We start from the raw sequence: 72,089 nt of genomic DNA, 5'->3' as shown, positions 1-72,089 counted from the left end.
TTGCAACGTCTATGATTAGGCGATGCTGGGGAAGGTTCAAAGACCGCTGATAGGTCTGCATACGGCTGGCGTGTACAGGCGAACGTCGGATATGTGAGCAAAGTCCACGCACTTTGAGGAGCAGGTCGGAGAACCCAGGATAAGTTTTCAATAAGCACTGCACCACCAGGTTTAAGGTGTGAGCCAGGCAAGGAATGTGTTTCAGTTGGGAAAGGGAGATGGCAGCCATGAAATTCCTTCCGTTATCACTCACTACCTTGCCTGCCTCAAGATCTACTGTGCCCAGCCACGACTGCGTTTCTTGTTGCAAGAACTCAGACAGAACTTCCGCGGTGTGTCTGTTGTCGCCCAAACACTTCATAGCCAATACAGCCTGCTGACGCTTGCCAGTAGCTGGCCCATAATGGGACAACTGGTGTGCAACAGTGTCATCTGCCGATGGAGTGGTTGGCCGACTGTGGTCTGTGGAAGAGCTGTCGCTTCTGCAGGAGGACGAGGAGGAGGAGGAGGGGGTGCGAACGCCTACAGCCAACTGTTTCCTAGACCGTGGGCTAGGCACAACTGTCCCGAAATTTATGTCCCCTGTGGACCCTGCATCCACCACATTCACCCAGTGTGCCGTGATGGACACATAACGTCCCTGGCCATGCCTACTGGTCCATGCATCTGTAGTCAGGTGCACCTTTGTACTCACAGATTGCCTGAGTGCATGGACGATGCGCTGTTTAACGTGCTGGTGCAGGGCTGGGATGGCTTTTCTTGAAAAAAGTGTCGACTGGGTAGCTCGTATCGTGGTTCAGCGTACTCCATCAGGGCTTTGAAAGCTTCGCTTTCAACTAACCGGTAGGGCATCATCTCTAACGAGATTAGTCTAGCTATGTGGGCATTAAAACCCTGTGTACGCGGATGCGAGGATAAGTACTTCCTTTTTCTAACCAGAGTCTCATGTAGTGTGAGCTGAACTGGAGAGATGGAGATCGTGGAACTTGCGGGTGTGCCGGTGGACCTGGCAGACTGAGAGACGGTTGGAGACGGTATTATTTCCGCCGGTGCCTTAGATGCAATATTTCCTCCTACAAAACTGGAGATTCCCTGACCCTGACTGCTTTTGGCTGTCAAAGAAACCTGCACAGATACTGCCGGTGGTGCGGAAAATGGTGGCCTTACAGTGACGGAAGGGATGTTGCGTTGCTGACTAGCTTCATTGGCCGAGGGTGCTACAACCTTAAGGGACGTTTGGTAGTTAGTCCAGGCTTGAAAATGCATGGTGGTTAAGTGTCTATGCATGCAACTAGTATTGAGACTTTTCAGATTCTGACCTCTGCTTAAGCTAGTTGAACATTTTTGACAGATGACTTTGCGCTGATCAATTGGATGTTGTTTAAAAAAATGCCAGACTGCACTCTTCCTAGCATCGGATCCCTTTTCAGGGATTGCAGACTGAGCTTTAACCGGATGGCCACGCTGTCCTCCAACAGGTTTTGGCTTTGACACGCGTTTTGGGCCAGATACGGGCCTGGCAGATGGAACCTGTTGCGATGTTGATGCCTGCTGCGGCCCCTCCTCCACCTCCGCTTCTGAACTACTGCCGCCTGCACCCTGTTCCCCCAATGGCTGCCAATCGGGGTCAACAACTGGGTCATCTATTACCTCCTCTTCGAGCTCGTGTGCAACTTCGTCTGTGTCACTGTGTCGGTCGGTGGTATAGCGTTCGTGGCGGGGCAACATAGTCTCATCAGGGTCTGATTGCGGATCAGTACCCTGAGAGGGCAATGTTGTGGTCTCAGTCAAAGGAGCAGCATAGTACTCTGGCTGTGGCTGTGCATCAGTGCACTCCATGTCAGAATCTACTTGTAATGGGCATGGCCTGTTAAGTGTTTCAATTTCTAAGCCAGGGACGGTATGTATAAAGAGCTCCATGGAGTAACCCGTTGTGTCGCCTGCTGCATCCTTCTCTCTTGTTGTTGTTTTTGCTGAGGAGGACAAGGAAGCGACTTGTCCCTGACCGTGAACATCCACAAGCGACGCGCTGCTTTTACATTTACCAGTTTCAGAAGAGGAGGCAAAAGAGCTAGAGGCTGAGTCTGCAATGTAAGCCAAAACTTGCTGTTGCTGCTCCGGCTTTAACAGCGGTTTTCCTACTCCCAGAAAAGAAAGCTTTCGAGGCCTTGTGTAGCCAGACGACGAAACAGCCTCCACAGCTCCAGACTTAGGTGGAATATTTTTATCCCCACGACCACCTGATGCTCCACTACCACTACCATCATTACCAGCTGACAATGAACGCCCATGGCCACGACCTCTTGCACCAGACTTCCTCATTGTTTGAAAAACTTAATCAAATTAACTTTATTTGTTGCTGTCAAACAACTTACACGGTGAGCTATAACTTCAGTATGATTTCAATATCCCTTAACAGGTTGGTGAGACCACAAGGAAAATCAGGCACAATGTTACACACTCTGTTTTCTGTGGCACCAAATCACAGAGATGACACACACGCAGGACTGTCACTCAAGCACAAATGTCAATATTAATCTCCCACCTATTTTTTTTTTTTTTCTCAGGGAGACTTTAGAAACCAAATAAGATAAAATGTTTTTTTCAGGGAGACTTTAGAAACCAAATAATAAAATTAAAAAAAAAAGGCTTTCTATGGCCCACTGAATGAGAGATGGCACACACAGGAGTGGCACACAAGCCCTGACTGAGGCCAATATTTTTCTCCCACTGATTGATGTAGTTTTTTTTAAAGGTAGATTTTAGAACCCAAATCAAGCAAAAAATAAATAGGCTTTCTATGGCCCACTGAGTGAGAGATGGCACACACAGGAGTCAGGAGTGGCACACAAGCCCTGACTGAGGCCAATATTTTTCTCCCACTGATTGATGTAGTGATTTTTTTAAAGGTAGATTTTAGAACCCAAATCAAGCAAAAAATAAATAGGCTTTCTATGGCCCACTGAGTGAGAGATGGCACACACAGGAGTGGCACACAAGCCCTGACTGAGGCCAATATTTTTCTACCACTAATTGATGTAGTGTTTTTTTTTCAGGTAGATTTTCGAACCCATATCAAGGAAAAAAATAAATAGGCTTTCTATGGCCCACTGAGTGAGAGATGGCACACACAGGAGTGGCACACAAGCCCTGACTGAGGCCAATATTTTTCTCCCACTGATTGATGTAGTGTTTTTTTGTTAAGGTAGATTTTCGAACCCAAATCAAGGAAAAAAATAAATAGGCTCTCTATGGCCCACTGAGTGAGAGATGGCACACACAGGAGTGACACACAAGCCCTGACTGAGGCCAATATTTTTCTCCCACTGATTGATGGAGTTTTTTTTTTTTAAGGTAGATTTTTGAACCCAAATCAAGGAAAAAAATAAATAGGCTTTCTATGGCCCACAATTTGAGAGAGAGAGGTGGCACACCCAGGAGTCAAGACTGGCACACAAGCTGAAAGGGCAATATTAATCTCCCACTGTTTTTTTTTTTATTTTTTTTTTTCAGGGAGACTTTAGAAACCAAATAATAATAATAAAAAAAAAAGGCTTTCTATGGCCCACTGAATGAGAGATGGCACACACAGGAGTGGCACACAGGCCCTGACTGAGGCCAATATTTTTCTCCCACTGATTGATGTAGTGTTTTTTTTTCAGGTAGATTTTCGAACCCAAATCAAGGAAAAAAATAAATAGGCTTTCTATGGCCCACTGAGTGAGAGATGGCACACACAGGAGTGGCACACAAGCCCTGACTGAGGCCAATATTTTTCTCCCACTGATTGATGTAGTGTTTTTTTGTTGAGGTAGATTTTCGAACCCAAATCAAGGAAAAAAATAAATAGGCTTTCTATGCTGAAAGGGCAATATTAATCTCCCACTGTTTTTTTATTTTTTTTATTTTTTTTCAGGGAGACTTTAGAAACCAAATAATAAAAAAAAAAAAAAAAAAAAAAAAAAAAAAAAAAGGCTTTCTATGGCCCACTGAGTGAGAGATGGCACACACAGGAGTCAGGAGTGGCACACAAGCCCTGACTGAGGCCAATATTTTTCTACCACTGATTGATGTAGTGTTTTTTTTTTCAGGTAGATTTTAGAACCCAAATCATGGAAAAAAATAAATAGGCTTTCTATGGCCCACTGAGTGAGAGATGGCACACACAGGAGTCAGGAGTGGCACACAAGCCCTGACTGAGGCCAATATTTTTCTCCCACTGATTGATGTAGTGATTTTTTTAAAGGTAGATTTTAGAACCCAAATCAAGCAAAAAATAAATAGGCTTTCTATGGCCCACTGAGTGAGAGATAGCACACACAGGAGTGGCACACAAGCCCTGACTGAGGCCAATATTTTTCTCCCACTGATTGATGTAGTGTTTTTTTTTAAGGTAGATTTTCGAACCCAAATCAAGGAAAAAAATAAATAGGCTTTCTATGGCCCACAATTTGAGAGAGAGAGGTGGCACACCCAGGAGTCAAGACTGGCACACAAGCTGAAAGGGCAATATTAATCTCCCAGTTTTTTTTTTATTTATTTTCAGGTAGATTTTAGAAACCAAATAATAATAATAAAAAAAAAGGCTTTCTATGGCCCACTGAATGAGAGATGGCACACACAGGAGTGGCACACAAGCCCTGACTGAGGCCAATATTTTTCTCCCACTGATTGATGTAGTGTTTTTTTGTTAAGGTAGATTTTCGAACCCAAATCAAGGAAAAAAATAAATAGGCTTTCTATGGCCCACTGAGTGAGAGATGGCACACACAGGAGTGGCACACAAGCCCTGACTGAGGCCAATATGTTTCTCCCACTGATTGATGTAGTGTTTTTTTTTAAGGTAGATTTTAGAACCCAAATCAAGCAAAAAAATAAATAGGCTTTCTATGGCCCACTGAGTGAGAGATGGCACACACAGGAGTGACACACAAGCCCTGACTGAGGCCAATATTTTTCTCCCACTGATTGATGGAGTTTTTTTTTTTTAAGGTAGATTTTCGAACCCAAATCAAGGAAAAAAATAAATAGGCTTTTTATGGCCCACAATTTGAGAGAGAGAGGTGGCACACCCAGGAGTCAAGACTGGCACACAAGCTGAAAGGGCAATATTAATCTCCCACCGTTTTTTTTTTTTATTTTTATTTTTTTCAGGGAGACTTTAGAAACCAAATAATAACATAAAAAAAAAATGGCTTTCTATGGCCCACTGAATGAGAGATGGCACACACAGGAGTGGCACACAAGCCCTGACTGAGGCCAATATTTTTCTCCCACTGATTGATGTAGTGTTTTTTTGTTAAGGTAGATTTTAAAACCCAAATCAAGGAAAAAAATAAATAGGCTTTCTATGGCCCACTCAGTGAGAGATGGCACACACAGGCATGGCACTCTAGCAGAAATGCCAATCTTAATCTCCCACAAAAAAAACAAAAAAAAAAACAGGGACTGTCCTACAATTACTATCTCCCTGCAGTAATCTCAGCCAGGTATGGCAGGCAGCAATAGGAGTGGTCTGATGCACAAATTAAATAAAAAGTGTGGACAAACAAAAAAGATAGCTGTGCAGAAAGGAAGGAACAAGAGGATATGTGCTTTGAAAAAAGCAGTTGGTTTCCACAGTGGCGTACACACAGCAATACAGCTATCACGGAGCCTTCTAGGGCAGCCCAATGAGCTACAGCGCTGAGAAAAAAAAAAAAATTAGCTTTCACTGTCCCTGCACACCGAAGGTGGTGTTGGACAGTGGAAATCGCTACAGCACAAGCGGTTTGGTGGTTTATGGACCCTGCCTAACGCTCTCCCTGCTTCTGACGAAGCGGCAGCAACCTCTCCCTAAGCTCAGATCAGCAGCAGTGAGATGGCGGTCGGCGGGAACGCCCCTTTATAGCCCCTGTGACGCCGCAGACAGCAAGCCAATCACTGCAATGCCCTTCTCTAAGATGGTGGGGACCAGGACCTATGTCATCACGCTGCCCACACTCTGCGTTCACCTTCATTGGCTGAGAAATGGCGCTTTTCGCGTCATTGAAACGCGACTTTGGCGCGAAAGTCGCGTACCGCATGGCCGACAAGCACAGGGGTCGGATCGGGTTTCATGAGACGCCGACTTAGCCAAAAGTCGGCGACTTTTGAAAATGAACGACCCGTTTCGCTCAACCCTACAGACCACCCATTCCAGCAACAGGCTCTACTATTTGGATGGATTAGGTCCATTCTGACACAGGGGTATTTGAAACAAAGGTGGTCCTATATGACATAAAATGTGATCTTCTGGCTCTCATAATTGTATCACATGAACAGGGTTTGTCTTCAAGAAGAAAAACTCTTTGGTACTCATTGAATATGTGTATATGCCCCCATACATATTAGACTAGCATCAGCTGAACCTGCTGATATTCTGTTTGGGGATGGGGGGCCTCCAAACATCATATATCAGTGGAAAGAAAGACTCAAGAGATCATATTTCCAACTGGAGACCCTTTTGTTCTCTGAGAGATAAACCACAGTTGGACCAGTCTGGCAGTGGTTCTCTCATACAGAACACTAGGGCTTTCCTGAGTATGGGGGACTCAGGAGAGATAGGTGTCAGCTAATCAGCTATCTATTGTGTATGGAGGGCTTAATTTAAAGGGGTTGTCTAGGTTTGGGAGTAAAGTCTGCAGTCACTTTATGTGACTGCACACTTTTGAAAACTCACAGCATATGCAACACATACTGACAAGATTCTCCTGTGCCGATGGCGAGAGATAGTTTGCATAGATCCAACCACATTCCGACTAGAAGTGTGTGACCTTGCTCAATACAAGTGTTTTAAGCACGTCTAGTTGGCATGTGTCCAAATGTATGCAAATCGCATACGTGTGGTCTAATGCTCTTCTGCTTTTATCACCAGCACCAGAGAATCCTGTCAGCTTGCGGTGCGTGCTGTGAGGATTCAAAACTCAGCAGTCACATAGAGTGATTGAACACTTTCAACCCAAACCTGGAAACCTGATTTTCCGAGATGGCTACAACTGTGATAGGGTTAGATATGCCAGCTCACCCAGGTTCTATGTAATAGAGTTAAATAATCTTTTTTAACACTTTTCAGTCATCTTAATGAGTGCTGTTGACACTGCTTGGGATTATTTAGCCCAACAAAGACTATTGTTAGATAAGCATTTCAACTGAAACAGGAAAACAGCATCATAAATATTTCAGTGGCCATTCTTTCCAGGCAGCTGTCTGCGTCATTAGTCTCTCAGCACCTTTGTGTTAACTGCCACAAATGACATTACAGTTGCTTTATGAGCCATGTCATCAGCTGTCTGCCAACCACAGATATGTATGATGCATGTCTTCCTCAAAGCATCTGATCAGGCAGAATAGATTTCAATGTTTTCTGTATTTTCTAAACTTTGATAAGCTAAAATTATCTATGAAATCCACAGTTATTGTTTGCTGACTAAATTAAAGGCTATAGTGCACAAAAGTGTAATAAAAGCTAAGAATTTAGCCAGCTTAACATGCTAAAATGCCACTTACTGTATTTATGCAAATTGCCTCTTCTGACTTACTGTATTTGGCAGGAAACAAACCCAGATCTAAGACTAGACACTAGACATTTTAGACAAGGCTTTATGGCCCTGTTGTGTCTTCTAGAGTAAAGGAAAGCTGAAAATAAAACAAAAAAGTAAAACCCTAGCAATCATCTGCAATGTTTCTGTGATCATGTTGTATTTCAATTTGCAATCAAAACTGTAAAAATCATACAAATCCTATAAATTATTCTATATGTGTCCTGGGAGATCAGAGAGTTCCCCCATACTCCTTCTCACTATTCTGTCCCTGGCCGTAAGACAACTGACTGCAGAAAAAGCCTCCTCCACTTCACTACTAACATAAGGGGCCTCCATACACATTAAAGCTGGCCAAACTGCCAATTTCAAAGGGAAAGTCTGACTATCTAATATGTATGGGGATGTTTTTGTCCTCTCAGTAAAAAAAGGCACCATTTATTTATTTTTCTAAAAGGAAACCCACGTAAGCACAAGAAGAACATGCACACTCCTTATAGATGTTGTCCTTGGTGGCCCGAGTACTACAGTGCTAACCACTGAGCCACCATGCTTCTCACAGCAAAGATGTCTTGTGGCGACTTACTCTACTCTCCACATAGAGAGCACATGAATCCTTGGCTGAGCAGAACTTTCAGTTATGGGAGAGTTTGTAGAGTAAGCTGTAGGGCTTAATGTGTCAACAGTTATCGAAAGATACCGGGCATCTTAACTCCACTCCATTAGCTGAACCCTGTGTAATAATCATAGGGGATAACTCAGGAGACTCTTTGCGTGGAACAAGACAACTACAGGACACAGTTTTATAAGTGGTAAAGTCTATATTATCACACGGTGATTCAAACAGGTGCAGAGAGAAACTCAAGTCCACAACACTTGGTGCAAATATCAAATGCAGCTCAGCAGTCTATAGGAAACTTCAGAGGAAAATGCAATCACGCAGAAAGTCTATGAAGCACAATTATTCTTGAGGATACTTGACACGAATAAGTCCTTGCTTAGTCCAAAACACAGATAGATATGCTTATAAGGCAGTTCAAATAATATCTTAGCTCAACCAGGGAGGTCTGGGTAATAGTCTCAGGTTCTTGCAGAGCAGAAACAGCTTACATGTCCAGCAAATGCAGATGGAAGTAAACAGGAGCAGCAGATGAAGGAGGATTACTGGAACTGGTGTATGCAGCAAGAACTCAGAGCAGAGTAGCAGGGTAACCTCACAGGTTCACAGGAGCAGGTATATAGCCAGGGAGTCACCAGAGGTCAGGAGCTGGATGCAAGGCAGAATACTCTAGCACAGACTGAAGGCTGGGGTGGAGTTTTATAGCAGGAAGACACAGTGCACATGAGACCAAAGACGCCATCTTGGAAAAGGGCAGTAATGCACAAAAGGTAATAAAAAATGTTCAGAGTCCTGACACCCTGATACAGAGTCAATTGTCAAATGAAACGAGAAGGGATCAGAAGGAAATTAATCTACGTGTTCTCTGCAAGATTTCTACAAGATCATTTACTTCAGCAAAACATGATTATGCCATGTAGAAGCTCTGCAAATGGCTCCACAATCTATTCCGGCAAAGTCTGCGCTTGAAAAGTCATGTAGTGCTCCTTCTCTTCTAAGACCTGCTCTGACCAATCAGTAGATTCCAACCACATATGGATTTAATGGCGCATTCAGGAGAAATTTGCATAACAAATTGTAGTGTCCATTTTTACTCATTATGCCTTATGAACATGAAAAATTTGTAGCGAGCATGACATTTTAGTGGTAAAAATTTGGTGAGGTACTTGTGGGTTCAAAATACTCACTACATGCTTAGATGAGCTCTTTGATAGGTATAGTTTCCAAAGTGGGGTCACTTATATTTTTTTCACAGTTCTGCCACCTCATGGGCTCCGCTAACACATTAGCAATCTATATCAGTCAAAACTGCACCCCAAGAGCAAAATAGCCCTCCTTATTATCTAAGTCCCACTGGAAGACCAACAAGTAGTATGCAGCTATTTATGGGGGTATCACTGGGTTCAGTAGAAATTGCACAACAATTTGCAGTGTCCACTTTCTCCACGCTTGTGGCTAAACTGACATTTTAGGGAAAAAAGTAATTTTTGATTTTCATGCTCACTACACCCCTAGATGAATTTCTTGAGGGTTTTAATTTCCAAAATGGGGTCACTTTTGGGGGTTTCTGCTGTTTTTGCTTCTCAGGGGTTGTGCAAATGTGACATGGAAACTGCAATTTCTTCCAGCCAAATTTGCACCCATTCCCATCTGAGACCTGCCAAGTGCCTGTACAGCAATTTTGGACCACACATGGGATATGGCCACATTCAGAAGAAATTGTTTAACAAATTACAATGTTTATATTCTTCAATTACCTTTCGAAAATAAAAAAATTTAGGCTAACAGAACATGTTTTTTGGAAAAATGTTTTCATTTTTGTGTCCCAATGTTATACACTCTTGTGAAGTCCCTATGGGTCAGAAATGGTCACTACACAGCTGAATGATTTTTTTTCAGGAGTACAGATTCTAAATTGGGGTCACTTGTGTAAGCACCTCAGTGGCTTTGCCAATGAAACATGGCATTCACAGTTTATTCCAGTTAAAATTTATCTCCAAAAATCTAATCTCCTTCTTTTACAAGCTCTGACATGTGCCAAAACAATAGCTTTTGACCTCATCTGGGGTATTGCCACGTTTGGGTGCAATTCCGTAATAATTTGTGGAGTTTATTTTCTTCTATTACCCCTTGTGAAAATTAAAAACATTGGCTGAATCATTATTTTAATGGAAAATATAAACATATATATATATATATATATATATATATATATATATATATATATATATATATATATATATATATATATATACAGGGGTTGGACAAAATAATGGAAACACCTGGAAACATCAACAAAAGTTAGTTTAATATGGTGTAGGTCCACCTTTTGCGGCGATTACAGCCTCAATTCTCCGAGGTATGGATTCAATTCATATAAGGTGTGAATTGTTTCCAAAGGAATTTTAGCCCATTCTGCAGTTAAAACACCCTCCAGTTCTTTGAGCGATGATGGCGGCGGAAATCGACGTCTAACTTGAATCTCTAAAATTGACCATAAATGCTCAATAATGTTGAGGTCTGGGGATTGTGGGGGCCAGATGAGATCCTCAGCTTCATTAGAATGTTCCTTGTGCCATGCTTTAACGTTTCTAGCTGTATGAATTGGTGCATTATCATCCTGAAAGATGGCGTTCCCCTCCGGGAACAGTGCTTGAACCATTGGATGCACTTGGTCGCCCAAAATGCCTAAATAATCTCGGCTGTTAATTCTTCCATGAAGGGATATCATAGGCCCGGCGGATCTCCACGAAATAGCACCCCAGATCATCACAGAACCTCTACCATGTTTTACGGTTGGGAGAATGCTTCTTTCAGCTGTCTCCAAACGTACACTCGGTCGGAGGTCGGAAATAGGGTAAACGATGATTCGTCTGAGAATATCACATGTTTCCACTGCTCGAGGGACCAATTCTGGAGGTCTCTACACCACTCTGAAAGCTTGTAAACATTTGTCATTGAGAGCAGCGGTTTTCGAATTGCAGCTCTTCCGTGGAATCCAGATTTGTGCAGCTCCCGACGAAAAGTTTTCGTGGAAACTGGGTTCTGTAGGTGTTCATTGAGCTCAGCAGTGATTTTCGGAGCCGTGGTCTTGCGATCCTCTCTCACAATTCGCTTTAGAGTCCGACAGTCTCTCTCAGTCAACTTTGACTTTTGGCCGGACCTGTGCTTTGCTGCGGATGTTTTTTCTTCTCTTTCAAACACAGTCATTACTTTGGAGACAGTACCTCTTGACACGCCAAGCATTCGGGCACTTTCTGTTACACTAGTGCCTGCCACACGAGCACCAACAATTTGGCCTCTTTGAAAATCCGAGAGGTCTGCCATTGGTATCAGGTTCTCATCAATGTTCTTACAATTATGCAAAACAAACAGTTAATTTACATACACATATCACATAACACAAATAATCAACTACAAAACATTACCATATGTCACGGTTTGCATGTTTATCACATGTTCGAAGATTATGATGCCAAAACGTTAGGTGTTTCCATTATTTTGACCAACCCCTGTATATATACAGTATATATATATACATATATATATATATATATATATATATATATATATATATATATATATATATATATATATATACAGCGCTGGCAAAAATTAAGAGACCACTGCAAAATGTTCAGTTTGTCTGATTTTTTACTTTATATTATTTGAGTAAAATGTAAATTGTTAATTTATTCTATAAACTTCTGACTACATATCTCCGAATTTCCAAGCATCCTCTTGATTAGATTCCAGAGGTTTTCAATGGGGTTCAGGTCTGGAGATTGGGCTGCCCATGACAGGGTTATGATGTGGTGGTCTCTTAATTTTTGCTAGAGCTGTATATATAAGAGACACCAAAGGCACAACACTTTTTTGAAAAGGGTTAAAATAGCAAATTTTTATTATGAGAAATATAAAATACAAGGGTTATAAAAATATGAAAAAACAAATTTACGGGGAGGGACAAGTACAGGAAAAGAAAGGGTGGGTATGGCTAGAAATAAAAGCCATATAATATATAGAGGAATGCACAGTATAATTACACAAAATACAAGTACATGGTAATATATGGATAACACAGCAATAATAGGTGTACATAAGAAATAAATAATAAAAGACCATAAAAGTATAATATAATGTAATATAAATGCTATAATTTATATTGTATTATATTTTGATGGTCTTTTATTATTTCTTATGTACACCTATTAATGCTGTTATACATATATATATATATATATATATATATATATATATATATATATATATATATATATATATATATAATCCTAGTCTGTTATTATTATGTGTGTATTGTTACTTTTTCATGAATAAATTTATATCTTGTATACTTTTGGACTTTTTGCTCCAATTTTCTTATGTTTGATATCATGTTCAGGAGCGTCCTAAAAGGTGTACCTTGGAGACAGTCACATAGGGCATGGGTCTCTGGGGCATCTCTACATTAATGTTGCCCTGTATGGTTTATGTTTATCTATCCATATATTACCAGGAATTGAAACCATCTCAAACGGATAACTTTCCAGCCTCTGTTTGAAGACATCCATTGAAGAAGAACTCACCACCTCTCGTGGCAGCCTGTCTCCTCATTGATCTTTGTCACTGTCAAAAAGTTTTTCTAATATCTAATTTGTATTATCTCCCTTTCAGTTTTATTCCATTGCTTCTTGTGTTGCCATGTGCAAATGAGAATGATGATTCCCTCTACCCTGTGACATCCCTTCAGATATTTGTAGATAGCTATCAAGTCTCCTCTTAGCCTTCTTTTTTGCAAGCTAAACATTCCCACATCTTTTAACTGTTCCTCGTAGCAGTTCACTCACCATCCTGGTAGCTCTTCTCTGAACTTGCTCCAGTTTTTCAATGTCTTAAAATGTGTTGCCCAGAATTGGACACTATTCCAGATGAGGCCTGACCAAGGAGAAGTAGAGGGGGTGTATCAGAGGCTCATTATACTGTTTCTACTCTGTGGAAATTGATGCCACTTTAGTGGTGTGTGACATTTTGAAATGTGGAGACGCCAAATTGGGTCTCCATCTGGTGGGTTGCCAGTTGTGGAAAGGGAGTCAGAGGCTTATTATACTGTTTATATTCTGCGAAAAGTGATGCCACTTTAGTGGTGTGTGGCAATAATTTTTTGAAATGTTTGCACTCCAAACACTTTTGCAAGTGGTTAAAAAGATTGTCTCACAAATAAAGTACAGTGGGGCAAAAAAGTATTTAGTCAGTCAGCAATAGTGCAAGTTCCACCACTTAAAAAGATGAGAGGCGTCTGTAATTTACATCATAGGTAGACCTCAACTATGGGAGACAAACTGAGAAAAAAAAATCCAGAAAATCACATTGTCTGTTTTTTTATCATTTTATTTGCATATTCTGGTGGAAAATAAGTATTTGGTCAGAAACAAAATTTCATCTCAATACTTTGTAAAATATCCTTTGTTGGCAATGACAGAGGTCAAACGTTTTCTGTAAGTCTTCACAAGGTTGCCACACACTGTTGTTGGTATTTTGGCCCATTCCTCCATGCAGATCTCCTCTAGAGCAGTGATGTTTTTGGCTTTTCGCTTGGCAACACGGACTTTCAACTCCCTCCAAAGGTTTTCTATAGGGTTGAGATCTGGAGATTGGCTAGGCCACTCCAGGACCTTGAAATGCTTCTTACGAAGCCACTCCTTCGTTGCCCTGGCGGTGTGCTTTGGATCATTGTCATGTTGAAAGACCCAGCTACGTTTCATCTTCAATGCCCTTGCTGATGGAAGGAGGTTTGCACTCAAAATCTCACGATACATGGCCCCATTCATTCTTTCATGTACCCGGATCAGTCGTCCTGGCCCCTTTGCAGAGAAACAGCCCCAAAGCATGATGTTTCCACCACCATGCTTTACAGTAGGTATGGTGTTTGATGGATGCAACTCAGTATTCTTTTTCCTCCAAACACGACAAGTTGTGTTTCTACCAAACAGTTCCAGTTTGGTTTCATCAGACCATAGGACATTCTCCCAAAACTCCTCTGGATCATCCAAATGCTCTCTAGCAAACTTCAGACGGGCCCGGACATGTACTGGCTTAAGCAGTGGGACACGTCTGGCACTGCAGGATCTGAGTCCATGGTGGCGTAGTGTGTTACTTATGGTAGGCCTTGTTACATTGGTCCCAGCTCTCTGCAGTTCATTCACTAGGTCCCCCCGCGTGGTTCTGGGATTTTTGCTCACCGTTCTTGTGATCATTCTGACCCCACGGTGTGGGATTTTGCGTGGAGCCCCAGATCGAGGGAGATTATCAGTGGTCTTGAATGTCTTCCATTTTCTAATTATTGCTCCCACTGTTGATTTCTTCACTCCAAGCTGGTTGGCTATTGCAGATTCAGTCTTCCCAGCCTGGTGCAGGGCTACAATTTTGTTTCTGGTGTCCTTTGACAGCTCTTTGGTCTTCACCATAGTGGAGTTTGGAATCAGACTGTTTGAGGGTGTGCACAGGTGTCTTTTTATACTGATAACAAGTTTAAACAGGTGCCATTACTACAGGTAATGAGTGGAGGAAAGAGGAGACTCTTAAAGAAGAAGTTACAGGTCTGTGAGAGCCAGAAATCTTGATTGTTTGTTTCTGACCAAATACTTATTTTCCACCAGAATATGCAAATAAAATGATTAAAAAAACAGACAATGTGATTTTCTGGATTTTTTTTTCTCAGTTTGTCTCCCATAGTTGAGGTCTACCTATGATGTAAATTACAGACACCTCTCATCTTTTTAAGTGGTGGAACTTGCACTATTGCTGAATGACTAAATACTTTTTTGCCCCACTGTACATTTTAATAAATAGATCTTGGAATAATAATAATAATAATGTTTCACAACTGAATGCATTAAAAAAGTTCCTGTACTGAGATGATCTTATATGTGTGGCCCTTCTATATACTGTTATTTGCTGTGTCTGACCATGCAGAGCAGCTCCAGTTCATTGTTGGCACATACCACAACTCCTGGCAAGTGGGTAAGGCATAAGCATTTCCTTTCTAAATATCTATCTTTACACCCTAACCACTTTTGTAATTAGCTTTATAACACAATACCCTAAACTTCTCCCTATCTTGCTAATCCCTAAATGTTTTTACTGCACTTCCAGTGCATTTGAGAGGAATGTCAAATGTGATGGAACAGGAAGCTGGCGCTGCACTCACTTACCTGCATGTCTATCACCCATCCTGGGACTGGCTGTGATCAGGGGGTGGTGCTGCAGTTACTTGCATCGCTGCCCTTTGAAGATGTCCTGGATCCATGGTGATAGACTCTGTGGGAGAGATGAGTGCAGCGCTAGCACTCTGCTTCTGTCCCCGCCAGCGCAGGAGATAGGAGCAGTGAGTCATGGCGAACACAAATATGAACTAAACCAGACATGTCAGGAGACCTGACAAGTTTCCTTTGGGAAAATAATTAAATTTGGAAACCAATCACTGAATTAGGGCTATTTCAAAGGGTCATAGTCATGCCATGTTTATCCTAAGATTTAAGTCATGAACTGTTTTATCTAAGTTACATTTAGAGAACATATAATCCATAGTGTTATATCTGTGTGAGAATGAAGCTGAGACCTTTGCACTTTCTCAATACACTATGCAGAATTCATTGCAAGCATGGCAGGCCATGTGCTCCTTCCAATACAGTATTTGCTGCTGTTTATATATCAACACCCCAGTCCTAGAACACACAGCCATGTCCCGTACGTCAGTGACCTGCGGCACGCTACATTCTAGTAATTGTCACATTCTGAACACGAGAATGCTATGCAAGGTACAGAAGGTCTTGTGAATCCACGCACGTTTCATTCACGTTTTTATCACAGAGATGCCATAAATTCATACAGTCGTCTACCCACAACACATAGCATGCAATATGCTTTTAAAATTAGTCATAGTTTATTCGGATAAAACCCATGTAGTATTTCTTCACATACACGAGCTAACTGTTTTTAAAACAGAGCACATGGACAATTTTCAAACTAAGGCTCTTTTGAAATGTCTGCCTTTTTTTTTTACAAACCAATTGTCCATAAAAAAGAATGTGGCTATATCAAAGTTCCCAATTACATACAGATGACAATACAAATTCTGGATAAATATTGGATGATTTTTCATATGGCTGTGTAAACCCGCCCATAAGAAAGTCACAACCCTCAGTGAGCTCTCCTAACTTGTTAGAGTCACACATAGGGCTGAGATGACATATTCAGACAAACTAAGCACATACTGTAAGTCCACACTGCGTCTGTGCACACTGTCGGTCAAATAAACTCTGTAGGTAAGCGCCTGACAGTGTGCACAGTCAGGCTGGATGATGATGCATCAGTCCACCATAGGAACACCTTGTAAAGAAACACATAATATATGTGCTTTCCAATACAGTTAAACAAACAGTATGCAGTCAAATACTGGCCAGAGCGAGGCTGACAGAACATAGTTTCGGCCTCCGTGTGTTGAATGGGAGTCTTTGGCGATGCTACAATATACGTCAGTGAATACTCAGTGTGCACCTGTAAGGGTGGTGGACCACTGCGGTTGTGTTCTTACCCTTGAATACACCAGTCGCGTCGCGTAAGTATGATGTAAAATGTAATGTGAATAATGTAAGGTATTGTGTTCCTGTATAGCGTGTAGTGATGTAAGATAAGTAATGTATTGTGATATAATGAGTTAATACGTATATAGTTTAGGAACAGTAGGAGTTCGTGTTTGGGACTAGCAGACAGTGGGAGGGGCTATAGTTAGGGAAAGTGACTGCTGGGAAGACTGGGTCTGGAGTGCAAGGTGAGCAGTGTTGTATTGGGGAGTGACTCTGAATCAAAGGAGACCGAAGAGAAGGGATGGAAAGATCCTGAGGATGTGTCAGAGAGACAGAGTGGACTACCGGAGACAGGTACTAGGAGAGTACGCCTATCCAGGAGACCTCAAGCTTCTACTGCTGAAAGGCAAAAGGCCTAAACAGGACTGAGTGAGTGAGACTAGTGAAGGGTCCCGAGTGAGAGTTCTAGTGTGCCAGTAGTGGAAGAAATAGGACACTGAACAAGTAAAGACTTGTTAATCAGGACTGCAGAGTTGAAGTTAGGTTGTAGCGAAGTAGGGAGAAACAGTGGCTATAGAAAGCCCTGGAGTATACTAGAGAGGAAGGATACTGTGTGGAAAATGCTTCGTACTGTAAGGGCAACTTCCATAAGACTTAATACCGCTATCCCTTGTATATAAGACTTATCAAGTTACTATTCAGAAAAGAGTTTATTTATCAATGGTGGTCTTCCTAATTGAACTGTGAACCATCTGGCCCTGGCAAACCAACAACATCAGTGACATGTGGTCTGCATGGGCATAATGCCCCCACAACACAAGTTCACACACCCAGCCAGGACCTCCAATTTCATGTAACGTGTCGGGCGCCACAGATGAGTGAGTGCTTCGCCATTGGCTACCGCCCCGTGCCTAATTACACACCTGATATTAGATATCTAATGACTAAAAGAAGTTTCCACAGAATGTGCCATAAATTGCCCATTTGTCCACAGTTTCACAATGCAGTTTTTGACTGCGCATTTTTTACAGGCAAAAAATGAAGTATTTTAGCCAGAAAACTACATGGTTGAAAACCACATTCTGAAACTATGCAGTTTTTCATGTGATTTTCATTGCCCATACAGACACTGAAGAGAGGAGGGAAAAAGTGATGCGATTAGTTGGATCTCACGTCAATTTACAGTATGTAGAAGTGTTAGATAACATTTCCTTCACTTGTTTATGAGATAGCATTTTGTCCAGGATAACTATCGAAACCCCTTTGTCTGAGGGTCGAATTATGATATTAGGATTTTCTTGTAATTGTTTGACTGCCTATCTCAGTTTGAAAGAAAATAGAAGGAACTTTGTTCTGTGTGGTAAAAAAATGTCTCCGGTCTTTCTCTATAACATGCTGGGAGTTGTCCAGGGCATTCAATAGGGTAAAACGAAGGATTGGGCACATTGATTGCTTGTAGTTAGAGAATCGGGGTTTACCATGAAGTGCGTGAGATGACTTAGTGAACATTGTTCCTGAAAATTAGGAAAAAAATAAGGTCAAAGGCTACGTTCACATTTGCGTTGTGCGCCGCAGCGTCGGCGCCGCAACGCACAACGCAAACAAAAACGCAGTTGCGTTTTGAACAAGAAACGCAGCGTTTTGCGCCGCATGCGCCCCCCCAAAATCTAGACGATGTTTGGCATTTTTATTAGAAAACGCATGCGTCGTACAACGCACCACGACGCAAGTACTTGCGTCGTCTGCGTTGTCAATACAAATCAATGGTAAAAAAGGCGCATCGACGACGCAAAAGCGACGCAAACACGACGCATGCGTTTTTTAAAAAGTCTGCGCCGCACAAAAAATGCAACATGTTGCGTTTGCTGCGCCCTGACAGGTGCGCCCTAACGCCGCATGCGGCGTATGACGCACCAAAACGCATGACAACGCATGTACATGCGGCGCCATGCGGCCCCAATGTTAAAGATAGGGCCGCACGACGCATGCGTTTTGTTGCGGCGACGACGCTGCGGCGCACAACGCAAATGTGAACGTAGCCAAAGTCAGTTGTCATTGCGTGTTCCAAACATAGATCATTATCGGTTGAAATTTCCTCATAAAAATGCCGTTTTACAGTCAGGAGTCTCCCAAACTTGTTGACATCCATAAGGATATTAAGTTCCTTAGAAAGGATTTCTGTTTGTTCAGACAAAATAATAGTAGCTGATAATTTCACCACTGTCAGGGCTCACTCCCACTTGTGATTAAATCAGACGAATGCAACCATAAAAAAAATCGGATTTCATTTGGGCCAATGTTATTCATTGATTCAGTGCTCATCTGCGATTTTTTTATCAGCTCAGATCACATTTTCATGCGACTGATAAAAAAAATCATACTGCGAGTGGATGCCAATTTCGGATCGCAATCGTCAATAGAGGTCAATGGGTGTGAAAAAAAAATATTGCACAGCACTTGGACCGTAGGTGTGCCGTCCAATTTTTACGCACCCATCTTATTGACAACCCAACATTTAATCAGACGCATAAAAAAAATGGCACTGTACTAATAATAGCGTGACCCGACAGATTAGAATAGATAGAATAGATATATACACATAGAATATATAGACGTAAACGTGTCCGTGACATATATAATTAGTACAGTGCCTTTTTTTTTTCAGAAATGTATTTATTTATTACTAAAATGCATGTACAGTAAGCTACATACAGAAAACACTGATTATATTTCTCATTCACATCTATCTATCTATCTATCTATCTATCTATCTATCTATCTATCTATCTATCTATCCAAGAATATTTCCTTTGAAAACGCTCTATAAATGCCATAGACAATTGCTAATATTAAAATGGCACTGCATACGGATCGCATATGGATGTCATTCGGGTGCTAGGTGATAAAAATCGCATTGTACTTATATGAAAATCACATGCCACTTGCATGACACTCAGACCGATTTTAAAAACTCTAGTGTGTCTTCGGCCTAAGAGTACCAAATGATTCATAGTTTGGAGAAACAGATTAAACTATTTTTGCCCTATTTTTTCCTTTGAATTGGATATGAATTATTAGTTCTTTCCAGTTTGATGTCTTGATAATTTTTTGAAGATTGAGTGAATTTTTGAGCTGAAGAATCTCCTATTCTCTTAGACATACCTTGTCAGGATTAAGAATGAGTAGCTTGAAACGCGTAGACCCGATGTCTTATCCCTCCCCTCATGTGATTATATTTTTAATGGTTTTAGCTTACTAAACAAATTTCATGTTTTAATACATAATGTTTCTATTTTTCTGAGGTTGCTGGACTTTTTTCTTCCTCTCTCCATGGCTTACATTGATCAGTAACCGGCCTGAAGTCTCCTTGTACCACACCCATACACATGGATTTCCTATCCTGGTGAGCAGATATTTGGTTCTATATTTTTGTACATACAGATACCTTTATATCTGAGGGACAGACTCCTTAAGAACCCTACTTTATTAATGTGAACAAATCATATACTTGGTTACAGGGCTGTTCTCATCACAAATAACCATCTTAAAATAAGGACAGCCATGGTGATCAATTGATCTGGTTCCTAGACACTTTTTATGCTGCGTTCACATGTGCCTTTTGCCGCAATCACCGTAAACCACAATGGGCCTGATTCATTAAGTCTGGCGTTGTGCATGCCAGTCTAATGGGCGTGCAGGAGTGAGATGGGCTTAATTTTTTAAGAGGCACATACCACTTCATGAATTAGTCCCATGTTATCCAGGGACTGGGGGACATTTCAGGCCCAAGTTACTCATGTTGCTACATTCACACATTCAAGTGAATTTTACCATCTGTGAGAAACTGACTTTGTTTCCTCAGGTGTCATCCTAGTTGCATCAATTTTTGCTCATTGTTTTTTTTTTCACTGAAGACAAAGACTTGAACAGCCAATCCTTAAAATGGATCAGAACAGAACCTGCTTTGAATCTCTTGGATCTTACACGCAAATCTGCTTTTTTCACAGATGTGTGTATAAATCCATAAAATTCTATAGGGTCCATGTGCTGTCTGAGAAAATAAAACAGACACATGGAGCCTCAGGCCGGGATCAGAGGAGAGTCTGAAAAATTGTCCAATTACAGTCCAGAAAAACAGAAGATTCTGTATGTTCATTCTTTAAATCTATATTACATTTGTATGGCATCTGTATTTATACACCAGCAGGCAAAAAATTTACAGTTATCTTTATTAAGAATTGTAATATAGCTGTTAAAATCAGATGTAAAGCGGATGAAGTGCATGGGATGCGTTATGTTTTGCGCACCTACAGATCTGAAAAAGCGAGTATTATTGTGGACATTCGGTCTGTGTAAGGGTGTCTTCATACTGCGTTTAGACACCCCTTCAGTGTCGTTTTCAGGGCTTAAGTCTGAACTCCCCACAAAACGGGATTCGGACATACAGACCGACTGTGCCATAGACATTTAGATGCGGTCTACTACGTGTGGGTGTCCGCTCCAGTAGACGTTCATGCCCAAAAATGATGCACGGCAGAGCTCTGCTGACACCATTAAAGTCAGCGCCTAGGATCGAATCCCGTTTTGCGGGGGGTTCAGATGCGGACACTGAACGGGTGGCCAAACACAATGTGAAAGCACCCTAAAAACAACTGTCATCTGAACAGCCCAATTAAAATGGTCCGTGTGATGTCAAATTTTTACATGGATATCACTCAGACCAAAAATACTTTCATCTCGGTGATCACGGACTGTCCATGGGTCTCTTGACAGCCTCAAAGAAATGTATGAAGCTGTCATGCTCGTGGTGTGAGACCAGCGGCCAGGTACTGCATTATAGTCTGTGGTTGTATAGGGGGGACGACGAGACAGCGGGTACTTGCGTGCTGGGTCCGTAACTTGAGAGGCTGCATCCACTGTTCCCTGGGGGAAGCTTGAAGGAGCCGGACCTTCCCCTGCAGTCTGGGAGAAGCCTGAGTGAGCTGAAGCTTTCTCCTGACCAAGGTGGGCGGGGAGAGCCATAAAAGCGCGCGCAGCAGCAGAGAGATAATTAGCGCACAAAAAAAGTGGGTGTGGCACCAGCGCAGAGCGGTGCGCTCTGCTTCCCCTACCAGCGAGTGTCGGGGCTGCGACAGGCCGTGCTGCAGCAGACCTGAAGGACGGGGTCTGCTGCATTGAGGGAAGTTCTGTGCCCAGCAGCAAGCATGAGAGAGGGACCGATGCAGAGCAGAGCCATGCACACAGAGCAGAGCCGTGCACACCAAGCAGACCAGAAGGACAGGGACTGCTGTGCTGAGGGGAGCTGCGTGACTAGGAGCAGCAGCCAGAGAGAGTAGTGCTCCGTCCGGGGAGCACCAACATCGTACAGGCCAGCGTCCGCCATCTCTCACCGCCAGCAGCGGGGATTAGAAAAGGAGAGTGATGTGCAGTGTGTGCCTGATGACTACGCAGAGAGGTGCAGTGTACCGGTGACTACTAGAGAGCAAGGCGCCAAACGCACCGTGTCCGTGAGTACAACACACATACCCCATAAGAGTGACCAGAGACAGGACAGACCCTTGCACCCTGACTGTGCCGTTATAGATTTGCCAAGCCACGTTGGGCTCGTACAGGACTGTGGCTCGAACCCTTGTCAGACACTACGGACCAGTGAGTGCTTCGGTCCCAGAGAATCCGTACAGCGTAGACCCGCACCCAAGCACTGCCACTGCTGACAGAGACTGTGAGGGGAGTCGTGTAGGTGCCACATGGGGCTCAGACAGTGCCGTGGCCCACGCTTCTCCAGCCACATCCTTATATGGATTGGGCTCAGCGGAAGGTATCAGAGACACAAATTCTTTGTTATTATTATCTTCATTTAATTTGTCTTAAATGAAAAAACACAAAAAGAATTGTCCTAAAGCCAAATTGGATATAATTCCACACCAAACATAAAAAAGGGGGGTGGACAAAAGTATTAGCACTGTTCGAAAAATCATGTGATGCTTCTCTAATTTGTGTAATTAACAGCACCTGTAACTTACCTGTGGCACCTAACAGGTGTTGGCAATAACTAAATCACACTTGCCGCCAGTTGACATGGATTAAAGTTGACTCAACCTCTGTCCTGTGTCCTTGTGTATACCACATTGAGCATGGAGAAAAGAAAGAAGACCAAAGAACTGTCTGAGGACTTGAGAAACCAAATTGTGAGGAAGCATGAGCAATCTCAAGGATACAAGTCCATCTCCAAAGACCTGAATGTTCCTGTGTCTACCGTGCGCAGTGTCATCAAGAAGTTTAAAGCCCATGGCACTGTGGCTAACCTCCCTAGATGTGGACAGAAAAAGAAAAATTGACAAGAGATTTCAACGCAAGATTGTGCGGATGTTGGATAAAGAACCTCGACTAACATCCAAACAAGTTCAAGCTGCCCTGCAGTCCGAGGGTACAACAGTGTCAACCCGTACTATCCGTCGGCGTCTGAATGAAAAGGGACTGTATGGTAGGAGACCCAGGAAGACCCCACTTCTTACCCCGAGACATAAAAAAGCCAGACTGGAGTTTGCCAAAACTTACCTGAAAAAGCCTAAAACGTTTTGGAAGAATGTTCTCTGGTCAGATGAGACAAAAGTAGAGCTTTTTGGGCAAAGGCATCAACATAGAGTTTACAGGAGAAAAAAAGAGGCATTCCAAGAAAAGAACACGGTCCCTACAGTCAAACATGGCGGAGGTTCCCTGATGTTTTGGGGTTGCTTTGCTGCCTCTGGCACTGGACTGCTTGACCGTGTGCATGGCATTATGAAATCTGAAGACTACCAACAAATTTTGCAGCATAATGTAGGGCCCAGTGTGAGAAAGCTGGGTCTCCCTCAGAGGTCATGGGTCTTCCAGCAGGACAATGACCCAAAACACACTTCAAAAAGCACTAGAAAATGGTTTGAGAGACAGCCCTGGAGACTTCTAAGGTGGCCAGCAATGAGTCCAGACCTGAATCCCATAGAACACCTGTGGAGAGATCTAAAAATGGCAGTTTGGAGAAGGCACCCTTCAAATATCAGGGACCTGGAGCAGTTTGCCAAAGAAGAATGGTCTAAAATTCCAGCAGAGCATTGTAAGAAACTCATTGATGGTTACTGGAAGCGGTTGGTCGCAGTTATTTTGGCTAAAAGTTGTGCAACCAAGTATTAGGCTGAGGGTGCCAATACTTTTGTCTGGCCCATTTTTGGAGTTTTGTGTGAAAAGATCAATGTTTTGCTTTTTGCTTCATTCTCTTTTTTGTTTTTTTCATTTAAGATAAATTAAATGAAGATAATAATACCAAAGAATTTGTGTTTGTAATCATTTTCAGGAAGAAACTGAGTATTATCTGACAGAATTGCAGGGGTGTCAATACTTTTGGCCACAAATGTATACTGTTTCAATCCTGTTTAACTCCTTGCATGTATTCCCTGTTAATAAACCTGTTAACCCTTGCTCTGCCTCCTGCCGATCACTGCATCCCACGTTTCCTGCCAGAACCTTACAGTTGGACCGAGATCCACAGACGTCTGCATGAGCCTTAGGCCGGTTTCACACGTCAGTGGCTCCGGTACGTGTGGTGTCAGTTTTCTCACGTACCGGAGACACTGACACACGTAGACATCCCATAGGAGTGGAGCCGCATATTCATCACTGTAATGAGCGGTACCACGTGACCGCTCATACAAGAGAAGCTGCGGCGCGGAGAGGACGCATCGAGGGAGCCGGGTATTTTTTTTCCAGCGGGCGGGCGCACAGGGGGTGGGAGGGGGGTGGTGACAGGGATCTTTATTTTAAATACCAAAAAAAAAGATTTTTCATATCTTCTCTCCAGCGAACGCTGCTGGAGAGAAGAAATGAATGGCGGCTTCAGCACCAGATGCAGGGGACAGCGCTTATCTCTAGCGCTGTCTCCTGCACAGTCCGTGTGGTACCCAGTCGGCACACGGGTGGCACACGGCTGCCGCATGTGTGCCACACTGATGTGCCACGTGAGCACATGGACACATGGACACGGATAACTCCGGTACCGATTTTTCCGGTACCGGAATTATCCGGACATGTGGGACAGGCCTTAAGGATAGGAGAAACTTTGCAATATTTTTTCTTTTCATACCAGAAAATCACTGATGGTAAAAACTGATCAAACGCTGATGAAAAATGAGTAGCACAAAAACTAATTCAAAAGTTTCTCATAAGTTGGGAATTCTGAGTAACTTTCTACAAGAGCACATGGTTTGTGACCACATATTAGAGTAGATTTCCACGTGGGGGGAGGAGTGGATGACAAAACTTGGAGTGTACAAGCTTCCTCCCCACATCTACACTGCTATGTCCTCAGTAGTCTCCACCCTGCACATTTCACTACATGCCTCTGCACATCCACAGTGTGACTAATGAGCCACCTCCAGGGACTGCAGTCAGTGCTGGCTGTAGTGTCATCCACAGGACAGTCACACTGCGCTCATCACACACTGGATTACTCCATCCTCCAGTAATGTGGATTTTATACTGAAGCTGCCTCCCTGCTGGACACTGCCCTGTAAGTAATGCTCTGCAATCTGCCCTGTAAGCAATGCTCTGTAATCTGCCCTGTAAGTAATGCTCTCCATTCTGCCCTGTAAGCAATGCTCTGTAATCTGCCCTGTAAGTAATGCTCTGCAATCTGCCCTGTAAGCAATGCTCTGCAATCTGCCCTGTAAGGAATGCTCTGCAATCTGCCCCGTAAGGAATGCTCTGCAATCTGCCCTGTAAGGAATGCTCTGCAATCTGCCCCGTAAGTAATGCTCTGCAATCTGCCCTGTAAGGAATGCTCTGAAATCTGCCCTGTAAGCAATGCTCTGCAATCTGCCCTTTAAGTAATGCTCTGCAATCTGCCCCGTAAGCAATGCTCTGCAATCTGCCCCATAAGCAATGCTCTGCAATCTGCCCTGTAAGGAATGCTCTGCAATCTGCCCCGTAAGCAATGCTCTGTATTCTGCCCTGCTGGGTCTGTGGCTGACATCTGCTAGTTGGAGATCTGTAGTTCCACTTTTCCGATTATTACATTTGGGAATCGCACAAATATAACATTGCGTATGCTTTCTGCTGTCCTATGCCTTATGAATAGGGGGATATGAATGCCTCTGTGACCCGTAGGGGTATTGGGTGACTCCAATTTTCAAAAGCAGGATTTTAGATTAAAAAAACATATTTTATATAAATGGAATGTATGTGATGTTTTTGCGTTACTGACATGACTGCACTTGTCACACAGCGCCATTGTTGTCCGAGGCACGGACTGTAAGCACCAGAGGAGCCCTTAGTGTTACCATTGTTTAGTGCGTATAGATTGTTTGCTTTATAGACCTTGTATACTCCAGGATCATCGTCCATACAGATACAGAGCGCAGCTTGTAGGGTCAGGACGCCGCTGTAGTTTGGTTTCGGAATCTGGATTTGAAACCCTAAACTGGAATAAGAGAAACACTGACCAGGCAGCCGGAGGGTCGGGATTGCTTCTAGATCACTATTTGTTGTGTGGTATCTGCCCATATTCTGCGTTACTGCTATAGAAATAAGGAATATTATGGCATTTTTTGCTGTAGTTTAGCTGTGTACAACTGATGTCTCTCCATCTGCTGAGAAACTACAACTCCCATCTGTGATCCCTGTGTTTCAATACTTGCTGGCATTATGCGCAAAACATGAATTGGAAGCCTAGAGGGTTAAATTGTCCACAATGCAGTCATTTCTCTAATGGAAAAGATTACTCATGGATACATGGAATTTCTTGATACAGTTGCAATGATTTGCTTAGTTTAGTATTGCATACATACATATTATTGCGCTTATTTAGGCTGCTAACTGAATAGCCTTTATATCCTGTAAATGCTTATTTAGAGGATTGTTAGCCAAAGAATGTGTACTTTCCAGGGACAATAAGAACATGTTGGCTAAAGAGAATCATTTGAAGTTTCTTTCCATAAGAGACATAGTATCATGGAGTCTTTGCTGTTCTGTACTATAGGGCATGTATGGTGGCAGCCACATTCCCTATTGTTCTATATTATGGAGCGCTGTGCTTCCTTAGGCTAGGGCTACATGGCGACGGGTGTCTCACGTCACTGAGATCGCAGTGAGATGTGGCATTGATACATATGACATACTGCGACAGAGTTGCACGTTTCCAAAAGAGTAGGATTTTCTGTCACTGGTTGCTAGTCGCCCGCGACACACCTGCCATAGACTTCCATGCTAGTTGCCCTCGACATACCTGCCATAGACTTTCATGCTAGTCGCCCTCGACACACCTGCCATAGACTTCCATGCTAGTCGCCCTCGACACACCTGCCATAGACTTCCATGCTAGTCGCCCGCGACACACCTGCCATAGACTTCCATGCTAGTCGCCCGCGACACACCTGCCACAGACTTCCATGCTAGTCGCCCGTGACACACCTGCCATAGACTTCCATGCTAGTCGCCCGCGACACACCTGCCATAGACTTCCATGCTAGTCGCCCGCGATACACCTGCCATAGACTTCCATGCTAGTCGCCCTCGACAGACCTGCCATAGACTTCTATGCTAGTCGCCCGCGACACACCTGCCATAGACTTCCATGCTAGTCGCCCTCGACTCACCTGCCATAGACTTCCATGCTAGTCGCCCTCGACACACCTGCCATAGAGTTCCATGCTAGTCGCCTGTGACACACCTGCCATAGACTTCCATGCTAGTCGCCCTCGGCACACCTGCCATAGACTTCCATGCTAGTCGCCCTCGGCACACCTGCCATAGACTTCCTTGCTAGTCGCCCTCGACACACCTGCCATAGACTTCCATGCTAGTCACACACAACACGTTTGAAAGCAACTTGACTTTATTTAATGCAAAAATAGTTGAGCATTCGCAAGTTGCACAAATATTTTTGTAACGTGACTTTTGAGAACTGTCACATGCCAGGCGATTTTAGTCGTGCCAGGGGTGGCGCATCTAAAGATTGCTGTGTGCTGATGCTACATTGCGGCACAGAGCAAGTGGATGGGGTCACATTGTAACCCGCCAGGAATTGCGACCACAGCAAGCTGCAATAAAGCCAACTGTCTCTGACTTTTTGTGACTTTCATGCGGTACCTTGCGCATTGCAATGTAGCTGCGGCATATAAGCTTTCTATGGCCACACACTGTGTTGCAGGCAAAGTTCCATGTAACCACTGCATTATAGCAGCTACAATACTTAGTTGTTAGAAATGAGTATTGTTCATTCACGTACAGTATAAGGTTATATATATGGCAACTACAGAGCTAACGTCAAAGCTGACAACGTGCTATTCAATCCATTCCGTCTTTGGGCCAGTGTACCGGTTTGGAAAGTGAAAGGGACTCGGATGACTACTAGAACGGCTGTTCATGTTACATGGTGATGAAGCCGAGTCATCAGGTAGTAAAAGGATAAAAAATAATGATGGAATCGCTGGTATGTTCTTACTCAGTTACAAGATTAGAAAGTTCATAAGCTTCTAGATTAACTGTGATGATTTTACATAGGGATCACTGATCCTTCTTGACTAGAACATGATCTTCAGTTGCAATCCTACAGCTGTATATCATACGTGGCCTTGTGGGTAGAGATGAGCGAACCCGGAATTAAAAGCTCAGGGTTCGTACTGGACAGTTATTGTCCGGTGCTAATCGCCGAGCACGGACGTCTCCATGATGTCCACTGTAGTGTTTGGAGTTCCAGGGGAAGTACGGGAGGATAGAGAGAAAATATTTTCCAGATTGAAAGTTTGGGTCCCCACTGCTTTCAATGTTTGGGTTTTGGTACCCGAACCGAACTTGGGAATAAAGGTCGGGTACAAGAACCCGAACTTCCATGTATCCATCTGCTCATCCCTACTCGTGCACTGTAAGGGATGGTCATCATAGAGATCTGATTCCCCTCCAAATGTGAGTGCTGGCACAAAACCTCCTATCTATAGAAGCAGTAGACTTATAACTATATACAATGTGTATGTGGACTGTAAGGAACTGTTATCGGAGAGATTAGTGTCCCCCTATCACCCGACTGCAGAAAATCTTTAATACAGATAGGATCATTCACAAAATCGCATAACACCTGTTGCCATTTTTCTGCCGGCGTTTCCGCATGAGCTTCCATATTCAACAGGATCAGCATACAATGTAGCAAGTCATGGTCGCTAATTGTTGAAAGTAGGCCAGTGGCAGAATAGCACTGAATAAATCGAGCAGGACAACACATTTAATGAGCTTCAGTTGTCAGTTTGTGCTTTTAGTGTTCAGGGTGGTGACACATGGGTGTTTATCCTGCCGCCACTTCTAGACCAAAAAGTGCTGACAAGTGGAAGTAATCAGTGTAAGGATCCAGAGTCAGGCATGTACCGACAAATCGTATTTTATAGTGGCCGTGCATTCGCCCTTGGTTTTTGTCGCTTACCTTTGAATTTTCAGGACCTATATAGTGTTCACAAGTGACAGGACCACTAGGAAATGGACTATTGTGTGTTTCATATGGAGAAGTTTGATCGTTTTGGAGCAAGGAATGATGACAATAAGAGAAAAATAACTAGACGTATTAGTGGTATATGTTCCTTCTAAGTATTCAGGTGCATTAGTTTTTCAGCCAATGTTTAGGGTTGTATCTGTACCCCTCAGTCTGCATGTGTCAGTTGTGGGGTGTCAAGTCACTCGACTGACATCATCTGACAACTGTCTTGTTCTTCCCCTTTTTCCCATGTAAATTGATTACAACTGCTATGGTCACTACGCACGTCTGTGGGATGGCTCGTCTTTTGCAATGGCGGAGGATCATTGCAATGCATCATGTTCTCATTTTATACCTCTCACATTTCGAGTGGGCTATGTTTACCTCAGCATTGTTTTTTTTATGTCCCGTTATAGAAACATGGCACCGCCTGCATGACGAGCACCAAACCCCATTTAGTGTGGTATTTTTGGCCGGATCCATCACTGTGCCACTGTGGTGTAAATAGAACTGAATCAGTGTCCCTTTCTATGTCAGACATCTTTTTTCATTATTCATTTTGGGCCTTATTTTTGCTGTATTTATGATATATTCTGTATTTAGGAAACCTTACTTTGAGACCTTGTTCCTCCTTACTATGGCGTTGACTTGAAATCTAATTTCTGATCTTTCTGGATGTGCCAACACTCTCCTGCTGGATTCCTTTTCAGTTGGGCTTAGTGTTATATCTGTGGGATCAGATCCTAATTTCACGCTATGGGTGGCTACTTTAGTAACAGAGGTGTCCTTTGTACTCACTGTTGCTTTCTGTGGTCACTGAACATACTCCGAAACTCTGAAAATCACCTTGTTATTTGAGAAGGTAGCGTTCAAATTGTTGCCTTTGGCCATGTAAACAGCAACTGGCTGCCTGTAATCTGTGAAAAAACCTTGGAGCTTAATCTTCATTGGGGGATGGATAACATCGGCATATTTCCCCCAAATACTAAGCGTATGTTCACACATTGAGTATTTGAAGCAGATTATTATTTTTTTCATCAAAAACCAGAGTGTTGGCAGAAAAATCACTGCTCACAATACTCCTGATTTTTATGCTTTTTTCCCACCCATTTATTCAAATGGGTGAAAAATGCTGGAAGAATTGACTTGCTGTGGTTTAAATAGAAAAAAAAACGCACCTCAACTCAAAACACGAAAGGGAGAAAAATGTACTGTGTGAATGAGAATTTAGACGTCTCATTTATTATGATGCTAATGTAAAATGCTGCATTTTCCCCCATTAAAAAAAAAATGTGAACAAATCCTAATTGCGCAAATTCTACACAAACTTCTGTATGTGAAAACTTCCTACTGAATAACATGTGCAAGCAAATTAATGACATATTAATATATGCATTAGGCATCATGGTAACCTATAAAAGATCTAACCCATATAAGTGTATGCTTTTGTGTTTTATTACATGCGGGAGGATTGATTTTCAATGATTCCATTGACTAGGCCGAGTTATCGGATTCGTTTTTGCTGTATTGCCATAACAAGTGATCTTAAATTGTAGAATAAACTACTTTTCGTGCACTAGATACTAGACCAGTCCTATACAAATAATTTGTCCACTGTGCCAGACTCAAATTCAGGTACTAGTCAGAAAATTAAAGGCCCCATACTCATCGGATAAAAGTTGTCAAAACCTGCAGATTTTGACAAGATCTGTTCTTCATTTAATGTGTATAGGGACTGCCGGACTGTTCCCCTGCATATTGATATCTATGAAAGAAAGATCTGGCCTGCTGAATTTTAAAGGCTGATCCTTTTGTTCTGTGCGGTGGGAAGATGCTGTCAGGCCCTCTTAACGAGAACACAGGAATGCTTGGCCAAGAAGGCAGAGATGGCTATCTAAGGAGGTATGGGGGCCTTTACATGTGAGCTTTTCAGACCCTCTTACTGAAAACTCAAGGCCACCATCGGTGTGTTCACCTCGCCTTTTGTATTGATTGATGGCATCAATAAATTAACTATATATCGGAGGTATCATAGAGGAACTATAAGGCCAAAACTACAGCCATAAAGCAACCACTTTCAGCTACACAAGGATATTAGCAAATTGTTGTATATGTTATTTACTGATACACAAGTGTGGGTTCATCAAGGATGATCCTACAATGTAAGAACATAATCATTTTGCCTTTCAACAGTTTCCTTTGACTATTATGCGCTGTTAGACACACTCATTTTCTTTAATCATCACTAAATACATCCACCGTGCGCCTATTATAGTAGGTGTGTGTTCACCATTTAGTGTAAGGCTGTACACTAATGATTGTGATCATCAGGCCCCAGGCACTTTTTTGCTCACAAAGGGATTTTGGACTGACGTAGAGAACCAAGTCATGACTATGGTCCCTTACATGGAAGTCTTCTGTTGTGTAAAATAAACTGGAAATATCTATTGTTTCCTATCAGTTTCATCATCTATCTGATCCCAGGTTTCTTTATTTACTAGATGATCTGTGTGCTAGATAGCCTAAATGTCACTGGCCTGGAGCAACATCAGGAGTCTCCCCTGGGAACCACAGTCATATACACATTAGACCTTGTAAAAAGAGTACTTGGTCACCTGATGCTCAAAGACTTCCTACCAGTGGCCTTTCCGCTTTTCACCTCTTCCCCCCACACTACATACACAGTGGCTCAGTGGTTAGCACTGTAACCTTGTATCACTGGGGTCCTCGGTTCAAAGCCCACCCAGGACAACATCTGCAAGGAGTTTGTATGTTCTCCCCGTGTTTGCATGCGTTTCCTCCAGGTTCTCCGGTTTCCTCCCACACTCCAGAGACATACTGTAAGGGAGTTTAGATTGTGAGCCCCAATGGGGACAGTGATGACGGCTGTAAAGTGCTGTGGAATTATAGAATTATATAAGTTAGTAAAATTAAATAAATCGATACACGAGCTTAAGAGTGCACCTACACTACCTGAGTTTGTGTGTTAAACGACTTCTGATCATCATCATTTACACAGGTAGAAGGCACTTCAAATGCGCACTGAACCATCTGTAATAGGTCATTCAGTGCACATATGCTGCCGAGAACAATGGCAGCCTGAGTCTGTTTTTATAGCATGATGAGCTGCCGAAAATGATGATCATTTTTTTTTTTTTTTTTTAGCAGCACAACAGATCATTTCAACCAACGAACGAACCTTTTCCTCGTTTGTCGGATCATTAGTAGCCTGTTTAGACAGCAAGATTATCTTGAAAAGAGCATTCCTAGAAATCCTTGTTTCCAGATAATTTTACACGTGTACACTTGGCCAAGTCGTTAACGGAAATAGTTTGTTCATGCCTCTGAAAGACTGCTCTGGTAGCAGCTTTTTTCTGTGTTGAAATTCATCATACTTGATATTCCATTGCTCTAACAGCAGGAGAGTCAAGACACCCTGATATACATTAAATATCTTGTGTCTATCTAATATCTATGCAAATGTTATCTTTGTTTTCTGAGGCGGCTTAGAAAGTTGATGCTATAATCAGATCACTCGGGTCCTGGGTTCAAATCCCACCAAGGACAACACCTGCAAGTAGTTTGAATGTTGTCCCCGTGCTTCGTGGGTTTCCTCCGGGTTCTCCGGTTTCTTCCCACACTCCAAAGACATACTGATGAGGCTCACAATCTAGATTCCCTATGTGTATACAGTGATGATGAAATCTGTAAAGGGACGTGGAATATGATGGCAAAATATAAGCAAAGCATAATAATAAATCACTAAACAAAGTCTTTCCAAAGGATTTTCTTTGTGTGATAATGCTTTTTGTCTACTTGTTGCCAGCAAATTTGCAGTAGATGCATCCATCCCATGACAGTCCATAGGAACTAACAATCGAATCAAAGTTTATTTCATTGATCCCAGCTCAATGACACATGTGAGGGTGGATTCTATTTTTCTATGGCATGACTAAATTATAGGCTACAGAACTCCACCGTACTGAATGGCCATGGGAAAAGCTTGAGGCCGAAAACCACCTGCAATAAAATCTTGACTCAACAGTATAAATTGTAATCTTGTATGGTATATGAATAGATAAAAGCTTACGTTTGTCTGTGTGTGTGTGTATGTATGTATGTATATATATATATATATATATATATATATATATATATTTATTTATTTATTTAGTCCGGAATGCTCCCCTTATAGCTGACATCTGTGTCCACGCTCTTTAAAACTAAGGTAATTGACAAAACTTGGTGACCAGGTAATAATTAGATTGTTAAACCAGCACCTGATAATTTCATGGAATTGTATGACCACACAAACAGGATCATTTTTATGGGATTGGCCCTTTAAGTTATATATATATTGTGGCCTCTATCTTGAAGGATAGGGAAATGTTCTCTACTGAAATTTTGAAATTTAAAGAGTCACAATCTACTGAGCTCATAATGCATATTCATGGCGGAGCTGGATGACATACAGTAGACATTGGCTGAATGTTCATTCAGTCAACAGCTATCTCCTGTATATGGCCAGATTTATGCTTCCTGGGGACTGTTCATCTATTCTATTGATTTGTAACCTAGTCAAATCAGATCTCATACTTTGCTCTGATGAGGGGCAACATCCCAAAACACCATGTCAGCAAATTGAGATTCTGTTTTGGCTTTTATCCTAAGTCCTCTTGCAAGGCTCGTTGAAGGGTTGATATTGACTTTTAGGGTATGTGTCGATGTGGCGTACTACATCAGGATTTGCTGCGGATTGGACGTTGCGTACAGCCACAATGTCCAATCCGCAGCATCCAGATGTTACAGCATAGTGGAGGGGATTTTATGAAATCCCAGCTCCACTATGTGCGCACAGCCGCATCCGGCAGCCCTGCGTTTACGCACATGAGGCGCGTCTTTCTAGACTGCGGCATGTCTATTTATATTGCGGAGACACTCCGTCTCCACAAGATAAATACCACAGTCCTATGTATAGGATGCGGTGATTCCGCCTGTGTTCAATGAATACATCTGGAATCACCGCGCATACAAAGGGGGACAGCGCTTTGGGTGGAGTGGGGTATCTGCTGCGTCCAAAGCGCAGCCATTATGCCCCTAAGGATTGCTGCTTCCTATAGGTGGTACTAGAGTTCTAGTCCTCTTCCTCTCTGAAGAGACAATTTACATATTTAATTTCCCAGAGGAGCATGCATGGCTTATAAGTCTCCTCACTCTTGACATGCCAGCTTGGTTTGTCACTCTACACAAGGTGATTTGTTATCCCTTAGACTGCCTTCTATTAATTTCAAAATACATTCATTTGATTCAAACACAAAAGGAGAAGAAAAAAAAGATTTTGACCCTATAACGTGCTGGTTGCACCTTTTTAAACTTTTCATTCATGGGAGTAATTTTGATGGGCCTGGACTATAATTATAACTGGGTGTGAAACACATCGTACTCTGGATTCTCCCATATCCAGCAGACCAGATATACTAGCGAGTGATAACTACTGCGATTGACTCATTCAATCCTCACGTTTTTGAACACTTAGTATCGTGATCCACTATTATTGGGCTGCATGCTTAATTTATTGTCTATCCAGTTTTTAAATATGAGACCCATTGTTAAAAAGAAAAAAGTTTGCAGATTACCGTAGATGCTTTTAGATAAGGAACTTGATTAGTAAAAATAGGAAATCGTATCAGGAACTGAGAAAAGAGGTTCTGTCTTTCATAATGTCATTATTAAACATTATTCTCCAGCATATAAAATTATCAGAAATTATATGTACCTTACCGATAAATAAACCTATTGTAGGTGAAGACCACTTATGGCTTACCATACAATTTTCATTGAAGTTGTTCTCTAGATTTTATACAGATGCAGGCTAGAATATAAATCTGCAGAAGTATGCTCCTCCCCAACTTCTTTTTATTTTTGTGCACTGTATTTTATGCCTCGCTATGGCATTTATTTCTGTATTTCTTGCTGTCTCGCCATAATTTAGAACCTATTTTTCAAGCACGCCGAAAACACTCGGTTAGGACAGGAGGTTGCTCGGATAACACCTTTATCAGAGCACGTTTGCTCATCGATATCTACTAGGTAATAGAATTGTCTTTTTGTGGAGCATGCAAAGCCGGCGTAAGGAGACTTCTAGGCCATACAAACAGCCTCTTCAGACAGGAAGCCGACTTGAACTCTATTGCCACCTATTGGGGTAGCAATCCTAAAATTCTATATCAACCCTATAAGGAGCCTTGCTGCGTGACTAAGGAAAAAAATGAAACCAGACACTCCATTTGCAGACACGTGTTATAGGATGCTTGCTTCTCATCAGTGCAAAGCAGTAGATCTGATTTGGTTAGGTAGAGGCCTCTGACAAGGGGTTTAGATTCTTAAATTGTCATAATTCCTTCATCCCACTAGTAGAGGTCAGTTTTTGTTTGCAATCACTTAAGTCCAGAAAGATGTTTTCATTTTCATACTTGAGATCTTGCTTTTTTAGGTATTCTAGCTAGAGGGCATAGTCTGTTTTTGCAGTTCAGATACTGTCTCAGGAGAGGTTGTGGCAGGTCTTCTTTAGGTCATGAATCACTGGGAACCTTGCATGCTTTCTTTTTTTCTGGCTGTTTATTTTGATATTGCTACTGCAAACCCTGGAAGAAGATAATACGTTGTCAAAATTGGTTGTCTAGGTCATCAGCTTGTTGGCACCACAGTTTAGCTGATCATTTCAGTGCAAAAAAAAGTTATCTGGCAGTAGGTGTGTACCATCTTCAATATGGGCTTTGTTGTGGTTACCCATTTGCAGCCAGACTCCATATCTGATGGCGTTGTATAGAGTCTTATCTTCAGTTTTCTGGTTATAGTAACTAGTTGTAGTATTTACAACCTCAATAGATGCCTTTTATAATCCACATATTTATTTACAATTTTTTTCCCTTCTGATGCTATATATTTTTAATGTTTTCTTCACTTGAAAGGATGGCTGAATATGATGGACCTGTACAACTCAAAGAATTTACTAGACTGAAGTCATGTGTGCTATTTTAGCAGAGAGACTTAAATTAACCAACCGTTATACATCGTGTTTAAAGCTTATGTCTTCACATGATGGTGAGACCAGAAAATTAACTTATTTTCATCAGCATCAAAGCTTGCCTCATGTCCTGTAGGCTATTACTTATTTGTTTCACTACAACTATTGTTGTTACATTAAACTAGTATGTTTCACTGGGGTGCTAAAAGATGACAACTGTAGGATTTACGGAAGTCACATGATGTTACAACTTTTATTTTCATTATTACTTCCAAAAGACTGCTTTACTAGTAGTGATGACTGAGCGATACTACTGGTGTGCTGCAGAGAAAGCCCCAGAATCTTGGCAAATAATTTTTGCACAGTTTAGGCCTTGAGTGAATGTACGTATAATGGAACAAAAAATGTTTTCAGTGATGCAGACGTACTGATTTTTTTTTAATAAAAGCTATTTATACTTTTTGCATATATTTCTAGGGCATTGAATGTTTTATGGGGAATTAAAAATTACTGCAATTGGTTAAAAAATGTTTGACTTTCTTTTGCAGCATGCATGTATCACAAAACACTGCAAGCTGCCTGATTTGATTTCTTCCCAGACCAGTCAGATGGCCCTGAAAGTCCCTTTCCTACCATAAATGTGCATCTAAGTTCAAATGTAATTTGAGCCTAGATGCACATATTAGATACGAGAAGAGTTGGCAACTTACTGAGCCTACAGGGAGCACACTATTGGGATTGAGATGAAATAAAGGAAGCAGCTTGCAGTGTATTGTAAATACTGCAGGATGTTGAAGAAAACCGATATAAATTTGTAGAAATGTACAATGTGCTAAAAATATTTACAGACTTTCTGGTCTCCATTGATTATTACAAAGATCTTTATATTATAGGAGATAAAAGTGACTGAACTACGATTTTCTTGCTTGAAGTCCAAAGCAATGTAGATCACTTTATGTGCAATTCATGCAAATCTACAAGGAAGTCTTCATTTTGTGTTTTTCCTGCTGAAAAAAAAAATGATTAAAACTATCCGTATCCTGACTCATGTCATCCACAGACAGCTGCAGCCACACCTGTCTATTATACTCAGGAATTAACTGGAGGTGTATATCATGTTTTTACTTGTCATAGATTTATTACTTTCTGTTGAAAATCTCCGTGGATGCAATTCGTGCAGTGCACATCACATAACAGGAAACGGTCTGTTGGCTGTCACCTCACAAATTCATTTTGTAGGAAATGTTATTTAGTGGGAATGGATTACTACATTTTCCCAAATTTAAAAAAAAAAGACAGTGTAGTTAAAAAAAAACGCATACATTAAGCATCCCATCATTTTGAATGTAATCCGCAATTTTTGTGCACATGTTGCGTTTTGTTCCACGATAAAAACGCATCGCAGAAAAATACGCAGCATGTTCATTAATTTTGCACATTTAACTCGGATTTCCCACCATTTAATACATTGGGAAACTCTGGAAAAAAACGCAAAGAAACGCGAGAAAAACGCGTTCGGATTTTCTGCAGAAAATCTCCGGTTTTGTTCAGGAAATTTCGGCATAAAATCCGGAGCAGGTTTGCCCTCCAGGAAACTTATAAGGTCATGTTGCTCTCTGTCTGTTTATGGGCCTGTAGAAAACATCAGACTGCACTCCGAGGACATCTGAGCACGGTCCGATTTTCACAGACTTAAAAAATGGAGATTTTTTTTTTACAAATCCGAGAAAATCTGATCACACTGTGATAGGATCACATGATCGTTTTTCTTGGATGAGAGAAAATCGGTCATGTGACCCCAGCCAAAGGCCGGGGTCACACTTGTGAGTGTGATGTGAGAAACTCACGCATCAATCTGGCACTCGGACCGGAGCATGTGTTTCTATGCAGCCGCACACTCCGGTCCGAGTGCCGGCGGCAGTGCCGGGTATTGATGCGAGAGATTCGTGCGAGGTTCTCGCATCACACTCGCAAGTGTGACCCCGGCCTAACACTGAGGCTTTCAAGGACTGTATCCAACCTGTTTCAAGCTCTTCCATGTAAATACACTTAGTAATGTCAAAGTGACCTCCACTTATATGGTTATGGGTAAACAGATCATTATTTACTACCGTTTTTTCATACACACCATTTGTACAATATATTCACAATTCTTTGTCTTTTTATGATGCAAAGTGGGAACTGTGACATCCTGTCACTAAAGATTCGCCTTGATGGTGAATGAGAGTAGCGCTGCATTCCCTGTCTCGGCTTTTAAACAGGCTATGATAGGGGGTGCTAATCTGTGATATGATAACCGCAAGACATTATTGAGAAGCTCACTCCGTTGCTCCTGAGGTTATGTTAGCCTTTTATAGCTGGTGCAGTCTTCTGTATTGTGTAAAATAGTGAGTGTCATTTTTGTTGGTTCGCGCAAAACGAAATAGTTTGAAGTTGCCAGATTCGCAACAAATCAATTCGCTCATCTGTACGTGACATAGTATTTATTCCAGTTGCTTTACCCACAAGCACAAAGCTGCATAGAACAGGGGCAGAAAATCAAATGCCCAGTAAGTGCCCTTTGTGACACAAGCAACATAACAAAAACAAAATGTACAGAGATTGCATTATATAAACGGGCAGAGGAAAGGAACATGTAGGATGCAATCCAGTAATGCCTCGTGTGTCAGATCACGCAAATATCATACGTTCTTTGAGGAAATTATTCGGGTATTATTACACATTGTAATTGTCTACTATGTAGACCGCAGAACATAACAGATTTGACTGTGCTGTGAGTAGGGAGGGCTGCATTAATAATCATCCTATTTGCCTTAAAGGTAACCTGTTACATTGTCCAATCAGTGGACAGCGCAGTATAGAGGAGGAGAAGCTGGGCAGAAAGATTCAGTATAACTTGTATTTTATTCATTGAAATCCCTGGTGTTTGTTTGTATGTGTAGGGGTCCAGTGGGTGGTCCTACTCTGTGACTGACCGCTACCTCTGCATGCGCAGTCATACAGGGAATCGCTGAATAGGACCATTGCTAGTCCAGGGATTTCACTTAATAAAATACAAGTTATTCGGAAGCTTTTCCCACAAAAATGAATATCAATCTTATCAGCTACTCTTGCTCTAGAACCATGTTCCACAACTCCGACTGCAATACCAAGAAAATCCTGAAAACATGACCTGTTGGTGGTTCGTGAGGACCAGAGTTGGTCGCTGCTCTAGAACATCTCGCCTGTAGATCAGGTACCATTTTCAATATGATAAGTTCTCTTTAAAAGAAGTGTCAAGCACTGGGGGGGGGAAAAACGCCACTTTTTGATTGCTTTTTGAGCCAAAGTATTCAAAAGGAATGGGGAATTTTTGCTTTGGCTAAAAAAAGTCTGTATGAAAAATGTCAGTGGTATTCCAAAAGACTGTGTGACACTAACTTACAATTATTATTTTATTAACGGTGATACTTTTTAAAGCTTGCAGTTGATGTCTGTGACAACCCGACCACAGTTTTAGGTCTGGTTTTCATGACCACTCTTTAATCGGTCTCCTTTGGATTCACCACTGACTGACACATACTAATGCAATAGAGAAATTCTCCCGCTTTCAGAAGCTTTTCAGGAAAGAAAAGCTGAGCTGACATGTTCAGGCCTTTTTGTCTCGTAATGCCAGGAAAGCAGTTTATGAAACTATTTTAGGGTGTGGGCACAGCTAACAGTGCAGGAAGCTGGAAAAACATATCTTCTCCTCACATTCAAACCTTTCTTCCTGCCTCCCGCATCCCCAGTGGGAACAAACCCTGTTATTAAGCGTAGACATTGGTTAAAAGTCTGTGTGGTTGTGTAGTCAAAAATGATAATTGCTAGCATCTGTCAGGTTCTGGCAGTCGGACTTCCATAAAATTAACTTTTTACATCAAACATAATCATTATTTTTGTTAACAGGTCACTTCTTGTCTGGCTGAGCGATAGGAAATGCCTTTAATGGTAAAAGGAAAAGATATATAGATAGATATAGAGGTAGATATAGATAGAGATTTGTTACTTTTAACCACTTTCTAATTTGGAATGTTAACATCTTAAATGCAACATACAAATTTAGGATGTGATCATTTTTTTATTTTAGTTATGTATGTTATATATATTATTATTACTCTGCAAAGCTCTGGCAGCACTGTAGCTCAGTGGTTCGCAATGCTGGGTTCAAATCCTACCAAGGACAACATGCATGGAGGTTTTATGTTCTCCCTATGTTTGCGTGGGCTTCCTCTAGGTGTTGTGGTTTTCTCCCACACGCCAAAGATATACTTATAGGGAATTTAGATTGTGATCCTCAATTGGGACAGCGATGATAATTTCTGTAAAGTGCTGTGGAATATGATTGTGCTATATAAGCAAGCATAATTCATAATAATGGAGGCATCTACTCAATAATTCCAACATGCATGCTCCATGTATATATATTGGTGTCTACTGGTATGCTACTCCAACAGCCTACAGTGGATGTATAATTTAGTCAGTTTCCTGCATAGAAAATGAATTGGTGGTACATTGATGTAGCGTACTCCACAAAATAGGTGAGACCCTAAAGACCAAGGATTTGGTGACAACTTATGAAAGGTTTGTCCCATCTTCCTTTAGTGTTAGGAATGAGCCGATAACTTTGTGCAACCCCAGTCCACGGTTTAGGTCGCTGCTCTCTACCGGTGACAAATTTCCTGTGCTTCCGGGCTGGCAAGACATGACTTGTGCGCCACACAAATGACATCATGCCAGGCCAGCAAATTAAAAGCAGCTCCGGGGAGCGTAAAAGTTCAGGAACTTTTCACAGGTCCTGTCCACAGCCAGAAAGCACCGACCTGGACTGTGGACCAGAGGTTGCACAAAGCGATCCACTTGCACTCGCTCAGCCGAGTACTACTATGTGCTCTAAGAAAGCCACAGACTGACACATCGGCTAGTAGCTTATCTCAGGAAGAACAATCTCTCCCAACCATCAGTCGGCTGGCACCCCTATACACATAAGACCATCGATATCGGCGGGTTCAGATGACTTTTGTCTCGTGTGTGATGGCCTCAAGGAAGTTAAGAAAAACATCTATGCCCATTATTACATTATTTAACCAATGTGCTGGCCTGGGGAACCCCAGAAATATTTATGTACAGCTCGTGTAATCAACATGACCATGTGCATGGCCTGATTGGGAAGTGTAGTATTACTTGAGTTGGCATACATTTACCACATACACTTACCACTTACCCCCAGTTAAATCAGTTGACTGCTGAATTAGTCAGCTTCCAAGGGTTGACCATATGCAGCAAACCATTTAATGTGCGCCGCTCTAACCTTAATCCTTATTATTTCTAATTCTTAGCAAATGCTTGGGTGTTATTCCTCTGATGTCTTTGTCATTCTCCTCATTACATAATGTCTCCTTTGATTTTCTTCCTTGATCATTTATTGTGTTCTTCCATCTCCCACACGTGTAACTACCGTAGCTAGCCTGGGTTTTACCAGTCCTTTCTATTCCTTGTCAGTACTGATTCATTCTGATCTTTCACAACCCATTTCTTTGTTTCCTGAAATAAACTTTACAGTTTATGTTGGGTTGCATTAAGCTATGTTTATGTATATTGTCATCCACATTGTATATTTGAAAATATCTCCATTTATTACTCATGAAATGAGGGAATAATATACTAAGATCTCATTGTCAGTTTTGCTATAATCTGTCTTTCTGCATGATTTTTTTTTCTTTAGAACTTTTGTCCTTCACAATCTGTTAAACATGACGTATTCCTCTTGCTCTGAGACACTACAGTTATTGTTGCTTCTGCTCTAGCCCTTATCTATGGGACGCATTGTAACAATATGTATTTGTTTTTCAGTTGGGGGCCCTGAAAGAAAGAATCGCAACATTACCAGCTGCAGTGGAGTAGAGACTTCATAACTCTGAGAAGTGATTCAAGTTCTATCTGAGATACAAAATAGTGCTAGGTCATATCTTTAGTCTTTTATTTTCTAGGAAAATTAGATTTAATGCTTTGTTTTTACTATTAAAAAGCACTAAACTGTATTTACAAAAACTGTCTTTACACCATTGGATACAAACATTCCTCTAAGCGGATCTACTAGAGGCAACTATGAGGCTTTTATGACTATAGAGATGCCTGTGATGCATACTATGGGGAGCCCAGAATGTGGCTTGACCCGATCTGCACAACAAACTCTTTCAAGAAGTCATTGCAAAAACATCAGGCAGAAAATCTCCCAGTGGGAAGTTAGGGCCAATAGCAGCTCATGTGGAGATCTGCTTGACATAAAACCCAAAAGAACTTTCTATGATCAAAATGAACTTACAAAATCAATTGAGGATGGGTTGGACAATAGAAAATTAGGTGTAAGTCGTGGTAAGAATTTGGGTTTGGATTTCAGGGAAGGCAGTAGTGGCAACTTACTAGATGGTGAAAATAACCGTGTCCTTCCTAGCCAACCACATATTTATGAGGACCCACTAGAAAGTCCAACAAACTTTAACAGTAAAGCAAAGACATTTTTAGACCAAGAAATAGAGCTTCCTCCTGGAAACTTTTACACCTCAGCTGGAATGTTTAAGAAAACAAGTATGATTTCACAGGAAGATTTGACAGAGATGGTTTTGGAATTTAAAAGAAGAAGAGGTAAAAGCATTTCAACAGAAAAGGAGCTAGACTTAGGTGGCATGGTGGATCAAACGATTGCAATGAAGAGTATGGAAAACATTTATTATGATACTGAACCATTTGATCAAAGTCCATCAATAAATCCTCTCCCTAAGCCAAGAAGGACATTTCGATACTCTAACTGTAACCATCATGATGAACGTATGGACAATTATCACAATCATAGAAGAAGAAAGTCTGTGGATGATAGTGATGCCGAGTCTTCGGATCCTTCTGTGCCACCACCTGAGCCAAAGAAATCTGGAAATCGAAGACTAAGACCCAGATCTAAAAGGTAAAACATTTAGCCTTCTAGTCAGATAATACAACCAAACTCTGTAGTTTTTTTATGAAGCATAGCTGTGACTTTATGAAGTATGTAAAGATTTTGGCAGCAATTGTGTTTGTGCACTACTAATGGCTGCAAGGAAATCTAATGGTAAAGATATTGTAATTGGCTACAAAAAGTGTAAAATAAATGACTTAAGTAAATATTTATATTTCAATACATTATTGACGATTTTAAAATTAAAAAAATGTACATCAGCATAAAGCTATCTATATAATATATAGTGAAGCTTTCAGTTGCTGTTTAGCAGTAAAGGGGCTATAGGCATATCATTTCACCCTTAAAATGAAAAAAACATACAAGTCAATAACAAAACATTAGGACCTTTGTATAAACCTGCTTTTTATCTTTGACGCTATTGTCCTATCATGGCACTTGTGGAATGCTGCGACTGATGTCTTGGTATCTGTTTGTTTCTAGGAAATCCTTTGAATTTGAAGATGTTCAAACATTCAGACGCTTCATACAACAAACAAACCACCCTCAGATCTCTGAAGAACCAAGTGAGCCCTCACCATCAGCTCTCTATCATACACTGTCAGAGGACAACCTGTATGAGGAGGTTGCATGTAGGTTTTCAACTACTTTTGTATCTATTACATTGTGTTTACTATTTATACAGTGTTTGCATTAATGGGGTTCTCCGATAAAAGAAAAAGAATTAAGGCATAGATTGACTTAAAAAAACAAATCCCCAAAACCATGGCATACTTGTGTCCCAATGCCCAAACGGATCAAGAATAGGCCACTTTCTGGAAGCGATATCTGCCACATTCGAAACTTGCATGAAATAACAACCTGAGATTTGTTGCTTTGGTCCTGATATGTCCAAACATAGCCGGCATCACTTCCAGAATTGGTACAGGTCTCCGAAGCGGCCTGCGCTGATAGCTGAGTATGTTAATGTTACTTATTTTTAAGAGACCTGTCATCGGGTCAAAGGTGGGGGGCTTGTGCTCTCATTTTATTCTTACTGCTCCCCAGGTTATTCTACTTTTTTTCTTTTTTTGTTTAAATCTTGCATATGGGTCTAAAGAAATGGTAATGATACAGTTTTATCTTTTTCATTAAGAGGGTGTTGCTAGAAGGGTAATTTTGCAAAACAGCCTAAAGACACCCCCCTCACCCAGTGAATCCTGTGAGCAGCACCCCTGTGTAAAGAAAACAAAAATTAGCACTAAAAACTCATATTTCCATATGGCATATTTAAAAAAAATAAAAAACTCAGGGAAGCAGCAGGAATAAAATAAGAGTAAAAAATGGGAACATTTGTTTCTCTTTAAAGCTATCTACGGTATGTTTTATTTTTTTTCCCAATATCGGACAACCCCCTTTAAGTTTAGTAATTATTAATTTTATTTTTTTTTTAGATCCACAGAAAGAAAATCCATATGAAGATATTAAAATATCTCCTTTACCTGTCTGGAAAATGCCAACATCATGGAAGATCCCACCTCCAAGATGTACAATCAAAGCCCCTAAGGTTAATTATTCTTACAGTTCACAGATCATAAAAGTAGGCTAAACAATAGTATTACATTTTCCTCCTTGAAGGTTATGTTAAAAATTACGATATGTCTGTAAGTGCAGACCTAAGCCGTACAAACGTTTTATGGGTTTGTTTGTAATGCCTACCAGAGAAAAATTATTTTTATTGTTTAGTAATGATCAACCTGTTTCTTCAGATCCCTTCAAAACCAAACTTCCTGAAAAGACAAACACTGGAGCTGAAAAGCACCAAGCTGTACATTCACAAGAAGGCCCCCAAGGATTCCACCCTACCAGTCACACTAATGGAATGGAAAGTGTTCAGGAATGGTGGAGAAACCGCTAAAAAGAGGAAGAAGTTTCCTCGGGTATGTTTCTCTTGTTTTCTGCAGACCCTATTCAGATGAATGTGATAAGGGTAGACATTTTTGCAACAAATTGCCATGTGTGTGTACATATTGTTTTGCTAACTGTTAAGCACTAAGTTGGGGTGTTCCATTGAATACCTCAAAAATGGTATTCGGACATTCCTTAGACAAAGCCATTGACTTCAGTGAGACAACAAACGGAGTTCAACATGTGGACTCTGTTTGACCAACTTTTCGACAGTTGTCCATCATTTTGGCCAGACACAAAAAGATGGATCCATCAGAAGTAAGGCCTAACTGAGTCCAGGTACTCAGAAGGCAGACCCCCAAGTGAGTGCTGTATAGGCAGTAAACTGTGATCGGAAAGCTTCTTTACAGTAAGATCATTGTGGCTTTAAAGAAGTATGGTGGTTTTGTGATGTTGACTATTTAAAAGAAAAGTTTTGAAATTGTTGAATCTAGTAATTAAGATGTTCCTAGAAAAATGATGCCACCAGATACTTGAAATCCATTGATAACAATGACCCAATACAAGAGATGAGAGGATTTGAAAAAAATTCAAATTTGCCATATTACAAGAATTTTACCGGAAAATTTGATTCCCAGCACGGTTGTTCACTGCTAATTGAATGGTTCCCTATTGATGTTTCTCTCCAGACCTCAAACAGTAATATAATTAAGGTGTGAGGGAAAAAAAAGACCCTCATATTCACTTCTCCAGCCGCTGCACTGCTCCCTGTGCGGTTTTCTGCCACACCACATCTCCGGCCTGATGTTCAGCATAGGCCAGGAATTCCAGCAATGAGCCTGAACTGTAAATGTGGTGCAAGTGAGGCATGGAGAACCAGACTGGGAGCAACGGGGCAGCAAGATAGGTGATTGGTAGGATGAGTACGGTATGTTTGTTTTTTAACTTTTTCTTGGCCCTGTACTCCACCCAGTGCAATACATGGCAAGGGAATTTTAGATGTGTTGGCAGCCTTGTTGAAGTTTTTACTAGTCTAGAATTTCAAAGTTGTATATTTTAAAGTTTGCCTGGTGTATCCCGTGTTCTCAGTGGGCGCAAATTTCAAGTATGACTGCCTTTTGTTGCTCCATATCAAGCATAGTCTATATATTCACATTACTTTGTCTTAAACTATAGACGCATTGTATATCCTGTGTTTCTAACACGAGCAAAATAAAAAGTCTCCATGCAGGATGTGATTGGCCTAACAAGGAAGCACACGCACAAAATCCTTCCTGTCCTAATTCTGCAGCCGCTTAATCTTTGTTCCAGTACGTTTGTTCTTTCTATTCAGACTTTGAAGAGAAGCAAGTCCCATGTCTCTTCTCGCTTCTGCTAATGTATATGGTTTTAATTTTTTGCTATTTGTTTTATGGATTGTCTTTGTGCAATATTTGTTATGATACTTTTACCCTGGTCGTAAAGTCAACTTTTATTTTACTCTTCCAGCTTGTGATGAAGATTCAGGATATTTTTGATACGAAACGTGGAAAGAAGAGGGTTAAAGTTCAGACCTTCACTGGCCACGATACTACATCTAAAGGTATGTATATTTTTTTGGGGGGGAGATGTGTAGGAGGGGTCAAGTACATATAAATTATTAAATGTAATTTTTTTTTTATATTTTCCTAGCCATTTTAATATTTGTACTTAAATCACATTCTAAGAAGCTGTATTACATATAAGGTTTACTTATGGTATTCCCTTATTTTTATTTTTTAGGAGAAGCAAGTGAATCTGAAAGTGAAGCAGAGGATCGTCAGAAAAGTAAGAAAATGAATTCTTCCAAATGTAACTTTCTGCATGCCACTTGCCTTTTTTTATGTGTTATGGAGGAGCAAGGAGGTTCATCTATTTTAGCTTCTGCTTTGTCAAGATTTAGGCCTCTTGAACTGTTATGTTGAATTTTTTTTTTTTACATATTTTATTTGGTAGAGAACAATAAAATCGTTAAATTACAGCTCTCTTACATATTTTGGTTTTATGTGATCCATAGTAAAGTATCTGAACACAGTAGTTGTATGGACCATGTATGGGAACTCGCTTCCTTCATCACATATTGTGTAAAATTTCCACCACTCCCTGTCCCATTAAAGCCAGACAAGCCGACTTTTGACCAAATTTCCCATCAGTTACTTCTTAATACTAGTAATAATAGATGAAATTGCCCATCTTTTTTTTCCTATAAAAGTTCAAACAGTAAGGAAGACAATGGTTTTGTAAATCCAGAATACCTGGTCATTCTGGATAGACAAGCTGATTTATCATGGGATGAGTAGAAGCATGTGCTTACATGAAATTTGGGCAGGACTCTTAGGCTGTCCTCTTTAATCTCATGACACCCATAATGATATTTCTCAATCCATAATTTAAAGGAAACCAAGAGCAGCAGAATACATTTTTAGCTCCCTCAGGTTCTGAGACACATGACTAGAGTATTAAAAATAAATCCCCATAGTGTCTGTACTAGAAGTATCTTCAGATCTTTTACTATAGAAGTATTATAGAAAAAGAAAAACCTGTTTAAGTAAAAACTATTATTTCTCCTAACAGAGCACAATAAACGTCTAGCTCAGTTCCAGAGCTCATTAAAGCGGAACCCACACTACCAGACTTTGGAGAGAGACCTCATTGAACTCCAGGAGCAGCAACTTTTTGAACTGTTTGTGGTTGTCTCTTTGAAGAAGAAGCTATCTGGAGATGGCTATATTCCCTATATCACCCAACAGTATCCCAATAAGGTAAAACTTTTTGTAACCGTTTTCACTGCTAGATGAGGGAGTTGTCCGATACTTTTGCACTGATGACCTATCCTTAGGCTAGGCCATCAATACCAGATCGGTTAGGGTGCGACCCAACACCATCGTTGATCCTGGTGCCAGCAGTGGCCTTAGACGCTTAATTGCGGAGCAGAAGAGAACAGCTCTGTCAACTGCATAGTGGCGCAGGGAGGTTATCCAGGTCTACGCCTATTCAACTGAATGGAGGCAGATCTGCAGTACCTGGTCATAGCCATATGCAGCTGGCAGAACTGTGCTGTGCAGATCCGCTACTGATCATATCTGGACGGCAACGGGAATAACTGATGGGCAGGGGTGCCGTAATCCCACTCTAGTATTGATGACCTATCCTAGGGATAGGCCATCAACATTTAAGTACTGGACATCCCTTTTTAAGAGTACTGTAACTTACATTCTTAAGTAAGTTTCTATTAGAAGATGGAGATCTTTGAAAAGATTGTATATTTTATCCAGAAAACTCTTCTAGAGGTTGATCATGTAATTTGTGTAGCTTATCGAATATTGGTAATTGCATAAAGAGGAAATGACTGATAAACTTTTCTTAATGATCTTTACTTTATCTTCAACATTTACTCTTTTATTCTGAAAAAAATAAACATAATTTTCCAAAATTCCATAATTTCAACTTTTGTAATGTGTGTCGGCCATTATGAACAGATGGCTGCTGTGAAAGTCTACCTATACCTTTAACCCTGGAATAATGATGAACAGTGTCGGGCACCATGCACAATTTGAATGTATTAATTTTGTCTACTGGTATATTTTTATTAGAATGAACAGCCCCAGAAACAATCCAAAGATACAGAAGAGAGGCTCAAAGTCATCCCACAATTTTGCTTCCCTGACTCAAATGACTGGGCTCCCACTTCAGGCCTTAAAAGGTAATAGTAAATCTTATGGTTGTCAAATAAACTTATCAACACAGCATGTCACTTCTGTATAAACCTGTTAACAGGATTTTTTCTCTCCTAGTGAAACCTTTTCATTTGTGCTGACTGGAGAAGATGGAAGTAGATGGTTTGGTTACTGTAAAAAACTTCTGGTAAGTTCAGTGTTTCCTGTACACCTGTTGTACTGGCTACATTGAGAGTCATCTGGAAAGTAAGATCTTTCTTCCACCAAATACTCAGATTGGACTTCAATCATACTCACCATATCGACCCCTCACTGCTCCCGTTCTCATGCTGCTCATTTCCCTCCCAGTGTCTGCTTCCTGCTGCAACAATGACATCCTGTCCTGCAGTGCAAATCACTGGCTGCCACTGATCAACACTGGTTGACTGCAGCGGTCACATGTCCCTGTGAATGGGATGTGATTACTGAAGTAGGAAGTGGAAACTGGTAGGAGACTTGGTAGCAGCAGAACAGTAGCGGTCGGTTTTCAATACAGTGAGTATGACTTGTTGTAATCCTATCTGAGCATTTTGTGGGGAAAAAATTACTCTTGTAAAAGATCCTTTAATTCAAGTTGGAAATGGTAAATTCAGATGAAATTTGCCCCTTACCTTGCCATATGCAAGTTTTCCATTCTCCCATGTTGTTTTTTCTGTATTTCATTGACTATTTGTTTCCGCAAAGGCTTGTGTTTGATTCGCCATGACATACACCTTCTGCTTCTGAGGCTATAACCTCACTGGTGGCTTTTTATGGAGACAAGGGCATTGAGTCCTGGCCCATCTTAATAGCTTGCAGGTGTATGACTTAAGCTTTCTATGGGTTGGATTATGCTTTTAGTCTAGCTGGACCAATAAATTAGTGATAATTTAATGTACCGTAATTGTATATAGTCCCCTCACTTCTCATTATAACCATGCTGCTAAAGCTTCTATTGCAAGGATTTCTATCACTAGGGCTTACGGACAGCCACAGCATGCAAAGTGCCGCACTCAGTGTCCCTGCACCTAATTTATGAAAAGCACTGAGAACTTTAGCAGGCTCGTCACAATAAAGGCTCATGTAGACGATCAAAAAAATTGGATGCGTGCACTCCATTGTTTTGAAGGATAGCACTTACCCTCTTGTTATTCTATGTGGCTGTGCACCTGGGAAAAGATCGCAGCATGCAAAAGTTGCCTCTGATTATCGAATTGCACTCGGTCATTCAAGTCTATGGGTCCGTGGAAAAAATTGGACCGTACTCAGATGACTTTCAAAGACAGACTGAATAGAGAAGATAGAGAATTTTTTTTTTAATTCTCCTCTGAGAAATTGGATCAAACTCTGATCAGAGTAGTATCAGGATAATCAGACCGATCTTCTGGGAAAATGAGAAATGAGAAAAATCTGTCTTGTGACCTTAGCCTAAACCCAGCAAATACATTTTTCTTTTTCCATTTTAGCCTCAAGGCAAGGGAAAACGTCTACCTGAAGTCTACTGTATGGTCAGCCGACTGGGCTGCTTCAACCTCTTTTCTAAGGTAATAATTTATAAAAGATGTATTACAAGTATAGATTGGGGAACATTTCACAACTTCTCACCTGAAAAAAGGCTCAGGTGTGATCTAAACAGAGCCCCATGTATATAAGCAGCTTACATCAGACTTGGACTACTAGTAACATACATTTGTTTTCAGATTTTAGATGAAGTAGAGAAAAGGAGGGAGATGTCTCCTGCTTTGGTGTCTCCATTTATGCGAAGTGTCATGGACGCTCCGTTCCCAGCACCTGGAAGAACCATAACTGTGAAGAGTTTCCTGCCAGGATCAGGAAATGAGGTAAATTTATCAATTTATATGGACTAGTAGAAGAGCAGATATTATTTCACCTAGGGCAGGCTTTGTAGTAAATGAATGTTTTTGGGAGAACAGTGATAAGTTCTGATATGGTGGCTATACACTTAAAGGGGTTTTCTGAGATAATACTAAATTTGGCCGAGGAGAAAGTTTTATAATAAAGAACCTATATTCACAACACAACAGTGGTCCCTGTCCATCCTTGTCCCCTTGTGCTAACAGGGCCCAATCTATAAGTCCTCATTAATATAATGTCTTCTCTTTTCTAGGTGATTGAGCTCTGCAGGCCCATGGATTCTAGATTGGAGCATGTTGACTTTGACTGCTTATTCAGCTGCCTCAGTGTTCACCATCTTGCCAAGGTCTTTGCTTCACTTCTGCTTGAGCGACGAGTCATCTTTGTAGCTGACAAATTAAGGTAAATCCTGCTGTTTATCGGGATTAGGGCTGTAGAATACATCAAGGTTTCAAGCAGCTTTCTGGGGTGCACTTGTCAATCTGGTGTGATATGGCTGCTCAGAATCAAGTACTGCTTGACTTGCTATTCGTGGTTCCTTTTTTAATGGTCACATAGTGAAATTTCAGATCTGTTCTTTGTATATTTTTTGGGGGGCAAGCTACTGTTACCTCTGGCCTTCAGTAGAATTCAAAAATTAATAAAAAATAAAAAAAAAGTTTAGATGTTCTTTACACTACAGCCATTAACAGTGACATTAAGTTTAGCATGAAATATAACAATCTATGTCTTTTTTCCCTTCATAGCACGTTGTCTAAGTGTGCCCATGCAGTGGTTGCCCTTCTTTATCCCTTCACGTGGCAGCACACCTACATCCCCGTCCTTCCGGCTTCCATGATTGACATTGTCTGCTCTCCTACTCCATTCCTAACTGGGATCCTGTCTTGTTCTTTACCTCTGCTCAGTGATCTTCCTATTGAAGAGGTGAGTCTTCAGGTCATTTTACATCCTTGTAGAATATGGAAGTGATGGGCAGTGGCATGCTACCTTGGTGCCAAACTATCACTAGAGATGGGGACATCTTTACCTTAACTAAGGACTACCATGCAGTATATCAGGATATTTATATACTTTTTCTTTTACTTTTCTAGGTATTAATTGTTGATCTGTGTGGAAACAAGTTTCTTCAGCAGGTGAGAACTCTTTACTGTGTATGCCCATCACGCCCACCCATCTGAAAACCTTCCAATTATCAAATTGTCTACACAGGCCAACAATAGCTCCCAAAAACTAGCAAACCATTAATTTGTAGGGTGCAATGATTTTTTTTTTTTAAAAAAGGCTTAAAACTCATTGGTCTCGGCAGCACGTCTTCCTTTGTAAATGGAAAATATGCTGACGATACAATTCTGAACTGTAGTGTGATCAAATTAACCATTATTCTGCATGCATATAAGTGTGCTCAGCCTGTCTAAACAGGCTATTAAAGTGAACCCGCAAGCTGATTTGTGCTATCCTAACCATAGACGGCATAAATTGGATACTCGCTCTGTCCCGATAGCCAAGTAGGGATTAATCTGGAACACTTTGATGTCTTAGAGAAAGCATACGCTTAAGAGCCAGCCGAGGACCATGAAGCTGGGGTGATTAGTCAAAGGGGCTGGTCCATGTGGATTCTCCACAACCCACTCACTTTTGAGTGACAAGTTTCTAGCTATACACATAAAGACCGGTCACTAAAGGGGAACAAGGTGGGGAGAAGCTGCTGGGGACCAACATCTTGGACTAGCCATACAAGAACAATGGTCCCTCGCTGGCTCTTAAATGTTTCAGAGTAAGGTACACCTAGCTGGTGCAATTGATTCTCTTTAAGGCTGTGTACCCATGATGAGTATTTTTGCTGTGTCAAAAACACAGTGTCTTACAGTTCCAGCAAAGTGGATGGAATTTATAGAGATCCCATGCCCAGTGTACTTTTTTATTTTTTTACTCCGCATAAACTGACCTCTGGTGCGTGTTTCAAATCCACAACATGTCAATTTTTCTTGTGATTATGCTCAGTTTTATGTGCAGATTTTCCCCATAGGGTTGAATTAGATGTGCGCATTTCTGTAGCTGAAGCACATGATGTTTTGTCAAGCCAAACTCCAGAAAGTATCAAAAGCAAAGTGGCTTTATTTAAAACCTGACATGTCAAAAGTAGAAAAAAAACATAGTAACCTAGTTTACCTAATGTGTGCAGAATATCTGCAACATCAAAAATTCACCAAAGCTCATCGTGAGGACATACTATAGCTTAAAAAAAAACCAACCCTTGCAGGGAGCCACGGTCAGCTAATGTAAATGTGCCTTCGCTCTAATATATATTCATAGTAACTGTGTGATGGGGGTTAACGAGATAAATTGTCGTTTGAGATGCAAATTGCATAGAATTGTTTATCATCATAGTGGATCTAAAATACGAATGTATTTAACAAAGATGTGCTATTTGTGTGTAGACAAGATAATTGATTACAACTGTCGGAATTCAGCCTGTTGTTGGCTATGGGTGGTGATTTTCAGCCTAGGTGTATCCTCCTGTACACCAAGCAATTATGTGCATTTAGGTCATCTTCTTATACCTGGTCTCAGGAGGATGTAAAGTCCCGGCCCTGTGATTGCATACAAGGTCTTTTGTAGACTGATTGCAAAATGACAGCTCCAATCTGATCCCTGGGGCAATCCACCAAAATGAGGGCGTTTACTAGATGTACCATCTGGCCTATTTCCAACTCATCCTCCCTTTTGCATAAAGCTGAGTGCACAATGCATGTTTTTCTTGTCTGGCTTCATCCTGCCCATATGTCGATGATTTATCATTTGGACACCCAGTTAGTGGTTGCCACCTTCCTATGGTATACCATTGTATACATACAAATGAGTCACCTGGGAATGAAAGACTACTGAACGAGAATACTAGGGTTGGTGGCACTTCCTTTTAATTTAGATCCTCTAAAGTAAGCGTCAACAATCTTTAATGATCAATATCGGACTAGAATAATTTTGCAACACATAAGGCTTAAGTTATCGATCTTTGTTCTCCACAGGTATCGGATGAAGATGACATTTTGCCTAACAAGCTCCAGGCTGCTCTGGTCCAGATCTTGGAGCAAAGAAATGACATTATGTATCACGAACAACATTTCACAGAAGGTAGGCAAGAGATACCTGATAAGTGAGATTGGTCTTACACTGTTTGCTACAGAATAGAAAAATATTTTAGACATTTCCTGATATGCATTAGTTAACACATAACCAATTTCAGTAATTAAGCCCTCTTCTAGATGTAGCTGACCCTTGTAAAGACAAAACCCCTCTGAAGGCTATATATAATGTAAATAATAATATATACATACATGTCTGGCAATATTCATTCATTACATATGTTAGTGGAACTATTAAAGAAGCTCTCCGAAAAAAAAAAAGTTTCAGAGTTAGATAAACTTGAAATTAATGCACTTCGTTATCAAAGCCCCACGATGTCCTTATGTCAGTGCCAGTCCTGACATAATAGGACCTTGTTCTCCTTTCTGTGTCAATTTACATATATGAAGAGTTGGGTTGATTTTATTTGTTCAGTAGATCTGTATTCCCCCTTTTCCATCACAGCTGATGCAGAGAAACAGAAGGGGGCTGACTTAGTTACTGAATAAGCCTGACAGCCAGCCCCCTTCATATACATTAATGACACATGAAGGAGTCTTCTTGTACAGAAGCAAATTGAGCTGTCCCAACCTGAGACATCAATCATACTTTAAACTAATATACTTCTACTCTCATTCATAGCACTTTTACCCATTGGGGTCATAATATAAATTGCCTATCCGTATGTTTTTTGGAGGTGGGGAAAATTAGAGTACCTGGAAGAAAACCCATGCAAACATGAGAAGAACGTAAAAACTCTTTGCAGACGTTGTCCTTGGTGCAATTTTCAACCAAGGACCCTAGCGTAGTAACCACTGAGCCACCTTGCTGTCCTTTAAAGAAGTTTCAATTTTAATAATCTTTTATCAGTCTGGACATTAATCAATCATGCAGTTATATCTGCAAAACATGCATTTGATCAAATCTATTTGTCGACTCCGGTTTTCATATTTAACCCACAATTCCCTTATTTTCAGAAGAAGTTAACCTGAATTCGTTGGTATCGGAAGCCTTTGTCTGGTTCTTTGTGGAAATAGTTGGGCATTACTCTCTGCACATTTATGTGAATGAAAAGGGGGAGCGAGTATTCCAAAGAGAACTGTTCCGCAAGTCCCACACTTCTAGGAGCGTACGCCAGTTCCTTGACCTCTTCATGGAGACTCAGATGTTTGCAGGTTTTACACAGGACAGAGAACTGAGGAAAAGTGTGGTAAAAGGTAAGAAAAGGCCAAATAGTTTGTAACTATGTTTTGTGCCAAAATTAACTTTTGTGGGTAATGTCACATAACACAAGGGCCATATTCTATAACAGCTGGTGGAACAAATAACTATTACTCCCAAATCCCCATACACATGCACACTTGGCTCGCAAGAGGGTGCACATGTTCTGTAGAGGGTGGGGAGTAAGCTTCTCAGGAAAGGTTGGACCTTGTAGAAACTCTGTCCAAGCTTTCTCTCTTACATCTGCAATTAGGGGGATGCCCAAGCCTTGTCACCCTGACGTATGTCTTTACGGGACATGAAATTGGTTGGTTCAGCTGAAATTTATCTAACATGTATGGCCAGCTTAGCTTCCCTCTATCAATGTCTCTTTTTAACCTTGGAGAGTGAGTGTCATAAGTAAAGAAAAGATTAGACTACAAGAAGAAGCTTGAATATCAAGCGAAAACAAAGTCTCGTTAGATGCTTGTTCTTTTCTCCTACCATCACAGACTGGTTGTATGAAAACCTCTTATTCTTTTTGTTGGTTTTATACATGGGGATATAGTGAAAAATGTACTTGTGTAAGGGTGTATTCACATTGAGCAAATTCTGCTGTAGTATAATGAAAAACTCTTCCAAGTTCTCAAGTGGGCCTCCTACTAATTCAAAGGGGAAGACATGCATATAGTGCACGCGGTGCTGCTTTTGTTTTTTTTTCTTTTATTTTGCTTGCTTGATAAAAAACAAAAATTTCAGTTCTTGAGACATTTGTGTCAGATATAAAGGTCCAAATTTGACTACCCAATAAACAGATGCAGAAAAATATCCCATGCACAAAAAACTAATTAAAAACGGCAAAAAAAAAAAAAAGCTCAGTGTGAATGTAGTCCATATAATAATATTTTATCTATTAAGGTTCTCTTTTTCACATTTAGGACTTTTTGAGGTGCGAGCATGTGAATATCTGAAGACCCTACCTGAAACAGAGCCCAGCGGTGTTAACAAGTTTTTGAAAGGCTTAAGTATGTTTGATTTATTTTTTTCTTGCCATATTTTCTTAGTAATAGTAAAAGGGACAAGTCCTCTTCAGACACTGTTGCCACTTTACTGTATACAGACTTAGGCTGCCGTCACACTAGCAGTATTTGGTCAGTATTTTACCTCAGTATTTGTAAGCCAAAACCAGGAGTGGGTGATAAATGCAGAAGTGGTGCATATGTTTCTATTATACTTTTCCTCTAATTGTTCCACTCCTGGTTTTGGCTTACAGATACTGAGGTAAAATACTGACCAAATACTGCTAGCGTAACGGCAGCCTCAGGGTTACCATGTTCTTACGGTAATTCATTATTTGTAGGTTAAAGAGGTTCTCCACTACTAGCACAACCCCTTCTAAAGCTAAATGTTTGGCCCTGATAAAATAATAAAGCCTGTACTCCCCTCCTGTGCCGGTGCCTTTCCCGCGGTGTTGGCACTTGCTCTCCCTGGGCTGTGATGCAGTGTTGTGACACGTGACGCCGGCGCCCAATCAGAGCTGGTGTCTCTGTCTCCGCCTTCGTAGAACTGAACATGAAGAGGAACTCAGTGCTGCAGCTGATCCCAGACTTCCTCTTCATGTTCAGTTTCTCTGAGACAGAGACGCCAGCGCTGATAGCGCGCCGGGCATCACGTGTCATTCCACGGCCTCGGGACCACAAGTGCCAATACCACTGGAACGGAGCTGGCATTGGCGGGGAGTACAGGCCTTATTATTTTATAGGGGCTTAACATATAGTTTGAGAATGGGTTGTCCTAGTATTGGACAACCCCTTTAATGTCTATCAATTGTCCAAAAACTTAAGAGACCAAATGGGTCGTCTTTAGCAGTTTGGGTATGCAAACATTCCTTGCATAGCAATATAGCTGGATTTCACGACACTGGCTCAGTTCATTACCTCAGAAGCATCTTCTTTAGTGAGGTAGAACACATCTTAAAGGGATTCTGTCAGCAGGTTTTTGCTATGTCATGTGAGAGCAGCATGATGTAGAGCCTGATTCCAGTGATGTGTCACTTACTTGCGGATTCAATAAAATCAGCATTTTAATAGCAGGAGATTATCACTGCAGGACTAGGTCACTTGTGCCTCCTAGTCAACTGCTCTGTGTAACCCCGCCCCCACCACTGATTAGCAGCCAACACAGTGATGTGTGGGTCAGTTGTGTGTGGGGGATACAGGGCTCAGCAGTTAGAGAACTGCTAGATCTACAGCAGATAAAACGGTAATTGCATCAAATTAACTGCAAGCAGACCAGCAAATGACACATTTCTGGAATCAGGGTCTCAGCCCCTACATCACTTTGTTCTCAGATTACACCGTAAAAACCTGGCGATAGATTCCCTTTAAAGTTTATATGAAGAGATAAGTACTCCATAAATACACTAGATTTGGGTAATAAATGATATCTTGGTGATAATTGTTTCTACGGAGTCCATGAAGTTCAGTCCCTGTCCAGACCACTGTAAATGCCTTTGGTTGAATTCCTTGTGGATTGTATAGCTTCACATATGAAAACTATTTTTTTCTATCAGTCTTTGGCAGTGTAGTACAAAATATGTTGTGACTTAAAAAACTGTCCGGAAGCAGATTAAAGCTGTTGATGGATCCAATTTATACTAATGTAACACCTGCGGTTAATTTCATTATTAGACAATAATACACATTGCAGGTTAAAGTGTTAATGAGCTATGAACATTTCAAGGCCATTTACAATAGAATAATCAGATACAGCAGTTCTTCCATCAGTGTGAACACGTTAGACTGTCCAAATCGTGGAATAGTGACTGCAAAGCTGAATAGAATGTCTTTTTTTTTCTTTTCATGATTTAATTTCTCATCTACGTTGCTGAGATATTGCCTTGCAATGGTTATCGTGAATTATAAGTCCAAGGGGGGCATTACCGGAGAATTGTCTCTGAGAGGGTTTACTTTTTCCCATTGCACCCCCCTTTACTAATCTTAAACAGGAGGCATAGTGAAGGGAGAAAATAGAACATGCCCTCAGAAGGTCAGAAGAACATACTTTCTCCAGTGAGATGTAATGATGGGCAGCCCTGATCTCTGCAACTACTGTATAGAAAATAGCACAGCTGTCATTACAAACACCTCCAGCTTTTATGTCCCTGTAGTTAGTGTGGGGCAAGAAGGAGATGAGCTGAGCCTGATTATGAACAGCTCTGCAGCTCTCAACTCCGTGCTGACTACTCTAACCCTCCCCAATACTGACTGCTGTGAGATGAAAGCTGGAGGTGGGTGTAGTCACACTCGGCTCCGCTGTACTATGCACCGTAGATGCAGAGATCAGGGCAGCTTATGATTGGCTAACCTTATACAGGGGAAAAGTTCACGTCTCTAGAGATAAATCTCTGCTAATGTCCCTTTTAGGCTTTTCATAAATTAGAGCCTTAACTTTACAAGCTAATATCTCTGCAAAAGATATTGGCATTGAACCGGTATAAAAACAATAAAGTAAATATAAATACTGTCTTCAATCTAACCAATGTCTTATGTATAATATGTAATATTTCTTTTGTAAAGGTAATAAAATGAAGTTATTTCACAAGAAATAAAGGATCTGAAAACATTGCCGGTCCTCCTTATGGATTTGTCACTGTTGGACGCTACCATATAAATGCTGCCGGCTTCCATCAGGTTTCTGAAGCAAAGGATTGAAGAGAACTTCACATTATGCTTTGGAATAGACTGAAATGAAAAAGAAGACAGTCTTGTGACCAACATTATATATCCCTGAATTATTTAACCTCTTGAAAAGGTTGGATTGCTTGAAGATATATTACAAGCAAGAGAAGGAATGAAAATGTAGGATTTGCTGGATCACCTCTCCTGGCTGCTTAAAACATGATTTACATGAACTTTTAACTCTTGGAGGAGTGGGATGACCAAGCGTTCCACACTGAAAGAGATTTTTTTTTTAAATTTGGACAAAACTCTTTTAGGATCCAACTGTATAGTAGTGTAAATATTGTCAGGAGATAAAATGGAAAAATACTATTGAGAGACGATTTCCACATTTATATCACATAGTAATTTATGTGTTATCCGGACAAGCAAGCCAGACGGACTACCATGGGGTTTTAGAGATTCACTTGAATTTTTATGAATTCATCATAAACACAGAAGGCAGAAAAAAGAAAGAAAAAAATATTAAAAAAGCACTTCTATAACTTATATGTAAATAGCAGAAGAGAACGTATCTCCCAACAAACTACATAAATCATTCTGCACTTATGTATATATCGATACTGTATTACATTGGACTTCCAAAATGGCAATATACTATGTGGCAGATATGTAAACTGGTTGCCACTTCTCACTGTGAAATGTCCCATAATGGACACTGCTGTGTAAATAATATTACTGTAAAATGTGTGGGACACTGCTGCATGCATTTACAATGCAAAGGTCATATCTGCATTTTAGGTTTACTTTTTTGTAATATATATGATTAAAACATAACAATGCACTTTACTTGGCATATTATGAATTGTGATATGATTCTAAGGGTGGTTTTTCCATGACTGAAACATTGATAGCCTATGATTAGAACATCCCATTCATGGTTCATTGTGGGTGTCTGCACCAGGACTCGCCCCATTCACGATTCTTTGGTGGGGCCAAACATTTGCTACAACCTGGATGACGACTTTAAATTGGGAGTTCTAGTGTTAGAAAACAGCGATGGTGGGGGTACTTCGTGTGCACCATGTTGTCCCGGTGTCATTTTGACCGGATGGCCCTACCAAAGACATTTTTTGTTGTAAAACTTCAAAGGTCTGGCCTTTAAGTGCTAATTGGGAAATACTGCTCACTGTCGAGATTATAAGGGTTCAGACAATCAATTTTTGATTAAAAAAAACACACTTCCGTGACTTTCCTTTTTGTATTTGTTCATTGATCTTTACAAATTCTATACAGTTCATACAAGTCCACTGATGAGTATTTGTGGCTATAAATGCAATTTTTTATTTTTAAAGTTCCAGACACTATTCCTACAGCTGCTGAATGTGACCAACAACTACAGATGGTCCACTTGGAGAAAACCAGCTTGTTGAAGTGTCCTTATCCCTTTCCCCCACATTCTGCATAGAACACAACCTATTCTTTTTTAGGATATTCCGTTTTTCACCAGATACAAACGCCTGCCCTTTTTTCCCAGCTCTTGTGTGATACCATGAAACATGATTAAGGCTTGGTCGGGCAAAAAAAAATATTTTTCCAATCTAGTGTCATATTTTTAATAGATACAGCTGTGCCTTATTCCTCCACATCTTTCCTCTGTTCCGGCCTTAATTGTTTTTTTATGGCCGTTTGATAAATCTGAGCGCACCCCTTCTCTATGTTGAATTTGGCAGCCGCGCCTCTGAAATTCTATGATGTAAATTATTATTGTAACTTGCAAGGAGTCACCAATGAGACCTTTAGAAAATGCGGGGATCTACGTATTGTAATCTTTGCAGAAGCCAATTTGCCTGTTCTATCGTTATAAATGATATGTAACCCGTGCTATATCCCCGCAGAGTATTACTGTACATGATATATTCCACATCCTATATCCTAATCCGTTTATGTACTGAGGACTTGCTACCAATCCACTATACTAATTCCGTATCTGTATGATGTGTGGGAACATAGTGCTAGAACAAGATGTCCGTCTGCTTGTGAATGGCACACGCCGATGCAGTAATAGTAGGTTTCACATATGTTGTAAAATGCGGCTCATATTGAGCTTTTATGTACATATCCTAATATTGTTACTACATGCTTTTCTAGGTAAATGTGGATACTTTATTAAGACCTGTATGAATTCACTGTTATGGGTTTATACTAGTACAGAAATATCAATAAAGTGTTACATGAAACGTCTGGAGTCTGTCTTCTGTCAATACAGCCATGTTACTTGTACAGGGGTTGTAAAATCAGAATGTGAACGTCGACTGCGACCATGTTACTAAGAGCAATGTGATGATAACTTTGCTAGCACTTTGACCAGAAGCAAAAGTTGATTTTTCGGAGCAGTGTGGCCTACGGCAAGGAGAAGTCTCACATGGCCAATTCAATTTTCACTCGGTGCCTTCAATAGGTGAAGGGGCTGTTTACTTAGTTAAAACCTTTCCTTTCGGTATATACATGGGTCATATACACAGCAGACTTTCCAGATGAAATTCTACATTTTAAAGGGAATCTGTCACCAGGTTTTTGACCCTGATTCCAGCAATGTATCACTTACTGGACTGCGTGATATCATTTTGATAAATTCACTGCTTTATCTGTTGCAGATTTAGCAGTTCTCTGAAGGCTGAGCTCTGTATAACCCCGCCCACACCACGGATTGGCTGTTTTCTGCCCATTTACAGTGTACAAAGAAAGCTGCCAATCCGTGCTGGAAGTGGGGTTATACAGAGCTCATGAATATGGGGCACTACCTGGCAGTCGGTTTACTAGTTCTCTAGTGATCTGATAAAACAGGGATTTTATCAAAACTACAGCAAGTAGCTCACTAAGTGACACATCACTGGAATCAGAGTCTGTCTCTAGATTGTGCTGGTCTCAGAATAAATAGCAACAAACCAGGTGACAGGTTCGTTACAGTAGCAGCATTGTGGGTGGCATTTACAAAATGTCATCAATGAGCTGCAGAGAAAATCTACATTGTAAATGTATAGGAGCTGCAAGTGTGACGTCCTCAATTTATGCTGTAAATGTGCATCAAAGTCACAGAATTCTCACTATAACTTCCACAGTGGGCAGTTAGTAAAAACCTGTGTGCATGTACCCGCATGGGACGTGGGACAACAGATGCTTTCAGGCAGGGAAATGTAGCTCACAGAATCAGCTGTGATTTGCTGTAATGTCTGTATCCTCCCTGCCCAGGAGATGTGGTATGTGCCGATAATGTCCTTGCATGTTCACAGCCAATTGTGGAACTTATTTGTATTCCGATATCTATTCATTAAAATGTACTTTTTGTTTGAGGGACAACTCCTTTAAAAGGTAATTGGTCACCAGGATTTTGCCACTTGATCAAAAAGCATAATGTAGAGACAGAGACCCTGATTCCAGCAATGTGTCACTTACTGGGCTGCTTGCTGTAGTTTTGATAAAATCAATGTTTTATCAAAAGTAGTTCCTCATTAGAGGATAAGTAAACCTGCTGCCATTTTGTCCTCCATTTTCATGAGCTCTGCATAAACCTCCACCCATCACTGACCTGGCATTTTTCTGTGTACACTGCGGATAGGCAGAAAGCTGTCACAGTGGTGGGGGCAGGGTTATACAGAGCTCAGCATTCAGAGAAAACGTAGATCTGCAGCAAATAAAATGGTGACATTTATCAGAGCTGCAACAAGCAGCTCAGTAAGTGAGACTGTTGGAATAATAATAATCTTTATTTTTTATATAGCGCTAACATATTCTGCAGCACTTTACAGTTTGCACACATTATCATCGCTGTTCCCTATGGGGCTCACAGCCTAAATTCCCTATCAGTATGTCTTAGGAATCAGAGTCTCTGGCCCTACATTATGCTGCTCTCAGATGGGGCAGCAAATGCTTGGTGACATATTCCCTTTACCTTATCCTGATTTACCATACTATGTTTTCTACATTTGCAAACCATTTCATCTGACCAATTCAGCTGGATTCACCATTGTGGTTTTGATAGCAGCAGGCAGTACTGGTAAATGAAGCTTTATATCATTTCTAATCAACCCAATATGTGATAAAGCCGCTAAAAACCTACATGTGATATGTTTGAGATTGCAGCATTCTTTAACCTGTTAGAGGCTGTATGTAATAATTGGCAGCACATTATTCTTTGCTTTGAACCATTATTTAATAAAATGGGCAGGCTGGGTGGGGTTGTCCGGGCAAAAAGAAAAGTTCCTCAGGGGCTTGAACCTGTGAAAAAGAATTAACTAAGTGACACCTACTGACACAGAAAGAAGAGAAGTCATTATTCCACCAACAGAAAGGCTTTGGCCTGTAATTGGCTGCAGCGGTTAGGTGAACAGCACATTATTAGATAAACATTTGATGTGCTGCTCTAGACGTCTGTGCGCTGCAGCCTGCAGCCAATCAGTCTTACTGCTGGTGGAACAGTGACGTCTCCACTTCCTGCGTCAGTGCAGACTGTAGAGCGGACAGCGTTGGATACAGTTGGGTGCTGGTAGGTGAATATCACTTTATTTTTTTACAGCTGCAAGCCCCTGAGGAACCTTTCCCTTCTTGGAGAACTCCTTTAGGCCAGTCTCACACTTCCAGATAATTCCGGTACCGGAAAAATCGATACAGGAGTTATCCGTGTCTGTGAGCTCACGTGGCACATCAGTGTGGCACACGTGCGGCAGCCATGTGCCGCCCGTGTGCCGACTGAGTACCACACGGACCGTACAGTAAGCACTGTCCCCCCTGCATGTGGTGCTGAAGCCGGCATTCTTTCCTTCTCTCCAGCAGCGTTCGCTGGAGAGAAGGAATGAAAAATCAAGCATCGCGGGAGCTGGGTGAGTATTTAATGCCAGCGGGCGGGCGCAGAGGGGGTGGGAGGCGGGAGCTGACCGGGAACTTTATTTTAAAAACGAAAAAAAATTGAAAAAACATGATTTTTCATTCCTTCTCTCCAGCGAACGCTGCTGGAGAGAAGGAATGAATGCCGGCTTCAGCACCACACGCTGGGGACAGCGCTTAACTCTAGCGCTGTCTCCTGCACTGTCCGTGTGGTCCTCAGTCGGCACATGGGCGGTACACGGACAGTATCCGTGTGCGGTACGTGTTTACACGGACCCATTGACTTTAATGGGTCCGTGTGATCCGTGTGCACCCACGAACACTGACATGTCTCCGTGTTTTTCAAACGGACACACGGTTCGTGAAAACGCGCTGACATGTGCAGAGACACATTTATTTTAATGTGTCTACGTGAGTCAGTGTCTCCGGTACGTGAGAAAACTGTCACCACACGTACCGGTGCCACTGACGTGTGAAACCGGCCTTAAATGGTTTGTTACTGCTTCTACCCTTTTCTTTCATTGTATACATCACTCATTAAATGCTGTGTGGTGAATAGTGACGACAATCGCATCAATAGATGTAACAAACATGACCGAACAGATGGATCTTGCCGGAAACCTTTTTTGTTTTGTGCAGCTGATGAAAGCATGTAGCACACGCACAAATCCAGGGAATTCTGCTGCCGGCCTGACCTCTATTCACAGCACACACCTATAAGACTGTTCAAAGCTCAATCCCCTACTTTAGGGAAGCTTGGTGTGTGGGTGGAAATTATTCCAGAATTTAGAGTCAGAGCTTTGGCCCGGCCAAAATGTACCTGCTTCACCTACCCCCTCACCAAATGGGTTTGGAATTTAGATTTCTTACACATCAAAGGAGATTGGGCAATATGTGTTAATGTTACCACCTTGCTTGGCTGGAAGTTTGAGGTATCTGAAGGCCGGCGGGCAGCACTTTACCTCACAGCGATTCACTGTCTTCCATTTCTTGATATCCTTATTCAGATATAATTAAATACACAGTCTCTGACATCTGTGAATATTATTGTCTAGAGATACAAAGTGATTCCAGCAGGATCTTAATAAAAGCAATAGTTTATTAAAGTGTAATAAAATTAAACATAAAGCTAAAAATAATTAAAGAAAACAGGGTGGGACTAAACCTCCAAGGGGGAAGGTGCACATAAAGGCTGGGTCGATACTTGGGTGACTAAAGGTACTATCCGATGTAAAACAGAGCACCAACGCCACCTAGTGACTGGCCACTTTTACTTACATACTCCTCACTCCATGACCTCACACACTGAATACACCAATGGCGAATCTGATTCCATCCTTGTATCCCGTATAACTCCATTCATTGGACAATTAACTATATAGAACAGAGGCCTGACGGAGTCTAGAGTAAATCTGCTGCCTCATTTCACTGAATGGATCCCTTGGGGGTTTCATCCGAATCACATCACTCCGAGCTTTAGATGGAAACCGCAAAATAAGTGCTCAACGTAGAGCGCCGGATAACTGTGATCCTAAACATTATGTAAAATGTTCCCAATAAAAGCTCCAACTCAATCCACAATAAAGCCCCCACTTAGGTCTGTCATCTGTTAATGGAAATGTAGGGGGTTCTGGAAAAGCGCTAGGCTCCTCACCCGCCAAAAGAAATTCAGAAAATTCTGCACTCCGAAATACAAATGCCCCCACCTTCTGAACCTCAGTGTGCCTAAACCACATTTAAAGCCCACATTGGCCATTTTTGTAGCGATCAGAGCCTGCCTAATTTACGTGTGCTTATCTCCAGAAGCATGAGCTGGGCACTACCACGTACTGGACACCACAATAACAGATTTGCCGTTTTCACTCGGCAACATCCACTGCTGCCTGTTTCTGGAAAACACCCACGGAGTTAAAATCGTCACTACACCTGTAGATAAATTTCCACAGGGATATAATTTCCAAAATGGGGTCACTTGAGGGGGGATTCTGCTCTTCTAGCACTTAGGGACTCTGTGTATAGAGACTGCAAATAGCGCTCTGTCCCTCCCGAGTCTCTCCGTATGGCTAGGTAGTACTGTACAGCCACATATGGGGTATTTCCACGTTCAGCAGAAATTCTGCTACACATTTTTGTGCCATTTTTACTCATTTACCATTGTGAAAATGTAAAATCTGAAGCTAAAACACCATCTTTGTGGTAAAAATGTAATCATTTTTTCTTCACTGCCCAAAGGTGTAAGGTTCTGACACACCCGTGGAGTCAATTTGATCACTGCACCCCTAGATGTGTTCACTGAGAGGTGTAGGTTGTAAAATGGGGTCACTTATGCGGGGTTCTGATGTTCTGGCACCTAAGAGGCTCTCCCAGTGGGTCATGGCACCCGAAAGCCATAACAGTAAAATCTGCACTATAATATGGCGCTCCTTCCCTTCTGAGCTTTGCACAGTGCCTCAAAAGTAGTTCTCGATTACACGTAGGATATTGGCACAATCAGGAGAAATTGCACAATAAACATAAATGTCCATTTTTTCCTATTAGAACTTATAAAAATTTGGGGCTAAAACAACATTTTAGCTGTAAAAATGTAATAATTCTTTCTTCACCGCCCAATGGTATACATCTTTGTGAGGCACTTGTGGTGTCAACATGCTCATTGCTCCCCTAGATAAATTCATTGAAAGGTGAAGTTTGTAAAGTTATGTCAATTATGGGGGGTTCTGCTGTTCTGGTACCTCAGGGGCTCTGCCAATGTGACATGGAACTCTCAAATCATTCTACCAAATCTGAACTCCAATATGGCGCTTCTTCCCTTCTGAGTTTGCACTGTGCCTCAAAAGTAGTTTTTCCCCACATATGGGGTATCGGGGTATTCAGGACAAATTGCACAACAAGCTATATGGTCCATTTCCTCATGCTACCTTTGTGAAAATAAAAAATTGGGGGCTAAAAGAACATTTCTGTAGGAAAAATGTGAGTTTTTATTTTTACGTTATAAACTTCTGTGACGCACCTGGGGGTTCAAGGTGCTCACCACACATATAGATACATTCCATGAGGAGTCTCGTTTCCAAAATGGGGTTAGGGGAGTGTTGGGGTTAGGTTAGGGTTATCGTTGGGATTAGGGTTAGGGGTGTGTTGGGGTTAGGGTTGGAGTTAGAATTGGGGGGTTTCCACTGTTTAAGTGGACATGACATGACATTAAGTGACATGGCGACCTCTCTCGAATCCAGCCCTATTTGGGTTCAAAAAGTCAAACGGTGATCCTGTCCTTCCGAGCCCTGCTGTGCGCTCAAACAGTTGTTTGGGATAGTATGAAGTATTGGCTTACTCTAGATAAATTGCACCACAAATTTTGGGGTCCATTTTCTCCTGTTGCCCTTGTGAAAATAAAAAAATTGGAGCTAAAATATAATTTATGTGAACAAAGTAAAGTGGTCACTTTTTCCTGCCACGTTACATTAATTCCTGTGAAGCACCTGAAGGGTTAATAAACTTCTTGAATGTGGTTTTGAGGGTGCAGTTTGTAAGATGTCACTTTTGGGTATTTTCAGCCATACTGCCCCCACCCCCCCCAATCACTTCAAATGTGAGGTGGTCCCTAAAAAAAATAGTTTAACAAATATTGTTTAAAAAATGAGAAATTGCTGGTCAACTTTTAACCCTTCTAACGAAAAAAATTAAGTCTGAAAAGTAGACATGTGGGAAATGTTATTTATTAACTATATTGTGTAACATAACTCTGGTTTCAGGGCATAAGAATTAAAAGTTTGAAAATTGCTAAATGTTTGCCAAATTTCTGATATTTTCACAAATAAACGCAGGTCATATAGAAGAAATTGTACCACTAATATGAAGTGCAATATGTCACGAAAACAGTCTCAGAATCAGTGGGGTAACTAGGAAAACACGGCACTTCTGCAATTCTGGTGGTGCACAAGTGGGCTAACCAAATCCATCAACCGTGATGTAGAAATACTTGGCACTATTAATCAGTGGGATCCAGAGTTATTACCACATAAAGTAACTCTGGTCAGATTTTTTAAAAATGGAGGCCCGGTCATTAACCTACAAAGCGGTTCTGTCCTTAAAGGGGTTAATGTCAATTCATTGTTATTATGCCTCACCGAGAAAACATCATACAGTAAATATGAAATCATACAGTCCCAATTCAGATGTGTAAAAGTGAGCTGTTTTTTTTCAGAAGTGATAATTCTGGCTACATGTAGTTACACCATTGACTGTTCCTGAGCCAGTCTGCTGGTATAATGCTGTATTTACAAGCCGTGAGCTCCCCCTAGTGGAAACTAAAAGGTATCAGCTACTACCATGTCACTGTAAAAATTACAGGTATCCCTGCTGATTTTGGTATGCGAAGAGCATCTTCAGAAAGAGGACTTAAATTCTAATGCCATCTAATGGGGGTAGCAATCCTAAAAGTCGATATTAACCCTTTAGCGAGCCTTACTACATGACTTACAATAAAAACCAAATCAGAAACTCATTTTCAGACAAGTTTTGGAGCGTTTGTCACTGATCGGTGCAAAGCACGAGGCTTGATTTGATTAGATATGAGGTTTGGCTTCTAATTCCAAGCCATGTATTAAGGCTCGTTATGGGGTCAATATTGAATTTTGGGCTTGCTACTCCAATGGTTGGGACTAGTGTTTCAATACTCTTCCTCGCTATCTCCATATTTAAAGGGAATCTGTCAGCAGAGTTTTGCTATGTGATCGGAGAGCACCAAGATGTAGTGGAATAGAGCCTGATTACAGGGATGTGTCACTTACTGGACTTTGTTTTGCTGTTTCAAAACAGTGTTTTATCATTAGGAGATAATCACTACAGGACAACTGGCCTTGTGTCTCCTAGTCCACCCAGGCCCCCAGCACTGATTAGCAGCTCTGTAGTGTACACGAAATCTGTGGTGTGAAGAGGGATATACATAATACATTGCTCTACAACTGGGCTCTGCTAGATCTGCAGCTGAGAAAACCGTGACTCTTATTACTGCTGCACCCGGAAAACTAAGTGATACATCTCTGGAATCAGGGTCTCTGTACCTATCTCATGCTTTTGTTAGATTACATAGCAAAACCTGCTGACAGATTCCCTTTACATTCCGAGGTGAGCATCGCATGACCAGTAAGTCTTACGGTGTCTTTGTGCTCTCCACAAGAAGAAAATTAGCCTTCAGACCCCGGCTTTTTTGGAGATCAGTTAGCCAATGGGTGTTGGATATGGAAAGTTTTGAGCTGCTGAATGGGTGACAAGGGTTTCTCCTGCCTCTGTAACCAGACTATAGCATTTTGCCCCTAGAGCCAGATTATAGGAGCTGCCCCGTGACTGACATCACTACGCTGCATGCGGAGAAAGCAGCTTCCAGCAACACAGTCTCAAGGCTCCTACAGGTCACTAAAGCCAGGTCTGTACGGGCTTGTAGCAATCTGCCCCTATAGATTCATCACCAATTACACAGTTTTCTCTGCTCCGCCTTCAGTATAATCTGTGTAACATACACAAAAATGCATACTCTAAGGCTGCCGTCACACTAGCAATATTTGGTCAGTATTTTACCTCAGTATTTGTAGGCCAAAACCAGGAGTGGGTGATAAATGCCGAAGTGGTGCAGATGTTTCTATTATACTTTTCCTCTATTTGTTCCACTCCTGGTTTTGGCTTACTAGTACTGAGGTAAAATACTGACCAAATACTGCTAGTGTGACGGCAGCCTAATACAGAAATCGCTATCAATCATCTGCAGAACAGCAGCAGACTGAATACAGAGGCCTTCTAGCTTTTACAGTGTTCCTCACCCTGGTCCACCGCTGCACAGAACAATGCCTGCGACACGTGGACCTCACCTGACAGACCTGCTGCAGATGACAGGAATACACTATCACTGAGGGCTCATTCTCACATGTGAGAAACTCGGATGAGTCTCGCACGTCAATACCCGGCGCTGCACCCGGCACTCGGAGCGTGCGGCCACGTAGCAATACATGCAGCCGCGTAGCAATACATGCAGCCGCGTAGCAATACATGCAGCCGCGTAGCAATACATGCAGCCGCGTAGCAATACATGCAGCCGCGTAGCAATACATGCAGCCGCCTAGCAATACATGCAGCCGCCTAGCAATACATGCAGCCGCCTAGCAATACATGCAGCCGCCTAGCAATACATGCAGCCGCCTAGCAATACATGCAGCCGCCTAGCAATACATGCAGCCGCCTAGCAATACATGCAGCCGCCTAGCAATACATGCAGCCGCCTAGCAATACATGCAGCCGCACGCTCCGCCCCTGAGTGCCGGGTATTGATGTGCGAGACTCATCCGAGTTTCTCACATGTCAGTATGAGCCCTAATCATCCTATTCCCACTCAGAATTGTGCTGCATTCACAATTGTACAGGAATTCAGCGCATCTTTTCAGGGGCGTGCGCCTCGGCCAGAAATGTTACTGCAGTCAAGGGACTGGAGTAACATTTCCTGCATAATATCTGCTGCCACTTTCAATGAATTTGTCAGGCGGGTGTTTTCACGCCATGTCCCCTCCACAGCTTCACCCACTTTTGCAGAGCTGACTAAAAGTGGTGAGAAAACCACAAAACCTCAAGATGTGACAAAATGTTGCGACTTTTGATGTAAAAACTTTGATTAGTCGGAGCCAAAGTGTTTCACATCTCACTTGGGACCCTTTTATTAACAATGTCACCATCTTTCTAAGAAAAAGGACTCCCAAAACTCCAACTATAAGGGCTCGATCGCCACAGTATTTTTGGTCCAAGTGACATCTTTGAGAAAACCCGACCGGCACGGAGACTAATGTTATTCAATGCAGAAGCCATACGGAGCCGCAGTACAGCGTCCGATTATTCCAGATAGGGCTCATTTCCACTTGAGAGAAAAAAAACGGTCCGATTTATGGACCGAAAAAATGGAGGTAAATCATGCGATTGTCATGCGATTTTTTTATCGCAACATCCGTAAGCAATCCGTGTGCAATGCGATTTTAACATGAGCTTTTACATACAGCAGTTCTCTGACATTTACACATCGTTTTACAACGAAATACTCTTCAAAACACACACATATATATATATATATATATATATATATATATATATGTCAGTGAGACACATATATATACATATATTTATATTTAATACAGCGCTAGATAGCATAAAAGCCGCTAATTCAATTGCCGGCTTTTCCTATCTCCTTCCCAAACCCGATAGGATATGAGACATGGTTTACATCCAGTAAACCATCTCATATCCCTTCTCTTTTTACATATTCCACACTACTAATGTTAGAAGTGTCTGTTTGCAAAATGTGGTGGCTCTGTTAAAATAAAGGGTTAAATCACGGAAAAAATTGGCGTGGGCTCCCGCGCAATTTTCTCCGCCAGAGTGGTAAAGCCGGTGACTGAGGGCAGATATTAATAGCCTAAAGAGGGACCATGGTTATTGGCCCCCCTGACTAAAAACATCTGCCCCCAGCCACCCCAGAAAAGGCACATCTGTAAGATGCGCCTATTCTGGCACTTAGCTGTTATGATCCGGTGACCTTGGAGCCGCATGAGAGACTTTCTCAGGAGTAGGTGGTACCTGTACTGACCGCAAACCCTAAACTAACACCGCAACTAGAAGTAGCCGTGGGGTGTACCTAACACGTCCTAGACACCTCGACACAGCCGGAGGACTAAATACCCCTATAGATGGAAATGGGAATTCTATCTTGCCTCAGAGCAGAACCCCAAAGGATAGGCAGCCCCCCACAAATATTGACTGTGAGTATAAGAGGAAAGACACACGCAGGCAGAAAAACAGGATTTAGCAAAAGAGGCACTTCTAGCTAAATAGAAAAGGATAGGACAGAATTCTAAGCGATCAGTATTAAAATCCTAAAAATATCCACAGCAGATAATACAAATATTCTACATCTAACTAAAGACATAGAAAGTATATCTGCATCTCCTGAGAATCCAGCATGACTGAAAAATCCAAAGTCTAAGCTGGACAAAAACACAATGAATTGCACTGAATTGCAAAGCACACTGCATGTGTGCACAGAGACAAAAAAACAGACACTTATCTTAGCTGAATTGGCAGCAGGGCATGAGGAACCAGAGAGAGATGCAATCCCTCCAAGAACAATGGGCAACTGGCAAGGACTCATGGATCCTGCACACCTAAATACCTAATAGAGCTGCAATCAGCAGAAACACCTGCCCGGGATTACAACCCCAAGACAACTGCACTACCACCAACAACCACCGGAGGGAGCCCAAGAGCAGAATTCACAACACTTAGCCTCTCTCTTCCCACTCCCCTGTAGCTGTGGGACATGGGGTAATAAGGGGTTAATGTCACCTTGCTATTGTAAGATGACATTAAGCCTGGTTAACAATGGAGAAGCGTCAATAAGACCCCAGCATTATTAATCCAATACTAATAAAGGGTTAAAAAAACAGACA

At 41.4% G+C, this 72,089-nt stretch overlaps 1 protein-coding gene across 2 annotated transcripts; it reads left to right on the top strand.

Moving 5' to 3' along the window:
* The first annotated feature begins 25,121 nt into the window (after positions 1 to 25,121).
* On the top strand, positions 25,122 to 60,968 carry DENND2C (DENN domain containing 2C). 2 transcript variants are annotated; one of them, XM_077294970.1, is made up of 19 exons: positions 25,122 to 25,305; positions 42,152 to 43,259; positions 43,734 to 43,882; positions 44,684 to 44,796; positions 44,999 to 45,169; positions 46,626 to 46,719; positions 46,899 to 46,943; positions 47,730 to 47,917; positions 48,749 to 48,858; positions 48,950 to 49,019; positions 50,317 to 50,394; positions 50,551 to 50,691; positions 50,979 to 51,127; positions 51,472 to 51,649; positions 51,817 to 51,858; positions 53,752 to 53,857; positions 54,829 to 55,065; positions 55,987 to 56,073; positions 58,627 to 59,233. In XM_077294970.1, exons 2-19 carry the CDS (start codon positions 42,418 to 42,420, stop codon positions 58,656 to 58,658), a joined length of 2,832 nt encoding a protein of 943 aa, XP_077151085.1. In that variant the 5' UTR covers positions 25,122 to 25,305; positions 42,152 to 42,417; the 3' UTR covers positions 58,659 to 59,233. The 2 variants fall into 2 exon arrangements, with proteins under 2 accessions (XP_077151085.1, XP_077151084.1); XM_077294969.1 differs by lacking the exon at positions 25,122 to 25,305 and having other exon boundaries at positions 42,284 to 43,259; positions 54,826 to 55,065; positions 58,627 to 60,968.
* Positions 60,969 to 72,089: the final 11,121 nt, after the last annotated feature.

The sequence above is a fragment of the Ranitomeya variabilis genome, chromosome 3, assembly GCF_051348905.1.
Source record: "Ranitomeya variabilis isolate aRanVar5 chromosome 3, aRanVar5.hap1, whole genome shotgun sequence".
NCBI classification, from domain to species: Eukaryota; Metazoa; Chordata; class Amphibia; order Anura; family Dendrobatidae; genus Ranitomeya; species Ranitomeya variabilis.
Note: the sequence above shows the minus strand (reverse complement) of the source record. Positions and strands in the feature narration are given on the sequence as shown.

What these genes read in the sequence shown, in the direction of transcription:
- DENND2C (XM_077294969.1), top strand. Translation starts at nt 42,418, where the DNA reads ATGACTATAGAGATGCCTGTGATGCATACTATGGGGAGCCCAGAATGT. An exon ending in TGCCAGGATCAGGAAATGAG is followed by an intron (nt 50,692 to 50,978) that starts GTAAATTTATCA and finishes TCTCTTTTCTAG; the next exon opens with GTGATTGAGCTCTGCAGGCC. An exon ending in GAAACAAGTTTCTTCAGCAG is followed by an intron (nt 51,859 to 53,751) that starts GTGAGAACTCTT and finishes TGTTCTCCACAG; the next exon opens with GTATCGGATGAAGATGACAT.